This window comes from Dipteris shenzhenensis, chromosome 18, assembly GCF_047967505.1.
Source record: "Dipteris shenzhenensis isolate YYH24624 ecotype China chromosome 18, Dip_SZ_1.0, whole genome shotgun sequence".
Lineage (NCBI taxonomy): Eukaryota > Viridiplantae > Streptophyta > Polypodiopsida > Gleicheniales > Dipteridaceae > Dipteris > Dipteris shenzhenensis.
Window position 1 is genome coordinate 13421746 of NC_141613.1, and position 72089 is coordinate 13493834.

Consider the following 72089-nt stretch of genomic DNA (forward strand, 5'->3'; position numbering starts at 1 on the left):
TGGGAGGAAGGAGAAGCTCTGTGGGAAGCTTTGTGGGTGACTTTACTTGCATCCGAGTATATAGAGACCTTGGAGGAACCTTTGGAAAAGTCACTTTGGTTTTGCGAAGTGGTTTTAAGAGCCTGTTAAGTGTTTTTCAAAGAAAAAGTCGTTTTTTGAGCTTTTCCCTGTTCCGTTCGAAGACAGAGACTCCGTATTGACTTGTAGAGGCAACTATTGCTTGCTTTTGGTATCCACTTCACTTCAAGAGCTTGGAAACACCTTCATTCTTGAATCTGGGATCATTTCATTGGATTTATGACTCACTGTGTCAGTTTCTGCGTTTTTTGCCCGGGTGTTAGAACTCAAGTTTGGAGTAACCATTTGCAGATCTGTCAGTTTCGGTGGACTCAGGAGGTCTTAAAACTTCTATGTTGCTCATCATGCTCATCATTTGCACTCCGATGGAGTTTACAAACAGCTCTGATTCCAAAAACGTTTTTCAGTCCGTGTGTTGGACCCAGTGATTGAGACCACAGTTTCCAAAACCGTCTGTCCCATTGCATTTCGGATGCCCAAAAACCCCTATCTGTCAGTTCTTGCACGATTCGATGAAGGATTTTCAGAGTTATAGATCTCTGTGTGTTTGATTTCGTCTCTCTGTTATGCATTTTTCATTCTAAGGTTTTGAAACCTTAGATTTATGCCACATGGCAGTGGATAAGTGTTGACTCCCATTTCTCACTCATCGGTTGGGATTTTGGAGTTTTGGCAGAAGAGAGATATTTGCAGATGTTCTTGCTGAGTCCGATTATGCAATGGCACCCATGTTTTGAGGCATCTCAGGTTCTATTTTCAGTAGCGGTCATTACCGTGGGACTATGATTTCTTGAGCATACCTTATGTAAATCACTCTGGTTGCAGTTTGAGCAGTGTGCGCTCATTCGTGGTGTGCATTGGGTTGCAGTGGATGATTTATATGCCATTTGGATGCATTGCGGTCCTTATTGGATGCACTGATAGGCCCAAATTGCCTTGTGGGATGCTATTTTTTATGGACGCTTTGCACCTATATGCTATTTTATGTTGAGGGACAGCTTTGACACATTGCAGGTGATGCACTGATAGTGTTATGCTCTCTTGGATGAGATATTATTGATGCATATGCTAGTGGATGGTGTTTATGCTTGAGTCATTTGGCACTTATTGGCATTTTCTTTTGGGCCAGATTAGCTCATATGGATGCATAGTATATGCACATGAGTCAGATGCATCTTTTGATGCTTTGAGCTTTGAGTTTTGGTGATATTTCACTCTATTGTGGCATACACATTTGGGTGCACCTGGTATTTGGTGTGATTCTCTCTTGCAGACACTAGCATTTGGGATTTTGTTTCATTTGCATCATGGCATCCTCTTCCATGTCTGAAAACGAGTTTTTCAGCATTAAAAAGTTTGATGGGACAAACTTTTCTTTGTGGAAAGAACAAATAAGGGATGTGCTTATTCAAAAGAAGCAGATTAAACCCTTGGCAGGGATTGAAGCTAAGCCTGCAAATATGTTCGATGATGATTGGAATGAGTTGGATGCATTAGCAAAGTCTACTATTAGACTTCATCTTGCAGAGTTAGTTGATTTCATAGTAGTAAATGAGCAGACTACGGAAGATTTATGGAAGAAACTGTGTGCCACTTATGAGAAGGAAACTGCCTCTAATAAAGTTTACCTCATGAAGAGGTTGTTTGAGCTACAGATGAAGGAAGGGGTCTCCATTGCTTCTCACTTGAATGAATTCAATATTATTTTCAGCCAGCTTCAAGCTCAAAAGATGAATTTTGATGTGGAGACTAAGGCAATATTTCTCTTATGTTCATTGCCATCCTCATGGAATACCTTCTGTACAGCTGTCAGTAACTCTGCACCTGGTGGAGTACTGAAATTTGATGATGTAGGTAGCTTGTTGGCCGAGGAGATTAGACGGAAGTTTATGGATGGCAACAAGCAGGATGCAGCCTTAAATGTGCAAAGGGGCAGATCACAGTTCAGGGGGAAGTCCCAAGAAAGAGGAAAGTCTCGTAGCAAATCCAGGGCACGGAACATTGAGTGTTACCACTATGGCAAGAAGGGCCATATGAAAAAGGATTGCTACAAGCTAAAAAGAGAGCAAAAGGATAAGAAAAAGAATGCGAATTGGGGTGCAAATCAAAAGGAAGAGAGTCCAAGGGAGGACAAAGGAAAAGTGAAGATCGAGGAGATCAATGCAGTCCACATGATAGTGACAATGACCTTCTCTTCATGTCTAGTTTATCTGCAGAGTTGCTTACCACTTCAGATGATGCATATTCCTAGGATTGGATTTTGGATTCTGGTGCTTCATTCCATGTTACTCCCCATAGGGAATGGTTCTCCACTTATAACAGTGGAAAGACAGGTTGTGTGCATCTTGGAAATGACTATGCATGTGACATAGTGGGAGTAGGTGACATAAAGTTTTCTTTTGCAAATGGGTCTGCATTTATTTTGAAACACGTGAGACATGTGCCTAAGTTGACCAAGAGTCTTATTTCAATGGGTCAGCTAGATGATGCTGGTTTTCACACAACTTTTGGCTTTCAGAGTTGGAAAATTCAGAAGGGCTCTATGCTTTTGGCCAGGGTTGCCAAGTGTGGGACTTTGTATCCCTTACATGTATCAAGGGTATTTGATCATGTTGTTGCAATAACTGAGCAGCCAAGCACTTCTTTGTGGCATTGCAGGTTGGGGCACATGAGCCAGAATGGAATGAAACTCTTATGCCGTTTGGGTTATGTACCATATTTGAGTTTCTCTGATTTTGAATTTTGTGAGCATTGTCTCTATGGGAAGCAGACTAAATCAGCCCATAAAAGAAGGGGAAAGAAAGAGTTTGAAATGCTTGATTTGGTGCATTCATACGTATGTGGTCCCATGCCTACACGGTCATTAGGCGGGGCTGAATACTATGTGACATTCATTGATGATGCAACTAGGAAAGTGTGGGCTTATGCTATAGCTCAGAAGAGTGATGTGTTCTAGGTATTTCAGAAATGGCTGGCCTTGGTTGAGAATCAGCCAGGTAGAACGCTTAAATGCCTATGGACTGACAATGGTGGAGAGTATCTCTCTCATGACTTTCAGCATTTCTGTGATACACGTGGGATTAAGAGGGAGCTCACATCCCCTCGTACTCCAGAGCAAAATCCAATTGCAAAAAAGATGAACCGTACCATTCAAGAAAGGTTGCAATGCATGCTTTCCAATGCAAGTCTTTCTGGTGGTTTTTGGGTTGAGGCAATGAAGACTGCAGTGCATGTGATCAATAGATCACCTAGTAAGAGTTTGGATGGTGGTATTCCTGAAGAGGCATGGAGTGGCAAGAAGCCCTCTTACTCTCATTTGCGTATATTTGGGTGTGAGGCATATGCACATGTGCCAAAAGAGCTTCGAAAGAAGCTAGATCCTAAGTCTAGGAAATGCATCTTTCTGGGTTATGGTGAAAGTGGAGAGATGGGCTATCGTCTCTGGGATCCAGAAGCAAAGAAGATCATACGTAGCCATGATGTAGTCTTCAATGAGAAGAAGATGCATAAGGCACCCATGAGGGATGTGGAAATGAGGAGAATCACTTTCCAGGATGTGAATCTACCTACATATGTTGATAGACAGCAAGCTGTCCATGCACCAAATGTGCAAGAAATGGTACCACCAAATACTCCCACAGGTATACAATCAAGGGTAGATGATGGATCATCTATTGGTGGAAATGATGAGCCAAATGTGGCTGATATGCAGGTGGGACAGCAAGCTGAAATGCCCTTGAGAAGATCATCTAGAGTGTCTAGACCACTTGATAGGATTGTTCTAGGGGTAGACTATGTGATGCTTACTGATTGCGGGGAGCCTTCTTGCTACAGAGAGGCTATGATGCGCTAGGATCAACGCAAGTGGGAGTATGCTATGCAATCAGATATGAGTTCACTTATGAAGAATAAGACTTGGGACTTGGTTTCTTCGCCACATGGAAAGAAAGCATTGCCATGTAAATGGGTCTACAAAATGAAGGTCACAGGTGATGATGTGCCTAGGTACAAGGCCCGTTTGGTTGCTAAAGGGTTCAAGCAAGAGAAGGGTGTGGACTTTGATGAGATATTCTGTCCGGTTGTGAAGATGACCACACTTAGATGCATGCTTGGACTAGTGGCATCAGAGGATATGGAGCTTATGCAGATGGATGTCAAGACAGCTTTCTTGCATGGGGATTTGCATGAGGAAATTTACATGGTGCAGCCGGAAGGAAAAGGGCAAAGAGCATTTAGTTTACAAGCTGAAGAAGAGTCTCTATGGTCTTAAGCAAGTGCCTAGAGAATGGTATCAGAAGTTTGATGCTTTCATTCGGTCCTAGGGTTTTAGAAGGAGTGAAATTGATCACTGCCTGTACACTAAAAGGGCTAAGGATAATAGCCTGATAATCCTGGCACTATATGTGGATGATATGCTATTGGCTAGCAAGAATACTTATGAGCTAGATGCATTAAAGGCCAAGTTGCATGAGGCCTTTGATATGAAGGATTTGGGACTTGCAAGTCATATTCTTGGTATGCGCATCACGCGTGATCAGAGTAGGAAACTCCTTTGGCTTTCACAAAAAGAGTATGTTACAAAAGTATTACAGCGTTTCAATATGGAGGGGGGGAAGGCAGTGAGTACTCCATTGCCTCCATATGTGAAACTGAGTCATACAGATAGTCCCAAATCAGATGAGGAAAGGGCCATGATGGCCAAGGTTCCTTATGCATCAGCAGTTGGGAGTCTTATGTATGCTATGATGGCTACTAGACTAGACATTGCATTTGCAGTAGTGGGAGTTGTTAGCTGGTATATGGTGAATCTAGGAAAGAGGCATTGGGAGGCAGTTAAGTGCATCATGAGATACATGAAGGGTACCAAGGAGATGTGCATCTGCTTTGGTAAAGGAGACATGCGTGTACTTGGGTACACAGATTGAGACTATGGAGGGCATGTGGATAGTAGGAGATCCACTTCTGGTTGTGTGTTCACCTTTGCAGGTGGTGCAGTGTCGTGGATGTCTCACGCACAGAAGTGCATTGCTTTGTCTACCACAGAGGCTGAGTATGTTGCAACCACAGAGGGTTGCAAGGAGGCTATATGGCTTGATCGGCTAGTGGGAGATTTGGGGATTCATACAGGTGTACTGACATTACATAGTGATTCCATGAGTGCTATTCAGCTAGCATGAAATCCGGTCTTTCATGCAAAGACCAAACACATTGAGGTCAGGTACCATTTCATCAGGGAGGTACTTGAGGACAAGTGCATAGAGCTTGTCAAGGTTCATACAGATGATAGCCCTGCAGATATGCTGACGACTAGTCAGCAGTTTGAGTATTGTCATGTATTGATGGGCATTGGATAGTATGCTCATTGGTTGTTCTCCCTTAAAGGCACATTGTCCTTTAAGTGGGAGGTTGTGGGGGTTAAAGGTCACTGTGCCTTTACCCCGGTTATGTATAATACTCAAACACATATATAAATGAATGAAAAAAGAAGATTAGGGTGGTTCTACACCCACCAAAACTTGTGGCTCTCTGTCTCTGTCTCTCTCTCTCCTTCTTCCGTTCTTGCTTCCATTGAGAGCACTCTCAGGACTTGCATGTAGGAGTTGCATGTAGAACTTGCATGTAGGAGTTGCATGTAGAACTCACATGTAGAACTTGCATGTAGAACACGCATGTTGGATTTCTAAGAGGGATTATTTCTAGCCTTATGCAAGTACAAGCAGAGCTTTGCCGCTACTCTACACACATATTCTGTTCTACCTAAGTCCCATGTTGGCACAGAGACAACAGATGAACACACAAATAGTGACCTAAGAAAAGGTGAGCTTCAAGATAGTGGAACCCTCCATTGATGACCAAAACCTCTTTAAGGTACCAATTAGATAAGGTAGCCTAGAAGTTCAAGAGTGATGATGCCAATTTTGTACATCCCATCACCTACTCATATAAGAAAGCTATGGCAAATTTGGATGGAGAAGCCAACGTAATCGTAGTTTCACTAAGCAGTGTTGGGCCAAGTGTGGATGACCTGAAATGGATTGCATAAACCTTGTAGTTAAATTAGCTGATGGAGATCTGGCTTAATTGATAGGAGTGCTAAGGGATATCAAGATCAAGACATTTGACTTGACCTACTGAGTGTGGTTTGTGGTAATGGACTTCCATGACTTGCTGGATAGTTATGATATCATATTAGGAAGACCTTTTATGTATTAGGAGGACCATGCATGGCACCAACCAAAAGAAGAGGACATGTTCTTCTATGGGTTTGAAGAGCCATAGTCCGTTGGTGGTGAACCAATCACACGACCCTGAGATGTGGTTGGACTAGCCTAGATTCTTGTCCATTGAGGTCAAAATGCCCATTGAAACTCTATTATAGGGAAACCTAACTGATCTTTAGAGAGACCTCTCTGATTGGATGAACACAAATGGTGACCAATTATTAGATAAGCTAAGCTAGAAGCTCAAGAGTGACGACACCAATTCTGTACTTCCCATCTCCTACTAATATAAGAATGTTATGGCAAATTTTGATGGAGAAGCCAATGTAATCATAGTCTCACTAAACAGTGTTGGGCCAAGTGGGGATGACTTAAAATGGATTGCACAAACCTTGTGGTCAAATTAGCTAATGGAGATATGGCTCAATTGAGATGAGTATTAAGGGATATCAAGATCAAGACATTGGGCGTGACCTATCGAGTGTGGTTTGTGGTAATGGACTTCCATGACTAGCTGGATAGCTATGATATCATATTAGGAATACCTTTTATGTATACTACAGGATTAGTAGTCCATGATTGGAGCTCGAATCAAATATATTTACGTAAGGATGAGCAAGCCATGAATGATGAGGGTTGACCTTAAAACATGGAAAGCATACCCTATGCCTAGAAACCTATTTGCAACTGAGTCAAATACCACATAGTAGACCACCTCAGTAAATCTATTCCAGGCCCTGGTGGGGTCACTATGCAAGAACCCCATATAGCACGTACAATCAAGGGTATTGAAAAAATCCCCTACCTATAGATTTTTATAATCTATATACACCACTTCTATTAATTTTGAGACGATAAAAGTATCCCTTATGTCTGAAAGTATCCAGTTTTTGAATTAAAAAATCCCTTATGTATGTACATTTTTCATAACTCAATAAGCATACAAAATCCCTTCTGACTACACATGTTATTTGACATATTTCTTAGTGACTCATGAGGCTCCATGCATGCAATGAAAAAGACACAAGAGAGGGACTAGGATGACCATTGGTGTTCTGCATTTGCCAGAAATCGAGCTCTCACATAATTGGATGCATATCCTTGTTGCCATAGATGTGTTTGAAAAGAGGGGAACAAAAAATGGCTACTTACAATCCCAAGATGCCCAAGGCTATAGTCCCCTTAAATATGATCAATGTATTGAAGGAATCCAAGGAAAGAAAGGGAGAAATGAGCATAAAATCCTCATAAAATCCAAGGCATTCGATCAATTAAGCGATGTTGAGAGAGCAAGAGCAAACTAGCGAGCAAGAAAAAGTGAGCAAAGGAGAAATGATTGGGCTACCAACACATAGTCTCATAGTATGTATGTACTCATCATTCATAAAGATTTATAATGCTTCCTCAGCATTGAACATGATTATAACATAATATTGCAAGTGTACATTGGTGATAGTGTTCTATATTCTCATGAGATGACCTTGAATACAATGGTTAGGCTATCAACAGCTACTATATAGTTGAAGTGCTAAAACACAACCCCAATATATGTATGTACTCATCATTAATAAAGATTCATAGTATCATCACAATTTTAAATATTATTATAACATAAGTTGCAAGTCTACATTAGTGATAGTGTTATTTATAAATTATTCTCATGAGATGAGCTTGTATAGAAATGGTTTGGCTAGTAACAACTAATATATAGTTGAAGTGCACATTCAATTAAACACTTCAACATTGAACATGATCATACCATAATATTGAAAGTCTACCTTGGTGAAAGTGTTCTATATATTTTCATCAAATGAACTTGCATAGAAAATATTTGATTGTTTTTTTCCAGTATAGATAGAGTTCTAACATGCTTCCTATTGCCGACAGCCTTGCTCTAAATCTGGTGCAAGAAACTAGCAAAAATTCCATTAAATTCATATTTTTATGCATGCAATTTTACAAAATGGTGCAAAAGTTCATGATAATCGTCTAAACCCAGGGGGGCACTATGTAAAAACCCCATATAGCATGTGCAATCAAATGGGTATTAAAAAGACCCCTACTTACAGATGTTTATAACCTATATACACCCCTTCTGTAAATTTTGAGATGATTAAAGTATCCCTTATGTATGAAAATTTTCACTCTTTGAATTAAAATACCCCTTATGTATGTATATTTTCTATAATTCCATAAAAATATTAAACCCCTTCTGTTGATCGCATGTGCTATCTTCCATATTTATTAGTGACCCCTCGAGCATCTCAATCATGCCTTGCTATTAGATTTGATATGTAACGTGACCCCATTTGGATTTATAAATCAAAAGATATAGGACATAAAATTTATCATGTTTTGGGCCAAAACTAGGAGCACGTTGATGCACACCCTGTTTTGGCCCAAAACATGAGAATTTTGACATCTTGTTTCTTTTGATTTACAAATCCAAATGGGGTAATGTTACATATCAAATCGAATGGCAAGGCATGATTTAGATGATTATCATGAAAATTTTCAACATTTAGTAAAATTTCATGCATAAAATGTGAATTTAATAAAAAATTTTCCAATTTGTTGCATTGGATCTAGAGGAAAGTTTACCTAATGGGGACTATGTCAATATGATGTCTATTTTGGATTCTTATATTGATTTCTATAATCAAAAATTGATTTGTTTTGGAATTTATCACATTTTAAAGAAAGAGATGTACCGAGGATGTACCTACTCTTTAGATTTTACTGGATTGGTGAGATGTAAGAGTGAGTTGGAGGCATGTTTTTGCAACAAGAACACAAAACATGGTTTTGTTGCAAGAGTGAATAAACCAAGCATTTGCACATGCATGTAATGTGTTATATTCCATTTAAGGAGTCATAGGAAACTTTTAACTTGTGTAGAAAGTTTCATTGGTGATCTCACTTATGTTGGTGGAGAGAGAGAATGTGATTATGGAGGATTACCAAAAAGTGAGCAAGGAAAAGTAAGCAAAGATAGGGTGTGTCTTTACTAATGATGCCTTGGCAATGATATAGGTCCAACTCTCTCATTTGAGGTTGGTATTTAAAAGATGTAATCTTTATAGAATCTCCCTCAATCCCTTGCAGTGGTAGTTCTACCTGAAACATGGGGTGATACTTGGGCACGTAGTGTCCAAAAATGGGATTTCCACTAATTATAATAAGGTCAAGCTCGTTCTAGAATTACCCCCACCCACGCATGCAAAAGGTGTATAGTGATTCATAAGGCATACAAGCTATTACCACCAATTTATTTACAATTATGCAGAGATTGCCCACCCCCTATACAAGTTGTTGGTTATAGTCCAATGGATAGAAGAGTGCCAATTAACCTATGAGACCCTTAAGATGGTCTTGACATCTGCCCCCATTTTGCAAGCCCCCAATTGGGACTTAGTATTCCATGTTCACATTGATGCCTCAAAATTCACAATAGGGTGCGTACTAGCACAAATAGGTGAGTTTAATTGGGTGTATCCAATATACTTCGCTAGTCGCCAGGCTAAATGATGCCGAGATGAACTATACCACCACTGAACATGAGCCATGGTATATGCTGTTAAAAAATTTAGGCGTTACTTGTCAATGAACAAGTTTGTCTTCTTCGTTGACCATGAGGCCCTCCTTTACTTGGACAATAAACCATGCATGACCAGTCGCATCACTTGATGGATGCTCATCCTCCTGGAATTTGACTTCACAGTGGCAGTTAGGAAGGGTCGTACACACTTGGTTGACCACATGTCTTGGATCCCTAATTGCAAACTCATGACAGAAGTGCAAGATGATCTTTCATATGCCCCCTTATTCTTATTAGAGCTAGGTCATGAATGGGCATAGGATATCAGACACTTCTTAGCAAATGGGGTTCCCCAAGACAAAACACTCAATAAAAATAGGGCTAGAAAACTAATGAAGGATGCATCCCCATATCAACTGATAGTAGCTGGACAACTCTATCGGATGGGTAAAGATCACATTATGCATCGATGTGTCTGGGAAGATGAGTTTTTAGAGGTTCTTGAGGAAGCTCATTCTAGCATTGTTGGTGGCCACTTTGCAGGAGAGCTTACGGCCTGCAAAGTACTACAAGTCAGATTATGGTGGCCAATGCTCTTTGCGGATGCCATGTAGTTCGTCAAACATTGTGATCCTTGCCAACGCATCTCAATACCCCATAGCCAGGACTACATGCCATCGGTCAGAGTCCTCACTGACCAGCCCTTTGAAAAGTGGGGCATAGATTTCATTGGTCCAATTAGTCCCACCGCTAAGGCAACTCAAGTTCGCTATATTATCATGGCCATGGATTACTTCACCAAATGGGTAGATGCCAAAGCCACCCAAAAAGCAGATGCGAGAGCACTGCAAAGTTCCCGTATAAAAATGTAATATCTTGATTTAGCCTTTCGCTTGAGGTTTGAATGATAGAGGCATGCACTTTATGTGAATGATACAATTAGAATATTAATAAGTGAGTTCCTTATAGTGCAGTGAAAATCAACTCCTTACTACCCTCGAGCAAACGGTCAAGCCGAGAGCTCAAACAAGTTTTTATGCCAAATCATGACATACACGGTTGAGGCTGACCGCATCAATTGGGAGCATAACCTCACCATAGCATTGTGGGCCTACCGAATGGCCTACAAAGTAGTGACAAACTGCACACCCTTTAGCCTAGTGTTTGGGGTGGATGTAGTAATGACCATGGAATTGATCATGCCCAATCTCAGAGTGGTAGTGTTAGGGATCGCATCTTTGATGAAGCCATTCCAGAGTAGTCAATCGAGCTTAAAAAGCTTGATGAGACAAGGCTAAGGGCCACCTTCGGCATAAAAGTGGAGAAGCTATGCCAAAAAAATTGGTTTGATTGCAACTTGCACAATAATAAAGGAATGTTACCTCACTCTTTTATATAGCATTAGAAACACCAAGCACAAATTCATGTATTGTGGCATGGGTCCATATCCAGTGGTGGAATTTAGACCTCATGGTTCTTGCAAAATTGCAACCCTTAATGAGAATGAGATGAATGGCTACATTAATGATGGTAGTAAGTTTAAATGCTACTATGGTCCCTTAACATTGTAGACCTTACAGGCCATCCATTGGGAAAAGGATATGAAACTAGAGGTCGCTCACATGAAGCGGTAGGCCATACAAGAAGCTAGAGCGAGCATCAAGCTAAGACGAAGAATTTAGGACTTGTATCCATTTATAGAGCATCTGTGGAAGAGTTACACCCCATGGAAGACCTAACAATTTCTCCCATGAGGGTGCAAGCCAATTTTCAATTGTGTAGGCAAACTATCTATTCAGCCAATGCATTCATTGATGTGAGTGCCAGCCACAACCAAATCTCCTACGACATATGCACTAGGCTCTTGACCTTCAAGGTAACCCTGAAACCCACACCTGCTATGGCTCGTGCCATACATGATGAGATTTTCCCTGCTATGAGTTATATTAAAATTCATTTGTCACTTAACAACTAATGCATATGGCAAGTCGATTTTATGTTATGCCAGCAAGTGCCATGGATGAACCGGTGATTCTAGGGAGGACATGGTGTTGGACAGCCAACTTCCATATTGACTGGCAATAACGAATGGCTACCCTATCTAACAACAATCACACATTGATGGTGGTCTCAATTGATGAGATGAGACATCGATTATGACATCCTCTAAAGTAAGAAAGGCTAGCAAGCAGTCGATGGACCCCGCGGTTCCACAAGTTTTCCACACCGCAGCTACATCCAAGAAGGATGATAGTCCCAAGCTGCATCAAGTGCAGATTGAGGTAAGAGCTCACACTGGACCCCGAAGGACTCAACACTGGTTCCTCTTCCCAGGTTTTGCCAAGAAAGAGCTAAAGTACAATTCAGTCTACCTAGTCTCCCATTGCATCCACGAAAGCTAAAACTACATGCTCGAGGAGAAACAATGTGTGCAGATGCCAGCAAATGAAGGGTCAGTGAAAGCGCCACTCCAGGTGGATATCAAAGCAATTATTGTAAGCTCGAGGATTCTATGAAGGCAATAACTTCATATGGGTGCCTTGGGCATGCACCTTTATAGGCAGTACCACGCAATGTCCTACATCATTCACAGTAGTTACACAAGAGCAAGCCTCTCAAAGAGAGGTAGCAACATAAGAACCTACCCAGACCCAACACTTCTAGTCCATCGTCCATGCACTGGGTCTCAGTGAAAATATTAATTCTACATATTAGATGAGAATAGAGTAGGGTCAAGTGAGTCTTCGTCATTCATCGGTCAATCCTCCACCCCATAACAGTTCAATCCATCTCAATTGGGTGACTAGGCTTGATGTGTCCACTCACAATCCATTTACCAAGTATGTCACATGCCAACACACGGTTAGGGTCATACTTTTCACTTTTTCTCTGCCACATTATGCGCACCATTCATATGCACTTGTACACATTGAGATGAAGTCCAATAGGTTGAGGTAGACAATGAAAATCATCACCAGGGTCTTAAAATTTGATGTCACTGCCATAAACTTAATGCAGCAAATGACTGATAACATGACGACTACCTCAGTCGTATGGGTTCTTGCCCACTATGCTATAAATAACGCGATTCATTGTCATAATTAATGCTACTTGTTGCTTTAAGGATAAAGCCCCTGCCTCTAATGTTGTGACACACTATCTCAATAAAGCCAATCGTGGCTATAATATTGCCTCCCTGCCACTATATTAGCACTGAATCGCTGCTATAATTGCCTACTAATGCCAGTCGCACTACTTTATTGAAGGCAATCGCTAAACTATTGCTAAATCTAACTCGTTGCTTTACCAGATCCCCTATATAAGTAGCTTGCCTCAGTTTTAGGACCTCACTTTCTGTTGTACCAAAAACTCTATCAAAATTTTGTTCGAATTCTCACAAAGTCCACAAACACTCCAGCTTACCATTCTTCTACATGTCCACTATCTCCTCACATTCAACACCTGTAGACGACCTCTTCTCCATCAAAGAACTCAGTGGGGCAAAGTATCTTCTACCTTCCATCCATATGTTACCCCTCCCTCCTCCCATACAGTCTCACTACCATTACTCAACCAAATGGAATAGGAATCAGAGTCCTCCACACAACAATCAACCATGCTTACACTTTGTAAAGTGTGTGATTCAAGACACAACAGAGGTCCAAAATAGAGCATGGCGTAGAGGTGACGAGGTTCTCACCTCTCGAACAAGAATGGCTTGAGGAGATGCAAGGCATAGTATTGCATGCTCAGCTCCACTATAACACCAAAGACTACAAGCTCTACAATCATAATGCAATAGCATACATGGCACTCTAAGACCTCAAGATATGCAGCCAGATCTCACATCAATCGGACTACAAACCGTGGTAGACAAGTTTCCCTACCATCTCAATCTCCAACAGGCCGTCGAGTTTGTGGCTAACTATAATAAAGAAACTAGCACAACGTGTTGGGTACATGCAGATGGACAGCCATGCTTCTACCAGTTCACAGTAGAGACAATCCAGTAGGCATTGATCTCCCAGCCATTCCATACATTGAGAGCCATGGAGAAACGATTACTAGGAAGAAGCCCAAAGGCAAAGAGAGGAGGCAAAAAAATAGCAACAAGATCTCTTGCAACTAGAGAGACTCCGAGTAGAGGAGGAGTAGAAAAAAGGCAAAATTACAGGAATGCCAGGAAAAGAAACACAAGATCAAGTGACAAATTGGTTTGGATTAGCAAATAATAGGTTTAACTTAGGATACTCATGATCCCAACCCCCCACCACCAACTCAGTAGCCAACAGGGTAGCTCCAGGGCAAATCCCTCTCCAAGCCCCATTCCTCCCAAACTTGTACCAAGAAGCCCTAGAATTTTGTACATCAACACTGAGATTTGATATGATAAGATAAAAACATATATCTCAAGGAGATGGCTTTCATGCAATCAATCTCCGCTCTCACCTCGGCTACTACCCTAGAAGACCTCCCCTGCGATCTTGAAATGCTCCAGCAAAGTATAGAATGGATGCAAGGGAGAGTTTGCAACGATGTGCTGAATACATTTTCCATTGCTTGTATAGGGCAGCAAGCGAACAGTATCCTCCTACCATCATCATGGTTCTCTATAATAATATTATGCAAGCCCTGCAACATATGATTAAGACTGGAATAAGCCAGTTTGATGATTCCCATGTAGCCTACCCCACTGACTGAAGTCCATCCCAAATGAATTAGACTTAGCTTTTAATATTTTTCTAGCCGTGCCACCTCCACCTCCCCCCTCACACCCTGACACATCATGGGGCACAAGCCCAACCCTCACTAGCACTCACCTAAGCATGAACACCACCACACAGCCCTCCCATTCACAGCATAGAACAGGGGACACACAAGAGCAGCCTGTTGATGGAGAATGACATGAAGACATGGGTACCAAAAAATGGTATAATATTCTCAACCCCATGCTCTTCTCCAATCTACAAGAGCCATAGGAAGAAGAACTAGAGGAAGAAGTTGCACAGCAACCCTCAAAAGAAGAGGGCCAGCCATAGGACTCCACACCCAACCATGATACCTGGTATGAGGCATAACCTCATTCAAATTGATCGAGGATGTGGCAAATGTAAACAAGTGGAAAGGAAAGATGCAAAGCTTTCACCTCTCAGAAAAAGACATTATGGGGGTGAGAGCCCTCATAGAACTTATTCAGTGCAGCTTTCGAAAATGGCAACAAGAACATGCTTGACATACTCAAGGAGGCTACACCCAAGTAGATTACAAATTTATACCCAAGGCAAATAGTGATGTGGGTTTCCAGCCCAATGGAGAATCCCATTTTTGAAGCATGCAATATTTTGGATGATCTATTGTTGTGCAGGGCTCGAACAACAGATTGACCCCACATTTATGCCACTATGCCAATGTTGTTGGAGTTGGCTTGATTTTTAGAACATGTGAGAATCAAACCCCAACATCGCCTACAACTTCCCACAATTTGACTTTCTAGAGGTTGGCTCTTCCCTAGCTTTGGCCGCCCAGATGGAAGAGTTCAACACAACATTTGCATCTATCCCAGATCTAGCTGTTGTAGCCACCATGAAATTTCTTCGATTGTTGATCATTTTGCTAAGGGATCTACCAACTGAAGACTTACCCACAAAAGAGCACCACCAGTGACTATAGGTAGAGAACGTGTTCAATCTCAATGAGGGCCCCTTATTCCCTCAAGTAATGCGGCTATATGTATGTGTCAAAAATCTGCATGGTCATCACATATAGACCTTCGAAGCTATATTTGAAACACAAATTTAGAAGCTGCAACATCCATTTTGCCGCATCTCTCACAAGACGTTCGAAGCTACCACATAATGAACAATGACCTCAAGTCTAATATTATGTACTGGACACAATCCTCCATCGATGGATTGTGAGTAGGAAGGGGGGCATGTTAGCTGCCCCTTAATTAACAGTTCTTGTATTGCAAGAAGTGAGTGGGAATGTAGGAGAGTGCATGAGGAAGAGCGGGTGATAAATCCATTGGAGTCGAATAGGCCCAAGCGGTTGAAAACTGAGAGAAGAGAGGCACAAAAGAGTGCAAGGGTTAGCCCTCCCTTCAAAAGGTGGATATGTATAAAAGGTCAAAAGTTTGACTTTGGTCCTCATTGTGTACTTTCAAGGAATGGAATAGAAGATTTCTTTTCTCTTATTCTCTTGCATTTAGCTTCCTTGCTCCTCCTTGTGAGTTGTCTTGTGATTGCCACTACTCCCTTACTTCCATCTTCTCTCCCTCATGCTCTTGTTCCCCTTCTCTCCCTCTTTCCCCTCTCTTCCCCTTCCCCCATGGAATCACTTGCACACAATCTGGTAGATGCTTGGGTGACACAAGCGGAAGGTTTGTGCATATAGAGCTCCCACAAGGAATTGTTCAAGAGTAGAGGCTTCAATGGCATTCCCCCAAGATCGCATGACACATGAGTCACTACCGAAGACTACATAGATATATGCACTATCAAGTTTGCTTGACATCTTGGCTATTGTTCATGCATATTCTTTACATAAGTGAGATTATGCACTATGATATTTTAGAATTTACTTTTCATAAAAAAGCTAGGTGTTGTAATGTAGCACATTATAATGTATCATGTTAAAGGGATAGATGTTTCAAAAGTTAAAGAGATAGTAGTTTTAATGTAGTGCATTCTCCAATACCAAATTGATTGTATTGTACACATAATCGTAAGATCCAACCTTGTGAGTCAAGTGGCAATTTGGGTAACATTTTCAAGGTACAAGGGTTGCTCTAATGATTATATTCACAAGATCAATGTCATGGTAGTTGTGTGCTTCATGTTAGAGTGAGATGACTATTAGGATGTGAAATAAATCAATTTAGAGATTACATTCAACGTTTGTTCTTTCACAAATTTACATGTGATCTTTAAGAGCATGCAAAACGAGATAGATTCTTAATGCTTAAAGCATCATTTGAATGTAAAAGGACTCATGGGATATAGTTTTATCTTATTCCCAAATATATTTTCTTGAAATCAAGTTCACAAAATTATACACGAGAATAGAAAAGTGAACATGCTCACAAAATTACATAAGAAACTCTCAAAAGGACTAGTCCTCAACTAGTTCAACTAGTCCTCAAAAAGACTAGTTGAACTAGGGCCCATGCCTATGGTTCCTTAATTGGTTAGCCCTATGCCTTTGCTATCTAGATGGTGAGTTGAGGAGAATCAAAAAAGTTGAATGTGTCACCCATGGCTATATCTCCAAACATAGTCCTATAGTGTGTCTTTTTTGCCTCTACATCTAGACATAGTCCTATAGTAGTGTGTCTTTTTGGCCTCCAAACATAATCCTATAGTGTATCTTTTTTGCCTCTAACATCTAGACATGTGCACATAGTGTTTTGATCTCCTTGGACATAGATGCAACTCTAAATTAAAATTTATTAGATAACACCTTCTCAAACTAAAGGAATGGCCCACTCTGCTAGCTTGGTTGTGTGCTTGTGGTGTTAGCACTGAAGTTGAGTAGACTAGTTTATCTATTCTTTGTTTTAGATCTCTTATGCTTAGCTCATTTTTTATTTCCTATTGCAAAGATATGGTGTTTATCTATCCAATCAACATCACTGCAATTTACCAAGGCCATATGCCTATTTGATAAAGGGAGAATCAAAATAATGGAAATTTGTTGGTTTTTTGGCATATTCCCTTCCACCTCTATAAACCATTGAAGTAAGATAGAGGCCAAAGTCTTATGTCTTATATCTACAAGCTTTAGCTGAGGGTACCTATTCTAGCATCATTTGATTGAAGAAAGAATGTGTTTCTTATGATTTCTAATGGACATAGATTGAATACTTGTTTAAGGCTAATTAGGTCCCTCGTTACTTTATCATCATCTATGGGACTAACGATGAAAGTGCCTAAACTCTCCTCCCCTAGTAGAACTCTTTGTTCCCCTAGGACTGCCTATGCCTCTTCATGATTCCACTCTATTTCCAAATTGGGATTCTATGATACAAAAACCACACTTCCATCTCACTTCCATCATGTGGATCCTCCATTAATGGTGGGATTATATTCTTTTATGGATTCTATTTCCAAATTGGGATTCTACGATACAAAAACCACACTTCCATCATGTGGATCCTGCATTAATGGTGGGATTATATTCTTTTATGGATTCCATTGAGATATTGACCTCTTTGTTGTCATTTTTAATTGCTAAAATAAGACATTATATGAATTAAGAAGGTGCTAAATTTTATGAAAAGGGTCATTAATAACGTGGTAAGAAATTTAAGAAGTGCAAGACTTGTGCTCAAATATAAATTAAAGCAAGGAACTTATAAATTGTGTATGTAAAGATGAAAAATTAAAACAATATTGAAGTGGAATAAATTAAGTTGTCATACTTACATTAGACTGCAATACTTTTAAATTAAATAATAATCATTTTTAAAATACAAAAGGAGAAATATAAAGCATGGGACTTATAATGTAAATGTGGGACATCTAAATCAACGCATGGGACCTTTATGTGAAAGCATGGGACTTATAAATTAAATCATGGGCTTGCAAATTAAAGCATTGAACTTTTCTATTAAAGCATGAGACTTGTAGTTAAGTCATGGAATATATAAATTATAGTATGAGACATATGAGATGTATAAATTAAAGCAAGGGATGTATAATTTAAAGAGTGGGACTTTTATAGTAAAGTGTGGGGCTTTTAAAATAACACACACTTTTATAAACTATAGTATGAGATGCATAAATTAAAGCAAGGGATGTATAATTTAAAGAGTGGGACTTTTATAGTAAAGTGTGGGACTTTTGAAATAACACACCTTAATTAAAAATTTTAACTTAAAGTAGTGGAAATGAGGGAGCACAAATTACTCAGGTCCAAAATATACAAGTGGATCAATATATTCATCATGGTGGTTTACACACAAGGAATTCAATATTGTCGAATACATTTGCAGTGTACAAATAAATCAATCTTGTATAGATCTAAGTCCTTGATTGGGATTGAATTGTAGTTCACATTTTGTTGAAATATAAAAAATGGTACAAAATTGTGATGTCAAAGGATGATTGCTTGCATCCTTGGACTTTCCAACAATAGCTAGTTGCGATAGCCTATCTAGATGGGTTTGTGTAGGACTAGTATAAGTAGGTAGTACATGTCCATTAATCTCTAAATGTGATGGGACATTTTGTACACATACTGAGCACCTAAAAATAGTGGTGGAATGCGGAAGGACTCATGTGCCAACTTGAAAAAATATTTGATGGAATGCTTGCACCATGGTGAGATTGTTGTTCTTCAATGATGGACAAGGTGAGGACAAGGTGTGTCCGTTCTCATCGATTTTTGTCCTTCTCATCACAAATGCCAAAGTACTATTATAAGGTAAAATTTATCAAAGAAAATGTGATATGTAAGGGTTATTTGGGTGTATGTACCATTAGGAGTATAGTATATTGTGTGCTAAGGCCCCAAGGTTGAGGTGGCAAGGCGGGTGCAAGTGCCACCCTTCCATGTAAGAGGACCTATAGATGTTTTATGTGCAAGGCATCTCCATGTAGAGGTTGAGGTGGTTGAGGTGGCAAGGCATCTCAATGTGCCATCCCTACATCTAAGTGGTCCCATGCAAGCATTAAGAGAGATATGGCTCAAGGTCAATGGGAGATATAGTCTAAAATATGTGTGAGAGAGAGGTAGAGGTGCAAAGAATCTTGGACCAACCCTTCCATGTGGGTTAGACCCATGTATAGTAGTTGTGTATAGCCAAGAGATAGTGTTTCAATAAGGGGAAAAATAGAATGAGGTGGCAAGAATTTTTGTGACATCCCTCTACATGTCCTCATAGATGCTTGTGTATAATATAAATTTAGGAAGGAGCCATGGGGTATATTAGCCTTAGGATAGGGGGGTCTGATTTATGAGGGCAATTAAGGCAAGGTATTGTCACATGCAATTGGGAGTGTGCATCCTCCTTGCTCACATGGAAGATGCCTCAACTCACACCATGTATGTGGGGGGATGCATTTATTAGGAGAGCCCTCTTCTCTTGGTCATAAAAGGAGGGGCTATTCATTGATCTGACACCCTCACTCTTGTATACACCTCTTCATTCTTGTATAGACACCATGCTCATGTGTTTAGCAATATTTGCATTTCTTCTCCTTCCATGATGTCATCCCCCCTTGTCTTCCTCCTTCATTACCAATGCTTCCTCTTGCATGATGTCTATACTATTCCCCCTCTGCTTCTTCCTTCACTTCCATCATGCTTTGTCCCTTGATGTTCATAGTATCCCCATCCTCCCTCTCCTCCATATTTTCCTTCACCCTTGTCATCACTCTCCTACCTCCTACTTGCTCCCTCTTTTGGTTGTGATGTGTGAAGATGTGTTGTGCATGATGGCTAGTGGTGCTTTTGAAATCCCACAATAGTTTTAGTGTGGCTATTTGGATGAAGTCTACATGGCGTGACATCTTGCATATCCTTTACGTAGACAAATGCATGTTTATCTTCTTCATGAATTTTCTTTCTTTTCGCTCCTATTGGAATTCAAGAGAAAATTAAATATATTGATCCTGCTTAACATTTTATTAATGGAGGGGCTTAGTGTCCCAAGTGTCCTTTAATTATTCTTTGGAGGTGATTAGCCCCTTCTCTTTTCCCTTGACCCTCTCTTCCTCCTCTTCACACTCTCGTTTCTAACCCTCTTCACCTCACCCCTAATGCACAAAGTTTCCCCCTCTCATTCTACCTCTTGATCTTAGTTGTTCACTCCCTCCCCCTCATAGACATCTCTCTCTCTCTCTCTCTCTCTCTCTCTCTCTCTCTCTCTCTCTCCTCCCTGTGCTATGTTGTCATTCACTCTCCTTCATATCTCTCTCCTTGACCCTTCACTCAATTGCTCAGTCCCCCCCTCACATGGCCTATCTCCACAATCATCCATAGCCCCTTCATTGACATCCCTCACTACTATTTCACTCTTGTGCTATCACCCCCTCATGTCTATTGCTCGATCCCTCAACAACCACTTACACTTCCCCCTTGCCACCTATTGTGCTCCACATCCCCCATGCACATCTATGAAAGGACAATCTCCTACTCTTTTCCCCACACCCTCTTGACTCATGATATCCCATCTACTTTGTCAACATTACCACACCACATTGTGAGTCAATTCACTCTCTCTTTCCACTTTGGCTTCTCAACATTCACTACCTCATTTTAAGCCAATTTGCTTACTCTCCCTCTCTACACTTAGCCTATCATGGCCTCTCTAATCTCCCACTGCCCACACCTCTTCTTGCCTACCCTTTTTTTCATTCTCCCCAAAATCCCCATGATCCAACCTATGCAAACCCCATTGCCATGACACTGAGATGATGCCAAATAAAAGGAAGGGAAAAGTAATAATAAACTTGATTGCAAGGTTTGAGAACCAAGCCGCATGACAAATCCTTCTCATTACACGTGCTGCATGACACATGGCATGTGGCATTTTTTCAAATACTTCTTGATTTTGAGATACCGAACGGTCAATGAGTCCATCTTTTCAAAGGTATCTAGTTTTCTCTCTAAAAAGAATCTGGAGGTGCAATCAAAGGGAAAGATCTATAGCTTTTTGAGATCTTCAACTTTGCAACAACAAAAAAAGATCTTGCGTTGAGCAACTTGTAAAGGAACACCTTGATGACACCTTATGGGGATCATCTTGATCTTAAAAAATTTGTAACTTTCCATGGAGTGTCAAAAGGAAAAGTGTGTGGTTTTGCAAGCTTTATCTACTATTCGTGATCTCAGTTTTTTTTTAAAATTGTAAGATGAATCCAATTGGATCATTCAATGCATTCCTTTAATGGTGCAACGTTGCTAAAGATACAAAATTTTCACAAATGAGGCTTTGAGGGACAAAAGGATAGATGTCTACTTAAGAGGAGCACTTTGAAGGAGAAAAGAACTAACCATAGTCATTGCACAACATATGCACTCCTCAAGGTCAGAGCTTGGCAATCCCTTAAAGAAGAGGGTGAACAAAGAGTATTCAAGAAGCGAGTATAACGGATGACAGTACCACTCAAGTTCTTTACTCTTGATTCAAGATAAATGATGGAATAGGTCATAAATCATAGCGAGAGCCCTTACCTGGCTAGAATCAGGTTTCATAAACGTTGCTATATTAGTGCCAAATTGTGAAATACATACTCAAAGTCTCACATAAATAAGTTGTTAATGTCTTGTGGCCGATTTCTATTATGCTTTTTCATTTATCAATCCTCCACAGCCAATGAGGGTTCAAGTGGGAGTCCTTTCAACAAAGCTAGGTGAATTATACCATACACACTATCCCACTTCTCATCGTTGTAAAGTCAGAGCATAGCGTAGTGTGTGTGTGTGTGCATGTGCACGCATGCGTGCGTGCGTGTGTGTGTGTGTGTGTGTGTAAAAATATCAACAAAATTGAGAATTTATAACATTATTGAGTTTGACAAAGGAACATAAGAATAGAACAAAGTGTCGAATCCATCAAGTAGTCTAGGCTCCAAGGTTAGGGTCCACTTACTTGACACCATCCAAATAAATCATATGTTAGAACAATATAGCTTAATTTGGGAAGACAGGTAATGCTTGTGCTCCCTAGCTTGTTATCGTTTTACCTAGAAGAAAAGACATCCCTACAGATTCTAAAGAATTCTAAAAAATTGACAAAATTCATGAGGGGAGTAATCCGCACCCAAAAGTGAAGACACATTAAAGAATGAATATATTAATTAAAGAAAGGGGGGTAGTCCACATCCGTGAATTGATTAAAGTAATTACTTAATTAAAGAGGGCAATCCACATCCCTAAAAAATAAAATTAATTAATTAAGGGGGGTAATCCACATCCCTTAAGGATTATTAAAGAAGGGGGGGGCACCACATCTGTTACAGATAATGAAGGGGCTTAACTACTCTCAAAAATGAATTAGAAATAAATTCATGAAGGGGGTTAATCCACATTCCTTAATTGTATTACAATATGGGCGGTAATCCACACCCATGAAAGGTACTTAAGAAAAAATGCAAATTTTAATAAAGAGAGAGACATACACACCCTCTTTTAAAGCTTTAAAAATGAGTCAATAATTAAGAGTAAATGATTAAAAACAAGTGATAAAAATGGCAGTTGTACACACCCCCTTTTTCTAAAGGAATTAACATAGTTAAACGAGAAGGGAATTCAATATCATCTTTAAAAGAAACCAAATATTAACATAGATTTGGTACATTAAGAGAGGAAAATAGGTAAGAGAGCAAGATATAAATAACAAAGGAAAATAATAAGAAGGAATGAGTTGAGACAGCTAAAAGAGTAGGAATAAGCAAATGAAGTAAAAGTATAAAATTCCTAAGAAAAAGAAACTATATAAGCATAAATCCATGTCTATAAGTAGCAAAAATAAAATAGACAATTTTAAATGTAAAATAGAAAAAAGGAATTCAATATATGCATAATTTAAAAACTAGAAAAACTAAGGGGGATTGACTCAATTAAGGGGAAAATTAAGTAAGTCACAATTTTTTTTAAAAAAAGGGGACAAATTAAAAGAGGCTATAGGGACAAGGGATAAGGATATAAATTTTAGGGGGATACCTAGGTTGTGAGGCCCTTCTTCAAGTCATGAAAGGCTGTAGCTAACTCCTTGGTCCACTGAAACTTGGAATCTTTCTTGGTCATCTCATAAAATGGGCCAACAATTTTTGCAAAATCTTTAATAAACCTTCTGAATAAATTGATAAAACCAAGAAAGGACCTAAGTTGCCTGAGGTTCTTAGGTTTATGCATTTTTGCAATGGCCTTTATCTTACTTGGCTCAATGCGAATGCCATCTTTAGAAATCACATATCCAAGAAATATGCAAACGTGCACACAAAAGATGCTTTTGGCAGATATGCTTGCTTGTCAATATCTATCAAAGGCTTTGCCTAGGTACATGACATGTTGGGTGGCTTTGGAATACATGTAGAAATCATCCAAGTAGATGGCAACAATGAACTCGGTGAGATACTATCGTAAAGTATCAACCATGAACCTCTGAAAGGTGGAAGGTACATTTTGTAATGTAGAAGGCATGATTTTTGTGGCATAAGCGCCCATTCTATTATGAATGCTTGATCTTCTAGTGCAATTGATATCTAGCTGTAAGAACTATAGCCATCGATGAATGCGTACATCTCATGTCCTGCAATTTGGTCCAGAATCCCATCTGTAAAGGGAAATGGTTTCGGCATTGTTTGGGCATTAAGGGATTGGTAATCCACACAAACCCGAAGCTTGCCATTTTTCTTTGGTACCACAACTATTGGAAATAACCAATCACTCTAATAAATGACATAAATAGGCCTTGCTTGAACTAACTTGTTCCCTCTCAACTTAGAGAGAGTCTCCAATAGGGAGGGAGAGTCTCCAAAGCGACTACATCTACAACCTCAGGTAAGTAGCTCTACAGCCTATAACTATGCTTCTCGTCAACCCCTATAGTTCTAGCACCAACCCGAATGCCACGATCTCAACAATAGCAGAGCCCCGGATTGCAAAAGCCACCTCTCAACACTATAAATGGCTCGCCATAGTTGACTAAAACTCCAAGCTCGCTAGCTCCTCCACGCTCATGGGCAACACAAAGCCACCCAACAGCCCTTTTTGCAGCACCAACGAGCCAGCATGGCCATGACCTCCAACGAAGCTAAGCACCACATCAAAAACCGTCAACAAGGCTCCTTTGATAAGGCTTCAATGAGCTAAAGCGACTCCTCTTGCACACTAGCCTACTCACAAACCAACCAACAAATGGCATCTACTCACGAAAAGCCTACTCTCCAGTAGTGTCTATGCTACTCTTGGCATCTCCAAAGGCAGCTAACACATCGAGGCACACGCGAAGCAACGACCATGGGCAGTAGCACCCTACAAATCATCGACGAACGGGCTCTTCAATGAGCTATCACACACTATAACGACCCACCATGGCACACTCTGTGCATCTATAGCGCCTAGCTCCCAGTGACCATGGGAACTGCTCATTAATGGGTGACACCACAATGAGCTGGCTGGCGATAATGATAGAACCTAGTAGATTCCATTAGGCATCTTTAGATTTTTTCTGAGCATCTCCCAGATTCTATCACCTCCAGATGCTATCCTTAGGGTCAAGGTCACCACTCCTTAACACTTGGCTAAAAAATTGACACATGGCACAATCGGACATTTAACACATGGCACATCCACAAGCCTAGTGACATATCATCCTTATCGTGACACATGGCAACTCCAGAGCATCTTATCTAACACATCAGTGCCTCCACATCATCAGCCACATCAATAGGTCCATGTTAGCACATCTGCCATGTCATCAACCTAGTCACACATGACAGATCACCATTGATTGCAACCTTAGCACTGCCATGTGGTAGTCCCCTGTCAATCACACTTACCTCTTCACACGCACTGCATGTGCCCCAGGTGCCACATCATCACTGTCTCACAAGTACAGCCCTTGCTAAGTACACACTTTGCCTGTGAATATAGTGGCCACCTCACTGCCACATCATCATTTTCCACCCTTTTTGCCCCTCCACATTGATCAAGCAATATCTCTTGATCTAGGAAGAATTTGAGGGCAGTCCAAAAAGAAAAAACGCTTGATTTTTTATGCTCTACATGCTCGTCACATCATACACACATTTTGGAACAAGTATCATACACTTTTGAGCCTCGATGAGACAAATCAACTTCTTGCACACATATCAGCCTCTACATCGATGCATCCCTAAAACAAGCAAATAAAAGAAATTATTTGTTGCTTTTTCATTGCTCGATGGTTGGTATAGATCTAGATTATAGTAGCGTAGTTCATCCTTAGAGGAGAGAACTCCAAAGTAGCCAATCGAAGCCATGCCCAAAAATTCCTAAATAGTTCCTACTCGGAGTCAATCCCTTTGCTCACATGCGGTTTCACATCATTACATTGCATGAAACCTGACCACCATTAGTAATTGGCCAATTGATCAGAGGGTAGATTTTACACACACATGCCACCATTGTAAAGCCTATTGGCTATTTTCCAGCATTGTGCACATCATTTAAGCCTTGTAAAGCCTCTCAGCTATTCCTGGCATCATTTGCCTCAAGCCTTGTAACATATTGTTTTATACATTGTAGTTCTTTCTTTGTCGACATTTCAGATTGCAGTTGATTCAGGTAGTAACTTTCACAGGCAATTTGAGTACTCTCTTGCACCATGTCTACCACTAGCAACCTCAATTTGGAGGCATCTACTAAGCTAGACAATTCCAACTATGGCACATGGAAATACCTAATGGAGACCATTCTCGTACTTCAAGACAAATGGAAGTATGTCAATGGTCTACACCTAGACCATCGGACGATCTAGCTAGCAGTAGCTCCACTCGCACCGTTGCCGTAGCACAAGTAGCAGGATCTACAACTACACCACTAGTGTCTGCCATTGCTCGAGCACAGGAAGCATGGGACAAGAAAGAAAAATAAAAAAATAAATTGTATTAGTAATTCTAATATGATCTGCTCAGCCCTACTAGACTTGTTGCAGAGAATACAAAACTATTACAAGCCATAGAAGCCAAGATCACACTAGAAGATCTCATAATTAGTATCTCTTATCTTCTCAACAATCCAATCTTCCATAGACTCCACGTCCATATCCTCAACATAATTACAATGAAGGAAGAAATTCAAGCAATCATGATGGACAGGCCACAGAGGCCGAGATCACACTAGAAGATCTCATCATTAGTATCTCTTATCTTCTCAACAATACAATCTTCCACGGACTCCACTTCCGTATCGTCAACATAATTACAATGAAGGAAGAAATTCAAACAGTCACAGAATATATCACTTTCAACATTTCTTTACATTACCAACCCTTGAAGTCGAAATGCAGTTGGACATCAACAACTTGACAATGTTGTACCTATTGCTGCATTGTCACAACTGAATTACCTTCTTCACCATGCTTATCTTCTACACTTACAAATACAAACCATCACTACACCCATGCTAGTATCTCCTTATGGAAATTATGGTACAACTGTTCTTTAAATTTAAAGCATGTACTAGGTTGAGTAGTTGATTAAGTGTTATGTGGATCTTTGAGTGTAGCAACTCTCTAAAAAAATCTTCTTGACCTCCGTTATCCTTTGGCTTTACTTTAGACTCTTGTACTTCCTCTATGCTCAGCAACTTCTGCTCCCTTCTAGGTGCATCCTTTTCTTCTTTCTTACCTTCAGCTTTCTCCTTACTGCTTCTGACTGTGTTTTGATTACTGTCTGAACCAGTCCTGCTAGGTGTCAAATTTTCCTTCTCTATTGTGTCACTCTTTTTGCATCACCAATATAGCCTAATTGCCAAAAGATTTGCTTCGTTTAGACGGTTCCTATTTTTAATTGATAAAGAACATCTCATAGTAGTGATTTATGAAAGATCTTTAATTTGATTAACGAGTTATAAAATTTCAAAGTTCATAGGATTAGGATACATTAGCTTAAGAGGGAGGGCTAATAGGGAAGGAGAACAATAGAAAAAGGCCCGATCGAGGTCTCCAGATAAGCATTGCCAAACCTTGTATTTTGGAGGTTTGTCCCTTGGAAAGGCCTATTTTGGACGTCTTTCCTTAGAGAATGCAATAACAATTTGATGGAAACTAAGAGAGAGAGATGTTACACCAATTGTAGAGAAATGTTAGATCAATGGTTCTTGAGAGTAAGGAAAAGAGCACTCATGAGGTTTAGAGCATCCGCATGGTCCCCTCTATGTCTCCTACTGCATTTGGAGAGCATAAGAGGCTGGTTTCACAAATAGGCGTGGATGTCCTAACAAAAATGACTTGGTCTAATAGGATTCTTGAATTTGCATTGTCTGACCAAAAAACGTTTCGCAAATGGGCCCGGACATCGTGGCAAAAACTTATATGGCATCCCGATTTGCATTGGGTGGAGGCAAAATCATGGGCGACTATCCAAGACCAGACAAAAGGTGGGTAGGGTGCACAATTGTTGAACTCACGTGGATCCCACCTAAAAGCTATGATGACAACAACCACTTGGCCAACTCTAACGTGCTCAACTTAAAGCACATTATATGTGTCATTAACTTATCAGGAGCTCGTTTATGAATCCACACGTGCCCAATCTCTTGGCCAAAGAGCCTTAGCCATCGTACATGTAAGGCCAGTGGCTTGATATCTGATGCTCTTGTGAATTGTGTAGCCCATGAAAGGCGGTTACACAAGGTAATTTGGCCTATGTGGTTTAGGCTAAGGGGCTGTGATGGGCAAGCCATGGCCGCCCATGATGATGTGATGGGTGCCCCTCTTTTCGTGTGGCCAAACATGCCTTGCCATGTGGACACCATGTAGGGACGAGGTGCTGGGTGGGCGGTGTCAATATGTAACTGGCCTAAGAGGGCCTTCCCATGCAACTGCTAGCGTTGGGGAGGTAGTAGTAGTTTGTTAATTTTGGGTAGCGCAAACGTGTGTTGCTAGGTTACTGCCTACAACCTAGTTGAGCAGGTTTCTTCCAAGCTTGGGATTGAAAGGGGACTGGCTCTCCCCAACTTTCTGCAGGATCACTTGTCAGACTTTTGACTTGTCCCTTCTGGCCAGGTTGGCACTGGCGGATGCCACCTTAAAGCATTGCAAATCTCCATGGGGCACTGCACGATTTGTGCTACCGAGGGCTACCTCCCCGGGTCGCTCACGCTGCTGAAACGTGGAGCAGTGCAATGCTCAGAGGAACCTAGCATTCGAGCGTTCGCATGAAAGCTTTTATGGAGTCGAAAATTGGCATTTATGAAGCCTGTCGGAGATTCCACAGACGATGTCAGCGAATGGCATGGGACGATGGAAGGACGTGAGCCAACGAGAGTGTGTGTGTGGGCATTGGAATGCTGAACCAGGATAGTTCCAAGCCAGTGGGGGTGGGCTAGCAGCACAATGCTACGTTGCAGCAAGGAGGTGAAGGTGGGGGGCAAATGTCTGGAATGCGGAACCACCAAAGAGTCATGTTGGGTAAGGAGCACAGAGCATGGAGATGAACCTGGCTAGCTCCGGAGAGTCGTGTGGGGCAAAGGGAAGCCCTCTTTGGGGGGGGCATGAGGGACCATTCACACGAGAATAAAGGCGGGGGGAGGGGGGGGACAAAGGCCAAATGAGGTTTCAGTTGCGTCTTTCTTGCCTACTTGAATTTGCCTCCTTCTTCTTGAGAGAGAGACACACACACATACACAACACACGCACAGCTCCTATCTTTTAACCCTACGCCTTGTCGTTGTTGCTGCCATTGCTCCTTCTGCTTCTCCTCAGAACCTCTTCCTAAGGTAAGTCCTCTTCCCTTCCCCTTTTCCTTCCCTGCTTTTCTTCCTTCTTCCTTCCCTCTCCTTCCCCCTCCTCGTTTTCTAGGTTTCGTTTCTTTCTCCTAGCCTCCTTACTGCTATGCAGGTGCGTTTTTGCCTCTGTTTTTTGAAACGCTTCTCCTTTCGCTTCGTTTGTTTCCTTGTTCCTTTGCGCTTCCTCTGAATGTTGCTCTGTCGGCCTATGCCCTTAATTCTGCAGCGCATACGTTCAGAGGCTGAAAAACTAAAGGCTGAAATGGGCCAGTTTCCGAGGGTTTTCGCTCCTATTGCTTTATCCTATTAACGTGTTTGCTTTATTCTGTGTTATTAGCTGTAGTCCTTGTCTCTCGGATTTGTGCACAGTCTCACGGTTCCCTGAGCAACTGCGCTGAACTAATCGAGCGAAAGAGTTAAGGCGTCTTATATAGTGTTTCGTACCTAACGTTTAATACGACTGTTTTTTAGCAATGTTCAAGCTAGCAAAGCCATTTAGAACTGGGGACATGTACAAGACCTTTACTGCTGGTTTTAGCAGTTTGTCTTATCTGTTGATTTTTTCTATCTTGTGCAAAATTCACAGGGAAGAGACGACTAGGCAGGAACACTTGAGTTGCCACGCTTGTCTTGAGTTTTTAAGCCTCCCAAAATTTTCAAACTTGACCCTTTCCGCACAGTTTTCACATGACCAAGAGTCCCATACTGCATACTCGCGCGGTGCATGTGAGAATTGGATAACTTCCTGCTCCGTATCTTCTTATACAAGCAGCGTTGATTCTGATGCGTTGATGGTCCTGAAGTAAATTCGCTGTCTAATAACATAGTATGAACGACATACTTTGTTGCTATTAAAATGGTCAACGTTTGAAAAGTTATTGAAGAAGTCTGCCGCTGAAATTTATGTATCGTCATTGTTGAATTTAAAGTATAAGGGTTGTGAACATATAGGGAGATGTCTTCACTGTTTTACATGAAGGAACAATTGACCGCAGCAAGGGATGCATAAGCAATATGCTTAGCTCTGTTTAGCATGAATTTTTATGAGCCAGCGACAGCAGCACTCTAGAAGAGCAGGCTGTTGGAATTTGATCAGGTTTGCAAGTGGAAGGAGGTGATGAGCCTTGGGCACAGGAACAGAAGAAGTAAAAGGGTTACATGATGTGTTTGTGCATGTTGGAACCTATCAACAATATGATTAGAGAAGTGGGAGATAACTTGAGCTCCTAGTTTTGGTCAAAATATCGGACACCAGGGAAATGTTTTTCTTTAGTTTAGTAATTAGGCAATACAGTGGCCTTTAGTGGGACGTTCAGCCGTGGGAAGCATAGCATGCCAGTTATTTTGTTGAGAATGATCTCTGATTGAATTTCTTTCCATATCTTGGCTGTTTAAAGGTTTGGATGCCAACCTACTGCAGACCTGTAGAACGAAGGTTGGAAGATGTTAGTTCACAATTAGATATTTGTATAAAAAAATGCTACGAGGTAGGTTGTAGTGGCTATAGCATGACAGTCACAAGCTAATCAATATGTGCAGTTGTCACCTTATTGGGCATGGCTACTTCTCTTTTAAATGGCACCTCCATGATACAAATAGCCAGGATCTATTTTCTGAGCATTGGCCTTAAGTAGGGAGACTGTGATAGAAGGGTATGAATTAATGGAGATTAAACTGAGAAATCTGCACATGCATCCAAACAGGTCATTTTCCATCTTTGAAGCTTACACATGTCCAACCCTGAAGATCCTCATTCATGATAGGATGTCTGGCAGGGCCCTAGCACTCGTCGTTTGTTTAGTCTTATCAGAAGAGGATGGAGATGTGGATTGATTAAGATTAGGCTTTAGGTTGCTCCAGCAATTCAATCCAACTTTTGATTGCACATGCTGCGTGTTGGCCCATCTGTAGCTCCTTGTAGCGTTGGGTAGTCAAGCAAGATCAGTTGGTTTCTTGTGATCACTGAGCTTAGCTTGACAAATTGAAATTCAGGGTGTTTGCTTGGGGGATGATGTTATCAGCAAGCAAGGACAACAATTCATGACAAGTACATGTTGTATACATCAACAGCCTATGCCGATGCAACAAGAAGAATGGGCAGCTAGCCAGGCAGTGCCCTAGCACTTGTCATAGCACTTGTCATTTGTTTAGAGATTCTACAAGAGGAAGGAGGCGTGGATTGATTGAGATTGAGCGTAGGCTGCTCCAGCAATTCAACCCACTTTTGATTGCACATTCTGCATGTTGGCCATCTAGCTAATTTAGCATTGAATAGTCAAGCAAGATAGTTGGTTTCTTGTGCTCACTATGCTCAGCTTGATGAATTAATATTAATTGCATTTCCTAAGGGGTAACATTATAAGCAAGCAAAGTGTTTCTCTTTACACAGTTCTGATGCCTAAAACACAGGCGCTCAGCTTGGTTATTATGACTCAAAGTTCAAGGCAATATAGTACATATGCAGCTTATTACAGGCTGATTTAGGATCTCTAGGCAACATCATGATGTTACCTTGCAGAGTTTCGTTTAGCAGGAGCATGAGCTATATTCTACCAGTAGAAGGTGTCCACTCTGGTGGTCAGATACTTAAAGGCGTGCCCTCAGAGCTCTGAGCAGTTCTTTTATTTTTTCTCGCGATCTCGTTAGTGGGAGTCGTACTTGTGTGGTGGGGCAGTTAAGGATTATGAGATTAACCTCAGAGGGAGGGGAGGACTTGGCTCCGATCAGGCCAGCAAAAAAGTTAAAATGAAATTTATCATAGATACTTTGTACTCCCATCTTGTGTACTTTCAGCTATTCGGCATTGACAAAAGATCCTTTGGAGAGAGCCCTCAGCATTAGGAACCAGTTTGGTATTGCGTTACCTCCATTTTCTTTACTTCAAGATGTTATCTATTGCACCATAGACTATGTTGCGTGTGCAAGAACAGAAGATACTTCTTAAGGGTGCCAACCCCCTCGTTCAGAAAGATTATGTAAGAGAGGGTTGTCTCATCATGTCTGGGTATGCTGGCTAACTTGAGGTCATGTACTCATGTCTGGTATAAACACGGTAGTCACCATAAAATGTGTTTCTTTCTTTTGCCCCAATCCTGTGTTTTACATTGAGTATATATTCATGCAGAGGCTGAAAAGAACTGCTGTATCTATTTTTGAAGCATAGGAACTTATTAGTGGCCTTTTATAGAGTGTTAGGCTTCTGATTCTGTTGCTGGTAGGGATTTCCTGATTATGTGAAATAGGTATCAATGCACGGAATACACTGCTTAGATCTAGCACCTGGTCACATGTCTCAACAAGCCATTTTTCCGTGTAACCATTTTTCTCCCAAGCTTCTTGATGTAGAGTCCAAGTAAGGTAGGCATCTTGAGTGGAGCTGTTACCATTATGATGGCCTTTTTTGGCATGCCAAGAGTGACATTTTTTTAGTACTTTTAAGGCTGTGTGTTGTTCGTCGTTCCTCTAAGATCGCTTTACTTATAAAATATGGTTAAACACTGCACAGGTTTTCTTGATTTTAGCTTGGATGGCTGGAAGAGGTCGTTTGCCTCATCAGGTTCTGGGAGGAAGAGTTAATTTGGGAGGGCCAGCAGCTCTGATTGTTGGCCCTGGTGGGAGGCCCCTTGTGGGGGCTTCAATGGAGCAATTGCTGGAGCAAAAAGTAGTGGCACAACATGAGGAACTGCAGAGGCTTTTATCTGAAAATCAGAGGCTAGCAACGACTCATCTGGCTCTCAGGCAAGAACTTGCAGCCACACAACAGGAGTTACAGCGAGTAAATCTAGCATTTGCTGCTTTGCATAATGAGAGAGAGCAGCAAACAAGAGCTTTGGTTGAAAAAGCAGCTAAACTGGAAGCAGACTTGCGTGCAACAGAGCCTCTTAAAGCTGAGCTTGAAAATGCGAAAGCTGGTGCCCATAAACTTCTTGCACTTAGGCAGGAACTTAGTAACCAGATCACACAGCTCACACAAGAACTGCAGAGGTCCCGAGCTGATGTACAACAAGTTCCTACCATGAAAGCAGAGATGGATGCTATTCGGCAGGAGATGCAGCGTGCCAGGTGCTGTGAAAAACCTTGGAATTTTTTCCTTGCATTCAAGGAAAGACACAATCATTCAGATTTAGGAATTCGTCTATTTTATTTACTTCTATGGAAGATTAATTCAAACAATGTGGTATCTTGGTCAGGACTGCTTTTGATTTTGAGAAAAAGGCCAACACTGAGTTGTTGGAACAAAGAGGTGCTATGGAGAAGAATCTTGTCTCAATGGCACGAGAGGTGGAGAAGCTCCGTGCAGAGCTTACTAACGCTGAAAAGAAAGGACGTGGTAATGTCTGGACCTACTTTTGCTTTAGGCCCCTTCTTAAGCAGTAGTTCATTAGGTGCCTCGATCCATACATTGCAAGAAAGTCTAATGATCGATTTGTCAATGACAGTTGGGTCCTATGGTGGGGCGTATGGTGCTTCGGATCCTGGTTACCCTTCTGTGGCAGTTGCATCATATGGAGATGCCTATGCCCTCTCCCAGGTTTTTAAGCTCAACGTATAACGAACACCTTTGAATTTGCATTGTTTTGAACCTCAAAGCTTGTATGTATAGCCCCAGCAGCACAAGATACCAGGTTCAGAAAATCTGGTGACATATCTAAATATTCTCTGTCCCCATTGTGTTATTTACTATGAAGTCATAAAACTCATATCTTCTCTGGCCTTCAGATCCCTGTAGCAGCAGAGAGTGTGGGTCCTTTTGGTACAGCTGCGGCGAGTGCTTGGGGAGCCTATGAGTTACAACGTGCGAGAGAAGCTCATTTGCGCAGATGAGCTAGCACTAGAGCTTCAAGTTTCTAGACTGTGAAAGTGAAACTGAGGTGTGAGTTCCTAGACAGTGAAAGTGGAATTTCTAGAGAATCCGCTCTATGCTCACAATCTCTCCTAAGTAATGCTTCTTGCCTCAGTTAATATGATTGCTTTGATGGGAGGTACTGAAGAGTATGATGGAGACACTTAAGAGACGTGTCAAATATCAAGGGCAAATGTTCTGCACATGAAATTCTGGATTATTGAGTTTTGTATAGCTTTCAATTATGATTTTCTTAATCCTTTTATTTTGTTGGGATTTTATGGTGCATTTGGAGATGATAGGCAGAGGCCTTCATTGATACGGTTTTGGTATGCCTTTGAGCTTCAGTTTTTGTGCGGCCACAAAATTGTTCCTTGATTTCTCTAATGGCTGTTTCTCTATATAGCACTTTTTTCGCATGAAGTGCCAATATAAGCTTACATATTATCTTTTCCTCGTATGTTAAGCTATGTATATTGGAGATTGATGGGCAACGTTCTCTCCTCGGTCCAGTAAGTGGACGCTTGTATTTTGGGGGAGGTCATAAGGCTTATGCTGTGTTGCAAGTCAGTAATTTCCTTGTCCTTTACATGGCATGCTTAAACTTTGCTTGAATGGCATTGCCAGGAAACGATCCTGGCTTTCTTTAAGCCTGAGCTTCCAGCATTTTGGCTTGTCTTGCATTAGAGTAAGACTGTTGTCTTTTACAAATTGCATGTTTAGATTGTGCAGGATTCAGTAGTAATCTAGCAGAAATTCTGTTTCGATTTTGAATTTGCTGCCCGTGATAGAGAGTGCAGTAGGTTCTTAAGCAAGAGCCTTCCAGATAAAAGATGTGCTTGTCTTATGAGTTAGCATCTTTTCTTTGAATGCATACTTTTGAATTTATCAGAACATACGTGTAGTAGTGATGGGTTTCTGTGAGGAGCATGCCTCGTGCATTAATGTCATTCAACAGTTTGCCTCTGCAAAATTTTGCCACTACGTTACTACATTCTCTTGAGAATAAGGGCAGGAGAGTGAGTGGAGGTGATGGAGTGGATTTAAAGTATCGGGTAAAGCTCAAATTTCCAGGTAATTCCAGTGATCTATTAAATTTTGAGACTGGGAGAAGCCCTGAAGAGTAGAAGGGGAGAGAAGGAGCTTTCTCAAGGTAGTGGTAGGTGCAAAGAAGTGACATCTTTTGAAATTGATCAGGCAGATGGTAATGTGTGGTATGAGGGCATTGTCTCAAGGATTGTTCTTCTATGAGCTCTCATGCATTGGACAAGAAATCTTTTTCCTGAAATTATCTGTGGTGTTGTGGGTGCAACTTTGCACCAAAGGTGTTATGGAATCTCTAGATATCGATGCATTGGGGCGCATTGATGGAACTTTACAGTGCTTACCTGTTTTAATTTATATAATGTCTTGCTTGGTTGTTATCTTTAAAACGATTTCAAACTTTTGCCTCTTCGTATAACTGGTTATTTGCATTGAATTGTAGAGTGCTGGTTAACTTGAGTAGAAAGACGGCCATTGTTGAATGTTGTATGAGATTTATTGTGTTTGAGACCCTTCTCTTAGGTGTGTTAAAGTTGAATTAGTTGTCAGTAATCACCATAACTTCTTTACTTTGTGTACTCAACATACATATGTGCAAGCCAATAAATAGGCAATGCTCTACAAGAGATATAGAAGTACCGAAATATATTTCCATCCAAAAGGACACAATACGAAAGGAGTCTAGAGTCCCTCCAAACCGTGGTCCTTTGTCCTTACCGAAAGGACGTCCTCTTACTACCTCAGTGGCACTGATAGTTCCCTAAGCATGTGTGCTTCTCGTTGAGCTTCTGTAGTCACCGTGCCTTGGTCCCTGCAGCCTGAATGTCAGCCTAGGTGTGTAGCCCCTTCCAAGCTATGTTTGCAGCTCTTCAGCCTCCTTAGGCCTAATTGATGCCGATCTGCTGCTCCAATCTGCTTGTGAATTGCTGCTCTAGTGGATGCCTTATGAGCCCAAATGGCTCTCCTTTTATAGGAGCTGGAAGCCCCCAAACTGGCCGACCCAGTTAACCCTCAAATTAGCCGACCCAACCCTGTCCAATCTCGACTGGGGTCCAGCCCCCCCATGGTATGTATAAACCAACATGGTTGGCCAGCCAACCAGCCAGCACATCCTGAACCAGCCGACTTGGTAGGGCTTCGTGTAGATCACTGGGGCCTGCATTTTGCAGCTCTTTTTCCACTCCTTCCTGGCAGATCTTTTGTGCAATACCAGCAGCCTCTCTTTCTGGAGGGCATATTCCAACCCTAGATCTGGTCCATGTGCATCCCCAAACAGTTGTTCTGCCTCTGTCCAGGATACCACCATTGCTGCAGGTTTGTACTAGATGTCTCCCACAGCCAAATGGATTCCTCCTTTGTGGCATTACCATGTCACCTCTTTTGATTGCTTGTATGCTAGCCACATGGCAGCCAAAGTGCTGCCCATGTGGCAGCCACATCATTTCTAGGTTCACCCCCCCATGCTCTCTCCATATGGGGCTTACAAATGGGGAGGTGATCATGCAAATTCCAACATTAGTGTGTATTGCATTGTTGGTTCAGTTTCCAATTATTATTGTGGAGACACCAATCACTAATGTGTATACAAGACTACATCTATTTTAAAAAAAGAACACATGTAAAGTACATAGGTTTTAGGCCTACATGGGCCTCTCTTGGGTTAAAGTTGGATTAGCATTCCAACTATTCTTTTGAAGACATTGAAAAATCATGAATGTAGATTGAAAATGTACAAGACTACATGTGCAATGCACAAATGTGCACTCAAATTTGCTTACGAGTTAAAGAAACAAGTCAACCTTCAAGGTGCATGTGAAAATTGTAATTCCAAGATTCTTCTATGCTACTTCGTTTCATGTCCTTTGTGTGTGTAGCAATTCGTGATCTAATTGTAAGCCGTGGGTGGAGTAGGCTAGAATAGAGTTGTGAGCAAATTCAAGATGGGAAGAAGTTGGTCAATTAAGCTAGTGTTATAATTGCTCAATGTGCAGTAGGAAGTGCACTTAAGCTTTAGTAAGGCAGTATTGTATACATATTTTCAACACCTTAATCTTGAAGGACGTGATTTCCACAATTTACTATTTGCCTATGCCTTATCTTGACTTATTTGGTGCCCATAATGTTGCTTCAATCTTTCACATCACATTTAACAAAAGAGAGTAAAACATTGAGATTTATGTTAACTACCTAAGAGCACTTGTCACCCATACACGGAGGCGACTCCTTTTCCATCTCTATGGATCTTCAGCTTACTTGTATCTGCCAATAAAATTAGCACATGGTAATGTCATGAGGGTTGCATGAATGAAGGCTAGTTGGCTATTCTTTTGTACATCAAATAATCATGTACTCTTCAATAGTGGCCTTTTTTTGGCAAACGATTGCCTTATCATCTAGATGGTCTAAGCATTTTTTGTGCTTGGATGCATGCGGTTCTAGCTTGAATGAAGAGAATGTGTAGCCTTCTCCTTTAGTGGTGGCCTTTGTCACGGTTGAGTTTGGACCTTGCTCTTTATCTTGGGAGTGCCAATAGAAACTCAATACAAAGACCTAGGTATAAATGCATGCTCAAATATGTGGGTTTTTTATGTGAGTATATGTTTTTACTATGTTCTACACCCACTATCGAGCCCTAATGACGTCAGTGGGGATGTCATAGTAGCTAGTCCTTGCTATGCATGATGGAGTTTATGGTTTAATCTTTTGAGTGATTGTAACTCCACTATGTGTTGTATGTTTAGAGAAAGAGTTTGGGCATGTTGGATTTATCTAGATATATAAGTACCAACTTTTGGATATTGGAAAGTCATTGTATTATGCGTTTCATCAATGCCATACAAATTTGAATTTATGCAGGACCTTGTACCTATATGGATGTGTTGGCCCAATTGCATATCAAATTGGATGAATTCTAAGGTTGTGATGGGTCAATAGTGTTGTAATGAAACGTTCAAGGTTGCACCTAAGATTAATTAATGAAGACTAATGAAGATTGATTCTAGGGGTAGCAAAGTTATGATAAAGCTAGAGCTAAACTTAAGGGCAATTGTCCCCTTAACCTTCCTAAAGAAAACATCTCTAATATCCATGTTGCATGGCATTACTAGTACGCTCACAATTGTACTTGCCATCACCTCGGCCTATTAGCTAGTAATTGATGAGGTCTTGCAAGAAATGGAAATGAGGCTCTAATAGCAAGTTCTACACGAGATTAATAGATACTAGAGTTACACCAAGGATGCACTCTTGGAGCTATATGGAATCTTTAGTTCAACTTACTTTTTGGCGATTCTGTGTTTTGAGAATCTTGTTCCATGTTTTTGTAGCAAATTAGCACATGCTTTGTGATCAATAGCTAAGCTTGAAATTGAGCCATGAACATCAAAATTGCTCTCTAGGTGAGGGCCACCATTGCCTTCTAAGTACTCTTGTAATTTTTTAACAATTTGAAGAGAAATATGGCCATGAAGATCAATTAGCAAAGACTCAAGCACCTTGCAATTGTTGCCTTCTAAGTACTCACACTAATGTTAAACATCTTGAAGAGTAATATTGGCAAGTTGAGCCGCATTGGTCCTTGAATGGCCTTATCTCATTGGCCCTAAAATGTTTAAATTGTGCATTTTTAAAATGTATTTTGATATATTCAATTATCTTAGAAGAAAAGCATTTTTAATGTCCTTTTCTCATTTGAGATACTGTTAGGGGCTCTACAGCTTGGGATGCTCTCTCTTACTTTTTCTTCTATTTGTGAATATAGTTCGTGGTACTAGGCACTTTATCAGGTGTCTCAATTGTGGTTGGATTTGTTGGTCTATAATCATAGCTCAACTCGAACGTACTCATTCTTGTAGAGAAATGTTTATATTGTTGTAGGCAAATTTTAATAATGGTATCCACTTGCCCCACGTATGTTGCCTCAATGAAACATATGCTCTAAGCATATCCTCTAAATGACTCTGTCTGACCATTCGTTTGAGGATCATCCCTACTACTCATTCCTAACTCAAGCCTTAGTCCCTCAAAACACCATAGTCCAAAACTGATTGGTAAATTTAACATTCCTATTGAACACTATGGGTTCGAGTAGTCCATGCATATGAAATATATGTTTAACAAACAAATCCGCTAATGTAAATGACAACAATAACGAGGAAGAGGTAGGAGGGTGTGAAGCAACAACCATGTAATCCTCCACAAACAGGGCACTCTTAGAAAGAGTAATACTTGTTGGTGCACTCTGAGGTTGAACGACCTAATGACATGTAAGAGGAGCACCAAGTTGCAACATTCTTGGCCTACTTGAGTTCATCCAAATCTCTCTTGATTTAGGCCTCCTTGTAGCCTTTTGCCCTTACGTGTAAGTCTGTCATCTCTTTTTTGAGTTGAGCCACTTCCTCACCTTTTGCTCTCTATTAGCACAGCTCTTCCATTTCTTTTTTGAGCTAAGTGAGATCATCATTGGGGGTGCACGCAACTAAGGTTTCCCACCACGAGGAAGACTCTCATTCAGACATGATATTGCATTCTCAACTTGGGTGGCCATTTCTTGGAGTTGCTTGAGGGTGGCTGTTTAGAAAAGGGTCTCTCGGATCTTTCTTTGAGTAGTAGGTGGATTTCCTTCTTGACCCACTCTTGGTAAATACGATACCTAGATCAATGTGGTATCTAAGCCACAAGAACTTTGACTATAGTGAACAACTTGTCTACCAACTTAATCAGAGCCATACTATGAGAATTGAGCTCTTAAACGATGAGATCATAAAAATTGGCCACTTGAAAATGCCCTCAAGAAAACTTCCTTAAGGTCATTCCAAGTGGAGAATGCCTAGCCATGAATTTTGGCTATACCATTTGTTGGCACCTTCTTCCAAACTAGAAGGTAAGAACACAAGATACACATCTCCCTTGGATTTGCATGTGTACAATAACCCACAAATATGGTCATTGGCGCACATCTCCCTTGGATTTACATGTGTACAATAACCTACAAATATGGTCATTGGCATCCTCTATGAAGGCCCCTTTGAATACGGGAACCTTTACAAGGACATTTGCAAGAAGTTGCACTAGTGGTTCTATTGGTGGACAAGGAGATGGAGGGACAAACATTTGAGGTTGTCAAAAGTGGAGGTCTTGAAGTGGTCTATGAGTTGGGGATAGCTAGCAAGATTGTGAGGAGAGGGAGGGGAACAAGATGGGGAAGCCATCAAGGGGGAAGGTACTTCCCTTGATCATCCTTAAAGACTAGGTACACCTAAATATGTATATCCTCGAGGATACATCTTGAGCTTCGTTATGGATGGGAGAAGAATGTATCCTCCTTCAACTTGACCTGAATTTCATGAGCAATGCTCACTCAAACTAGAGACTCCTACCATGATTTCCAAAATTGGTGGAATTGTGATCCACTTTGTTGTCACTTTGGAGATGATGATAATCCATGAGGTAGAGAGAGAGAGAGAGTTGGCTCTCATTGACAATATGTCCAGACCGAGCATCCTCAAAATCTCATAATCAATCACAATTGATCACATAACCAATGTTGTACAATGAAACACACACACACACACACACGCACGCACGCACGCACTATCCCTTTTTCCCTTTTGAGCATACTATTACTTTTTCTCCCCTTTATAATCCTTTGGAAACCCTTTTAAACTTACCCCCCCCCTCCTGTCTCTCTCTCTCTCTCTCTCTCTCTCTCTCTCTCATTGTTTCTCACTCTCTCGCTACCCTTCTCTCCCTCCTCTTTCTCCTAAATTCCCCTTAAACCTCTCAATTTATCCCACTCTAGTGCCTTTTTTAATTCTCATAGTTTTCTCATAATTTTTTCTAATTTCCTAATTTCACACACACATACTATCCTCTTTTTTCCTTTTCCCCCCATTTGGCCTTAGTTACCCGTATTTTTAAAAAAGCTTTCCCACTTTTTCCTACCCCCCTCCTTGACTTCCCTTTTTCCCTAAGTTTTCTATTTTATTTCTAAAATTTCCTATTTTTTCTCTATTTTTTAAAAAAAATTTCATAATATTTTCCCCCTAAATATCTCCTTATCTTGTCCCTAATTTCCCCCCCTTTTCTCTCTCTCTCCAACACTCCCTATTTTTCCTTATTTTTGTCTATTATTACTCTAACTTTGTCATATTTTTTCTTTTTCTTGTTTATTGTACCCAATTTTCTAAACAACCCCCCCTCGCCAATATTCTGTTATTTCTCCCTTTCTCTCACCTTCCCCTTATTAAAATTTTCCTTTCTCCCCTAAATTTTTCCTATTTCTAAACTATTCTTTCCTTCACTCTTAACCTAACCTAACCTCTCTCCCAAACATAACTACTCCTAACCACCCAACCCCCGCCTTTCCAACTCCCTGACTTCCCTAGTTCACCTGACCTATTTAAAGCCCGTATTGAAAACTCCTACTGCGTGCCACCTCTGCGAACTCTGCCTTCGCCATTCGTCTGCGCCTTCTGCTCCCGAGTCTCGCCATCTCCCAGCTCCCTATCTACTCCGCAGCTGTCACATCTAGCTTAGTTTATGCCCTAGCAGCTTGCACCTCTCCATTCTTGTGACAGCCCGCCATCCACTTCATGTACCAGCCATTGTCCTACGCATGAGTTCCACCGGGCTCCACCCCTTGTCTCGCCTACCGCTCCCTGAAGTTTGAGCTTGTACACTCCCTCAACATTTCTAGAGTTTGATGTTTGTGCCTACCTCTTCACGATTTGATAGGTCTAGTTGACCTCTTTACCGTTTTATTCCTCCTTTGACCCAATTCTCCTTTGGCTTTCTTACTATCACACCTATCGTCCTCATTATTACCCCCCCCTTTCCTTCTCTCTCTTTAACTTTTAATTTAAACCCTTTCACTGGGGATATCTTTTCCTTTGTCTCTTTTTTTCATCATTTTCTAGTGTACTTTTCTAAAGCTCTTCCTCTCACAATTCTTCAAATTTCCCCTTCCGCCTTCATTTGTTACTTATCCTTTCTTTCTACAAAATACTAACTTGACCCTCTATTATCTCGACAATACAAAATTCACTTATGGTTACTCTTATGTACTCAACACTCTTTAAATTAAAACACGCTTGATAAGTTTGTGGTTAAGTGTTAATTTTATTGTGATCGCGATAACAAGGGAGGGGTGTTTATGACACCTGTCTTTCCAACTAAGCTTTAAGCGGGTTCTCACCATGTTTTTCTTGTTGGATGGTGGCAGGTTTGCAGACTCCCCTCTTCAATAAAAGTGATGCTTGCTAGGACTTATCCAAGCTCTACTTTTATGCAGTTGTGCAAAATCATTTTTACAAAACTGCCCACTGCTTGGCAACTTTTAGAGGTTCACTTACTTGTTCAAATTCTTTTCCTTTAATACAATAAGTTTTTCTTTCTATTCCATTCTCCAGCTTCACTCTCAGGTCATTTAACTATGAAAAGGGGTGTTGTCAAGTCTTCCTCTCTCTCTCTCTCTCTCTCTCTCTCTCTCTCTCAGCAACTTCACACCATAAATGAAAGATTCCAACATGCACGAGAACATGAACACTTTATGGGACAAGGGGAAAGATACCACTAGACAATAAGTCAAGTTCCTTTGATGCTAAAAATGTTAGGTAATCAAGTCCCAAGACTCTCTCCAAATTTAAGAAGTGCTCTCACATGAAATATGGAATGCTTGCAGAGACCCGAGATAGGATACCAAAACCAAAGTCTTATAGATGAAAAATCACACGGCTAGATCGCTCAACCCGACTGAGGTTGTTGTAACTTACAAAAGAAGCTTATGGAAACCTATGATCAGATACAAAGACCTTCACCATATGATAAGGACGATTGCCCAGCATAACGAGACTACTACCACACAATTAACTATATCATAAAGGAAGAAATGCCTCATAGGCACCAGGAAAGAGTTTATAGAGGATGGTCACACAAGCTGAGAGAGAGAGAGTGTGAGCTATCATTGAACCACCAACACATCTTTTCTCCCAAGCTGTTGCCATACATATATATGTGTCACACCTACCTTGTAGTGTTAAAGTATAGATGGCCTTATAGAGTCAATTGCCAAGTTGTTGTGCCAGCTTTGCCACACAATCATCGAGATAATCTAGCATCCATGGACAAGCCTAGAGGCTTGCTATCAGCTCCACGATCTACAGAAAGACCAAAATCTTCTCCGACTCTCATGGAAAGACACACACTGACTTGGAAGAGAAAGGCAATCCTTCATGAACGTCACTGGACCCAAGTCTACATAGTCTTCTTGCATGATTGCATGCCATGTGGCAGATCACTGTTGCCCTACGAAGATTACCACTAAAAATTCCAACAAAAAAGAGTACACCAAACTCTAAGACACTCACACTTGTTGGATGCGTAGAGGAGTCAAAAGCCCACAACTTCACTCCCTCACTATCACAACCAAGATCCTGGTGTTCTCAAGCCTTTTGCAATCTCCCTTACAACTCTAGACTTGAGCTCCAAGAATTGAGCTTCTTATCGCTCACTCACACATTGTTGAGTGGAATGGGATCCCGAACAGAACCCTCCTCATTCATATCAATCTTGCTTCCCTACACTCTCCTCGATCGTTGTGATCTTGGCCTTACATTTGCGAATTGGATGGGCACCTGAACAACCAAGGGCATGGGCACATGAGCCTAAACCAAGGCTCAACCAAGATTTCAAACATGAGCCTCATTATGCCCTTAAACGACTATAAGACAAAACATAAACCCAAGTTATCCATGGAGAAGACCTCATAATCCATGTACAATGCCTCATCATCAATGAAGATAGATATGTCTTAGAGAGAATGACATTTAGCATCACTTGCAAACAAATAGCTTTAGTGAAAAAATACCCTTGATGCTTGAGGAATCCCACCAAAGATTGGTAGGTGTCAATTTCAAGGATACACTCATCACTTGAAAGGTCTTGCAGGCTAGACTATGGTGGATCATTTTGTTCCAAGGTGCCCTTTGCTACTCTAGCAAGTGTTATATTTCCAACAAGTGGGTCACTCCATGCCACTAAACCCATATCAACCATGGGAAACCTTCTTGCATTATGAACTCAAATTCATGGGGACCTTTTCGATGAGTAACCCAACCAGGACAAAGTAACTACATTTTAGCAGTGTTAGACTATGCCAATAGAGTTTGTAAGTGACTAAGGAATCACTTATTCCCAATAGAGTTTGTAAGTGACCAAGGAACACACTCCATGAACAAATTATTAACAACCCTCACTTATGAATTCATCATGATAGCGCACCATGTGGAAACAAACATACTATCCCCAGTGTAATTGATAACCCTAAGACAAAATAAAACCCCCTTACAGACATACCACAATAAATCTCAACTAGTCCTATTGGGATTCCAATTGCATGTAGCACTATGGGGATATAAAATGTCTTAAAAGGTGACGACTTCACTCACTCCTTTTTTGGATGGCTTTTAGACTCAAAGAATTCATTCTTTGGGAATTCTTAGTGCTAATGAGTAACATTCACATAATCAACTAAGAAAACCTAAGGATTATGCAAAAAAGACTCAATCAATTTGCTAGATTAGACAAACTTTGAGTCCATTCTACATGAACACAACAAGTGATACAAAGGTGCCAAAAGGTATGGCATGAATGTCTCATCATATCTTACAAAGGAGAATTCTTGTGTTTGTATATAACTTCATGTGGAGAGGAAGATAAGTGGAATGAGTTCCCTCATTTGCACTTTGCTTTATTTTTTATTGATGGTGGGTTACTCATGAGGTAGAATACTACTTTTTGGCATCATTTGGAGAAACCTACTTCTCTGCTACTCTCAAAGCTCTTGAATTCTTTGCTACTCTATTTGTAGCTAGCTTTTTTCTTTTCCCTTAGTTTCTCCTGCCTTCCACCTTGATTCATTTTTGTACTTTGTGTCTTCTTAGTCAAGGTGGCCTTAGATGAAGCTCCTAGTGTAGTTGATACAAATTCCCCATTAATCTTGCATTGCCTTTGGCTTTGGGATCATCTTTCATTCAATTTTTAAAGATTAGTGGGCTCCTATGATTGGGTGAGCTGTTGTCATAGTTCCTCAATTTGTGCCTATAGATTGTCCCATTGGCAATGAATCCCCTCAAAAGTTCTTGAGCCTTCATTCATCAACTAGGCTTGGACCTTTTTAAGGTTTTCTTTGGATACTAAAACCTTGTCATTGGCAATCTTGACTTGTGCCTCTAGCAAGCTGACATAGGTTTTCAACTCGAGGTTCTTTGCTCTATTGGTCATTGTTTACTTGTGTTGCTTTGGCCTTGTTTTTGTGATGCTTAACTCTGTTGGCCTCTCTCTTCATTTTGTCTTCCTCATGAATTGCTATAGCATGCTCCTCTATAGCTCTTTGCAGCTTCCATCTACCTTTTTTCTTTGTCATCCTGAAAGGAGGGTCATGTTGCTCATAGTCGCTTGTTCTCTTCTACCATTTTCCCCACTTTGTATTCACCTACTTCTAGGGTAGTAAAGTATTTTATGATGTGGCACATCAAGTTTAGGGAATGCCAAATAGAAAGTGCAAAGTTATAATATTATTAGCATCAGTTATAATAATGTTATTATGATGCTACCCTTTTGTTATGATCGTTACATTAGTTCATGGCAATGGGGGCATCAAAACATCACCACTCCTCTATGAGGTAGATTTGGGAGGATCGTGCTCTAGTGGCTTCACTAATCCTCTTGATTGCCCCTTGGGTTATTCGAGTTTTGGCTAGTCCTTTCCCCTTGTCCTATGGTTTGGGTGGTTGGTCTATTTTTGAGGGGGTTGGGCCTCTTCGGCAGGTTGCTACAATGCCATTGGTTTAGTTGGAGGGAGCATTTCTTGCTTCATATTTGGTCGGGGTGATTTGTCAACTAGTCCCTCAAGTATGCCTCTCTTCGAGCTTGACCTTTGTTTGATCAACTTTTAACTTCACCACTGGGTCATTGATCTACATGATCATCAACTAGAGTCTTCAGTTGGCATTTTGGGAGAGGACTCTAAAGAACCTATTTCATGCTCCATCTTTGTCCCTATAAGTCATGTATCCTTGGTCTTCAAAATCATGCATTGTTGTTGAATAGGTCATCTAATCGATTGTTAAGGGGTTGGTAGGACCATCATCTTTGTTTTTAAGAGCTTGAGGATTGTAGACTTTGTATTCACTTACATTACTTCTTCACCTTTGCACAAAAATTTCTATTCGTCATCTGAGTTGATGGTCTCAATGAAGTGCCACATTCCATGAGAGCTCATTGAGGTCCGTGCAATGTAGCCAATTGATTTTTATGATTGGAAATTGATGAACTAGAGGTGTGTTACTCTCCAATCCCTCCAATTTCTTAGCCTTCTTCTTTTTTGGTGTCGCCCCTTACGAGATTGATGTCATTTTTTATAGCAATGGGAGGTGGTTTTAGAGGCTGTGGAGGCAAGAGAGAGTGTGGATTGCATAGAGATCAAATGAAATACGTGAGCTCAAAATTATTGTAAGGCTTATGTATTGGGGAATTTAGGGCTCACCACTAAATCTACATGTCAACTATTATATCATTGCCCTCTTCACACCACTGCTTCTCGTAATTAGATTCTCCCTCATTGTGGGATCATGGCCATTTAATGTTGTAATTTATTGGGATTCTTACATTTTGATGCTCCAGCCATCATGATCTCACCTAATTGGATCATTAACCATAATTTTTAAAAAAATTGGGCAAAAATAACCCTAATGTAATGTTTAATGGCCCTTTGGGATTGCCACCCCTGAGGTGACTCTTTGTGATTACCTTGGTAAATTTTTCTTGATTAAATCAAGCTTATGGCCAAAACACTTTGATCTTCATGTCATTGCTTCATTTTATCAAATTTTCTCCTTTAGATATTCTAGAGTGACAAAGACATTTCTTGATTTGATGTCCTTACCCACACCCAATGGAGGTTTTTCTTCATCACCTTCTTTGAATGTTTGTTTCTTAATGTGGCATCCATGCCATGGCTTCCTCCTCCCTTGGATTACACTTTGCATCTAGGTTGACCTCAAGTGCAATTCCTTGATTTTGAGAAATTATTCAACCATTTCTCTAAGGCCTTCTTAGCCATTCATATGTTAGCCAGCCTTAGGCTTGGCACAAGGAATTTTGTGCTGATATGGGTGTCTCAAGACCAAATGCTAGTGTGCCCATAGCAATATTTGGAGCTTGTGATGTTGAATCATTTTTGTGCTCATTTACTATCTTGTAAATAATCATTTTAAGTGCTTTGTTTGTTGTTTCATCCTAGCCATTCAAATAAATATAATATGTTGCTAATTTCTTGTGATGCATAAGAAATTCCTTCATCATAGTATCAATGATTGAATTGATGAAGTAATCCCTTGGTTGGACATGGTTTCAATGGGACATCCGAATTTGCATATGATATTCTTATATAAGAATTTGTGGTGTTTTGGATTGTATTTTTATTTAGGGATTTCACTTCAGCCCACTTGGTGGCATAGTTGGTCACCACCATGATGTTTTGTTTGAAACCCAATCCAAATTTTTGGAATGGCTCCTAATGGGTAGGTTAGTTGTGGTGGCATCTAACCTCAAAAAGTAACATGAGCATGTGGAGGATCTACTTGCCCTTGCCACTTGGAGATCCATACCTAGTCACCTAATGCTTGGGTCTGGTTCCTTGTTGATTGGGGGTCAATACTTTGCCTTGACTCTGCATCATTCATGTCCCTACGGACGTTGATCACCTCACATAATGGCAGTGACAAGCTGGTTCACAAAGTGGCAGTGACAAGCCGACGTTCAAAGTTGGATGGCTTGCGAGACCCTGGGGTATTATTGAAGATGCCTTCTTCATTTTTGGGATGTTGGGTCTAGCAAGGTCACTGAGGGTAGTGATCAACGTGGAGGAGGATCCAAGACATTTTAGTCCAAAAAATAAGCATGAAGAGAATCAAGATGACCAGATACTGGATTTGGAGGCCATAGATTCTAGGCATTAATACTAACAGGAACTTCATTCGGATGGAGGCGCCACTCTTCCTTCCACTATTTGATCACCTAGACCACATCTGGGTCCATAATGCCTAAGTGTGCGAACTTATACCACTTTTGCTGTGACTGGCACACTTGTGCAAAATGCTACCATGCCCTGTATTCTCTGTAGTAGCTATTTCCAGTAAATTTTGCAATAGTCAAAGAAGGGACCCAAAATATTGTGGTGGCAGGGTTGGGGCTGTCTAGCTGGGCAACTTCTGTATGCTATGCATGACAACTCGATGCTCAATTTTGTATGCTGCCCACTAGTTGGTTGCCTTGGTCTTCACCTGCTTGTCAAATTCATGCACTGCCCAATCTAAAATGAAACTCCGACCGATAAATAGTCTAATGATATGACTCAAGCCAATGGTGACGTTTGGTATAACAAGATGAATATGATTCATTGGGCCTGCTCATTTGTTGAAAGGCTTGTGAAAAATATTGAATGGTTAGACCAATATGTGTAGTGTGTTGTAATTTGGTTTTTTTTGAATGTGTTTGTCCAAATATGATCCAAAAAGGACCCATGGATTGTAGTGGGGTGTCAATTATTTGTTTCATGTTATATTGTTCCATGAATATGCATAGTTTGTCCATGTTAGAATTTTTAATTTTGTAGTCGATGTTGAAATCTCCTAAAATGTATGTTGGAATGTTTGTATTGAAACCATTGAGTATATGTGTTAGGGTGTCGATTATTGTTATTGTTTTTGTTGTTGGGTTTTTATATAAATTTATTATGGCTATCTTATGAGTTGTCTCACATTCAAAGACCATTAGAAGGCATTGTAGTCCATTATTGGAATAATATTGCTTGTTTAGTAGCTTTAGGTTGGATTTGTAGTAAGTTGCAATTCTGACTCCCATTGTGTCCATAACATGATCGAAGTTTGGAATGGTGGAGTTTTGATAAGTTTTGGAGTATGTTTTTTGCACACAAAATATTTGGGACGCAAGTATGTTTGTATTGCTGTTAATGTTGTCTTTGTGTCTTTGGAATGTTCTTGTGTTTAATGATTGTAGAAATGGCAAATTAGTATACCGGTGTATTTTAGTATAGTCGAACTTCCATTCTCGTGTGCTTTTCAAACGTGCAATTTCTTGTGCAACAGTTGTGCCCACTTTGATGTGTTTCATTTCCAAAGGGTGTAAAATAAATAGGTTTGAGGGGTCATGCACGCGTGAAAATGCAGTGTAAGTCAGTCCATGTGATTTTATTTCAATAGGATCAAATGCTAGGGTGTCCATAGAAAGGCCTTGGGAATGGTGAGTTGTTCGAGCAGATGCTGGCTGTATAGGGAATTGATTTCTGCAGACAATGTTCAAGAAATTCTTCCCTACTTGGAATTCTCGAGTGACTTGGAAGATAGGTGTCCATGAAGGATCAATTGTTGTAGTATAGAACATGGAGTTCATGTTACATGTTTTCAAACCAATTGCAGGATTGTTGAATTGTACCCATACTATTGCTCCTTTGTTATACATGTTAGAATCCATGAAAATCTGCTCCATTAACTGAGCCGTCTGCAATGTCCATATTCCTAGAACAAATTTCTATGATCATACCAACCTTTAGGCATAGCTCCGAATGGAGTCCTCCAGTACTTTTGGGGTTTGTTGGTATGTTGATTGTCTTGCTACAATTCTTATGCCTAAGTCTGTTGCCTTTAGAAAATGTGGTTTTGATGTGAGCTTTTGAAAGACTTCGTCATTGTGTTTATCTTTTGCTATGTTTGTGTAGTATAGGTGTGGAGTCTCATGCTTTGAATTTGGGATTCGATTGTATAGGTTGTTCAAATATTGTAGGTCCGAATGTGTTTGTGTGCCTATTTTTATTCAATTCAATATTGCAAGGAAGTTGTCATTTTGGTGCATTGACTCTTCTAGTTCAGAGAGTGATGTCAACGGAAGCAAGAATGGAAGAGGGAGAGAGAGAAACAGAGAGCCACACAAGTTTTGGTGGGTGCAGAACACCCTAATCTTCTTTTTCATTCATTTATATATGTGTTTGAGTATTGTACATAACCGAGGTAAAGGCACAGTGACGTTTAACCCCCACAACCTCCCACTTAAAGGACAATGTGCCTTTAAGGGAGAATAACCAGTGAGCATACTATCCAATGCCCATCAATACACGACAATACTCAAACCGCGACTCTGTCAGCATATCTGTAGAATTATCATCTGTATGAACCTTGACAAGCTCTATGCGCTTGTCGTTAAGTACCTCCCTGATGAAATGGTACTTGACCTCAATGTGTTTGGTCTTTGCACGAAAGACCGGATTCCATGCTAGCTGAATAGCACTCATGGAACTATGCAATGTCGGTACACCTGTATAAATCCCCAAATCTCCCACTAGTCGATCAAGCCATATAGCCTCCTTGCAACCCTCTGTGGTTGCAACATACTCAGCCTCTGTGGTAGACAAAGCAACGCACTTCTGTGCATGAGACATCCACGACACTACACCACCTGCAAAGGTGAACACATAACCAGAAGCGGATCTCCTACTATCCACATGCCCTGCATAGTTTGAATCTGTGTACCCAAGTACACGCATGTCTCCTCTACCAAAGCAGATGCACATCTCCTTGGTACCCTTCGTGTACCTCATGATGCACTTAACTGCCTCCCAATTCCTCTTTCCTGGATAAGTCATATACCGGCTAACAACTCCCACTGCAAATGCAATGTCTGGTCTAGTAGCTATCATAGCATACATAAGACTCCCAACCGCTGATGCATAAGGAACCTTGGCGATCATGGCCCTCTCCTCATCTGATTTGGGACTATCTGTATGACTCAGTTTCACATATGGAGGCAATGGAGTACTCACTACCTTCCCCCCCTCCATATTGGAACGCTACAATACTTTTGTAACATACTCCTTCTGTGAAAGCCAAAGGAGTTTCCTACTCCGATCACGCGTGATGCGCATACCAAGAATATGCCTTGCAAGTCCCAAATCCTTCATGTCAAAGGCCTCATGTAACTTGGCCTTTAATGCATCTAGCTCATAAGTATTCTTGCTAGCCAATAGTATATCATCCACATAGTGCCAGGATTATCAGGCTATTATCCTTGGCCCTTTTAGTGTAGAGGCAGTGATCAATTTCACTCCTTCTAAAACCGTGGGACCGAATGAAAGCATCAAACTTTTGATACCATTCTCTAGGCGCTTGCTTAAGACCATAGAGAGTCTTCTTCAGCTTACAAACTAAATGCACTTTGCCCTTTTCTTCAAAGCCTTCCAACTACACCATGTAAATTTCCTCATGCAGATCCCCATGCAAGAAAGCTGTCTTGACATCCATTTGCATAAGCTCCATATCTTCTGCTGCCACTAGTCCAAGCATGCATCTAAGTGTGGTCATCTTCACAACCGGAGATAATATCCAATCAAAGTCCACACCCTTCTCTTGCTTGAACCCTTTAGTGACCAAACGGGCCTTGTACCTAGGCACATCATCACATGTGACCTTCATCTTGTAGACCCATTTACATGGCAATGCTTTCTTTCCATGTGGCAAAGAAACCAAGTCCCAAGTCTTATTCTTCATAAGTGAACTCATCTCTGATTACATAGCATACTCCCACTTGCGTTGATCCTCGCGCATCATAGCCTCTCTGTAGCAAGAAGGCTCCTCGCAATCAGTAAGCATCACATAGTCTACCCCTGGAACAAACCTATCAGGCAGTCTAGACACTCTAGATGATCTTCTCAAGGGCATTTCAGCTTGCTGTCCCACTTGCATATCAGCCACATTTGGCTCATCATTTCCACCAATAGATGATCCATCATCTACCCTTGATTGTATACCTGTGGGAGTACTTGGTGGTACCATTTCTTGCACATTTGGTGCATGGACAGCTTGCTGTCTATCAACATATGCAGGTGGATTCACATCCTGGAAAGTGATTCTCCTCATTTCCACATCCCTCATGGGTGCCTTATGCATCTTCTTCTCATTGAAGGCTACGTCATGGCTGTGTATGATCTTCTTTGCTTCTGGATCCTAGAGATGATAGCCCCTCTCTCCACTTTCACCATAACCCAGAAAGATGCATTTCCTAGACTTAGGATCTAGCTTCTTTCGAAGCTCTTTTGGCATGTGCATATGCCTCACACCCAAATATATGTAAATGAGAGTAAGAGGGCTTCTTGCCACTCCATGCCTCTTCAGGAATACCACCATCCAAACTCTTACTAGGTGATCTGTTGATCACATGCACTGCAGTCTTCATTCCCTTAGCCCAAAAACCACCAGAAAGACTTGCATTGGAAAGCATGCATTGCAACCTTTCTTGAATGGTACGATTCATCTTTTTTGCAACTGGATTTTGCTCTGAGGGGATGTGAGCTCCCTCTTAATCCCATGTGTATCATAGAAATGCTGAAAGTCATGAGAGAGATACTCTCCACCATTGTCAGCTCGTAGGCATTTAAGCGTTCTACTTGACTGATTCTCAACCAAGGCCAGCCATTTCTGAAATACCTGGAACACATCACTCTTCTGAGTTATGGCATAAGCCCACACTTTCCTAGTTGCATCATCAATGAATGTGACATACTATTCAGCCCTGCCTAATGACCGTGTAGGCATGGGACCACATACGTATGAATGCACCAAGTCAAGCTTTTCAAGCTCTTTCTTTCCCCTTCTTTTATGGGCTGATTTAGTCTGCTTCCCATAGAGATAGTGCTCACAAAATTCAAAATCAGAGAAACTCAAATGTAGTACATAACCCAAACGGCATAAGAGTTTCATCCCATTTTGGCTCATATGGCCCAACTGGCACTGCCATAAAGAAGTTCTTAGCTGCTCGGTTAATGCAACAACATGATCAAATACCCCTGATACATGTATCGGATACAAAGTCCCACACTTGGCACCCCTGGCCAAAAGCATAGAGCCCTTCTGAATTTTCCAACTCTGAAAGCCAAAAGTGGTGTGAAAACCAGCATCATCTAGCTGACCCACTAAAATAAGACTCTTGATCAACTTAGGCACATGTCTCACATGTTTCAAAACAAATGCAGAGCCATTTGCAAAAGAAAACTTTATGTCACCTGCTCCCACTATGTCACATGCATAGGCATTTCCAAGATGCACACAACCTGTCTTTCCACTGTTATAAGTGGAGAACCATTCCCTATGGGGAGTAACATGGAATGAAGCACCAGAATCCAAAATCCAATCCTAGAAATATGCATCATCTGAAGTGGTAAGCAACTCTGCAGATAAACTAGACATGAAGAGAATGTCATTGTCACTATCATGTGTGACTGCATTGATCTCCTCGATCTTCCCTTTTCCTTTGTCCTCCCTTGGACTCTCTTCCTTCTGATTTGCACCCCAATTTGCATTCTTTTTCTTATCCTTTTGCTCTCTTTTCAGCTTGTAGCAATCCTTTTTCATATGGCCCTTCTTGCCACAGTGGTAATGCTCAATGTTCCGTGCCCTGGATTTGCTACGAGACTTTCCTCTTTCTTGAGACTTCCCCCTGAACTGTGATCTACCCCTTTGCACATTTAAGGCTACATCCTGCTTGTTGCCATCCATAGACTTCCGTCTAATCTCCTCGGCCAACAAGCTGCCCACAACATCATCAAATTTTAGTACTCCACTAGGTGCAAAGTTACTGACAGCTGTACGGAAGGTATCCCATGAGGATGGAAATGAACATAAGAGAAATATTGCCTTAGTCTCTGCATCAAAATTCATCTTCTGAGCCTGAAGTTGGCTGAAAATAATATTGAATTCATTCAAGTGAGAAGCAATGGAGACCCCTTCCTTCATCTGCAGCTCAAACAACCTCTTCATGAGGTATACTTTATTAGAGGCAGTTTCCTTCTCATAAGTGGCACATAGTTTCTTCCACAAATCTTCCGTAGTTTGCTCATTTACTACTGTGAAATAAACTGACTCTGCAAGATGAAGTCTAATAGTAGACTTTGCTAATGCATCCAACTCATTCCAATCATCCTCAGACATATTTGCAAGCTTAGCTTCAATCCTTGCCAAGGGTTTAATCTGCTTCTTTTGAATAAGCACATCCCTTATCTGTTCTTTCCACAAAGAAAAGCCCATCAAACTTTTTAATGTTGAAAAACTCCTTTTCAGACATGGAAGAGGATGGCATGATGCAAATAAAGCAAAATCCCAAATGCTAGTGCGTGCAAGAGAGAATCACACCAAATACTAGGTGCACCAAAATGTGTATGCCTCAATAGAGTGAAATATCACCAAAACTCAAAGCTCAAAGCATCAAAAGATACAGTTGACTCATGTACATGTACTATGCATCCATATGAGCAAATCTGGCCCAAAAGAAAATGCCAACTGCAATGGCAATCCAAAATGCCAATAAGTGCCAAATGGCTCAACCATAAACACCGTCCATGGGTATATGCATCAATAATATCTCGTCCAAGAGAGCATAACACTATTAATGCATCACCTGCAATGTGTCAAAGCTGTCCCTCAGCATAAAATAGCATCCATGTGCAAAGCGTCCATAAAAAATAGCATCCTACGAGCATCCCACAAGGCAATTTGGGCCTATCTGCGCATCCAATAAGGATCGCAATGCATCCAAATGGCCTATAAATCATCCACTGCAAACCACGAATGAGCGCACATGGCTCAAACTGCAACCAGAGTGATCTGCATAAGGTATGCTCAAGAAATCATGGTCCTACGGCAATGACCGCTACTGAAAATAGAACCTGAGATACCTCAAAACATGGGTGCCATTGCATAATCGGACTCAACAAGAAAATCTGCAAATATCTCTCTTCTGTGGGAACTTCAAAATCCCAACTGATGAGTGAGAAATGGGAGTCAACACTTATCCACTGCCTTGTGGTATAAATCTAAGGTTTTAAAACCTTAGAATGAAAAAATGCATAATAGAGAGATGAAATCCAATACACAGAGATCTATAACTCTGAAAATACTCCACCGAATCATGCAAGAATTGACAGGTTGGGGTTTTTGGGCATCCGAAACGCAATGGGACAGACGGTTTTGGAAACCGTGGTCTTAATCACTGGGTCCAACACACGTTTTTGGAAACAGAACTGTTTGTAAACTCCACCAGAGTGCGAATGATGAGCAACATAGAAGTTTTAGGACCTCCTGAGTCCACCGAAATTGACAGATCTGCAAATGGTTGCTCCAAACTTGAGTTCCAACACCCGGCCAAAAAAACGTGAGAACTGACACAGTGAGTCAAAAATCCAATAAAATGATCCCAGATTCAAGAATGAAGGTGTTTCCAAGCTCTTGAAGTGAAGTGGACACCAAAAGCAAGTAATAGTTGTCTCTACAAGTCAATACGAAGTCTCTGTCATCGAACGGAACAGGGAAAAGCTTAAAAAACGACTTTTTCTTTGAAAATACTTAACAAGATCTCAAAACCACTTCGCAAAACCAAAGTGACTTTTCCAAAGGTTCCTTCAAGATCTTTGCGCACTCGGATGCAAGTAAAATCACCCACAGAGCTTCTCCTTTCTCCCACAGAGCTACTGAGCTTCCAGGCATTCATGCACGCTCAGCTAGATGATACCAGTTGAGAGTGCTCTCAACGGAAGCAAGAATGGAAGAGGGAGAGAGAGAAACAGAGAGCCACACAAGTTTTGGTGGGTGCAAAATACCCTAATCTTCTTTTTCATTTATTTATATATGTGTTTGAGTATTGAACACAACCAAGGTAAAGGCACAGTGTCCTTTAACCCCCACAGTTCATAGTACATTATATGTTCTTTCCAAGTGGAGGGTAGCATAGATAACACTATAGATCTATTCAAAAATATTCATGTATCCTTTGTTGGACTGGCTTGGCATAAGTCTCCACAAAGAAGAACATCAACACCACCAAATGGTTATAAGTGGTTGTGTTTAATCTCACGCATATGCATATCCATTGCAATGAATGTATTTTGGCCAATTAGAGAAATCTCATCGAAGACTATTAAGTCTATATTTTCATATAGTGTCGAGAGAGTTTGCAATGTCTTAGTTGAAAGTGGCTTGTATGTGGAAGTCATGAGTGGCAAGCATAGTGCAAAATGCATTGTGGTCCCACCTATGTTGAGTGCCGCTTTTCTTGTGTATGCGAGGACTAGAATTCTTGGCAGTGTAACATCTGTTGTGATGTTGTGATTGTAATGCCTAAGCAATGCTTGGATTAGTACTAGCAAAGTGAAAGTTTTCCCTGTGCCAGCATTACTAGTTAGAAAAAGGTGCACTAGCATTGTTGGCCTTAAACGTTTCTTGAGAAGAATATCATCTACTATTGATCGTTGGTTTGCATTCAATTTCCACATAGTGGAGTGGTATTCATCATTTGGTTGCACTTTATAAGTGAAATGCACATTTTCAACGAATTGTTTCTTATTTTCTATTGTATTTTGTTTGATTTTCAAGTCATATTCATGGTTTGTTTGACGATGTCTATAGCTTTGAGAGATGTTGAAGTTGACGTTGTAGAATTAGAAGATGTTGCACTTGTTGGTAGAAATTTATTATATATTGTTCGTTTTTCTTCAATGACTTCTTTGTTGTCTTCGTACATGTCATCCATGTTGGAAATTTTGGACTTAGTGCATGCTATTGCTTTAAAAAAGGCAAGTATAGAAGACATAAGTCCCTATAGTGTTTTTCTAGATCTTGGTTTTTTTTACAGTTGTTGAAACGAATTATTTTTTCACGTTTTCATTTCTTAGAAGCATTCTTATTCCGTCCATAGTCACTAAAAAATGCTGCGAGGCATATGTCATTCATGCTAGTTTTATGTTGTGAATACTTTGTTATTATATCTGCAAAAAATGTCATTGCTCTTGGGGTCTAATTTCTCTAAGTCTCGTCTTCGCTTCAATAGGAATGTATGCTCTTCAATGGGGCTAGTGTTAACGTATGAGAATTCACGTGTCATGGACATAAGAGGAAGTGACAAGCATATAAGTAGATAGCTTGTTGAGTGTATGTGTTGTGTATTTAGTATTGCAATACCAACCTTGCAAAGATGCTCATTGGCTGGTAGTTACATTTCCATGCACTCAAAAAATGCCTTATTCACTCCATCAATTATCTCTTTATCTCCTTTAGTCATGTATGAAGTACATTGTCTATATTAGCACCCCAGAATTTGGATATTCTAGGGTTGAAGTTGTTTGTGAAGACATCCTTAGGTTCACGTCTTAAAAAAATTGTAGGTTGACTAACGTTTGGTCATAGGATTAGTAAGTAATCTTCTTCATTCAAATGAAGTTGCTTTAGATAATCATCAAATGTTTGTTGTTGCGTTGCAGGGTTTTCTAAAATGCTTGTGATATTTCTCATTCAGTGTTTTGTATTATTATTCATTGCTTCTTTATTGAGGGGTGTTAACAACTTTGTTGTATGCATGGGTGCACGCGGAAAACCAAAACGACATTTTGTACCTCTCTTGTGGCAAGTTTTTCAATGCTTTTGCTTTTGGATCTTAGGATTAGGCAAGTCAAGCTTTGATATGTCACATCATATGTACTTGTCAATAAATTCTTCTATATTTGCGTTTGTTGAGTTGCCATATGTAGGTGCATTTTTTATCCAAATCCATGGTCGTGTTGGCTACTGCAATTTTGAAATTCTGTGACAGAAGAAATCCATCACCTTTCCTATGATAGATGGATCTTGTTTGAATAAGCGTTTAATTGATTGGAACCTGTGGACATCATATTGAGCTGAAGTTATTGGAGCTCTTCTAATCAAGTTTCATATTTGCATTGAAGGACTATATTTGGAGATGTGTAATCATTGCAATAATGGTTCCCATAGTCTTTCTGCTGCTGATAAAAGAGTAACAAAAAAAGTGGGTGGACCTAGTTGTCTGACCATGGCAAAAAGGTTTTTTTGCAATTTCATCTTGTAATCTGATGATGTGAAATCAGGATAACCTATATGAGAATGGAGAAGTCGTTCAACATCTATTTTCTAGTGTGTCTTTTGCTTTGAATGTACGACCTCATAATTGTGCTTCATGCATGATGCGGACCCACATAGAAGACAAAACATGACGCATCAATACTTTCATAGTTTTAAAGAATAAGTTCTCTATGGAAAACGCAAACCTTTGATCACTATTTGTCAATTCTCATTGTGCAATGTCTTGGTAAGAAATGCATTTTGGTATATTGTATGACCGTTGGTTGTCGTAGAAGAGTTTAGGGAAAGCCAACTCTTCACAATGTTTGTCCTTGAAGATGCTTAAAGGTGAAAATCCTTGAGAAGGTGCAATATTTATTGTTTTGTTTTCACAGTCAATGACTTGTTTGTGGGGGTTAAAGGTCACTGTGCCTTTACCCCAGTTATGTACAATACTCAAACACATATATAAATGAATGAAAAAGAAGATTAGGGTGTTCTGCACCCACCAAAACTTGTGTGGCTCTCTGTTTCTCTCTCTCTCCCTCTTCTGTTCTTGCTTTCGTTGAGAGCACTCTCAACTGGTATTAGAGCCCGGGTGATCTAGTTGAGCGTGTGTGAATGCTTGAAGCTCAGCAGCTCTGTGGGAGGAAGGAGAAGCTCTGTGGGAAGCTTTGTGGGTGACTTTACTTGCATTTGAGTGTGTAGAGACCTTGGAGGAACCTTTGAAAAAGTCACTTTGGTTTTGCGAAGTGGTTTTGAGAGCCTGTTAAGTGTTTTCAAAGAAAAAGTCATTTTTTGAGCTTTTCCATGTTCCGTTCGATGACAGAGACTCCGTATTGACTTCCAGATCACTCTGGTTGTAGTTTGAGCAGTGTGCGCTCATTCGTGGTGTGCATTGGGTTGTAGTGGATGATTTATAGGCCATTTGGATGCATTGCGATCCTTATTGGATACGTTGATAGGCCCAAATTGCCTTGTGGGATGCTATTTTTATGGACGCTTTGCACATGGATGCTATTTTATGCTGAGGGACAGCTTTGATGCATTGCAGGTGATGCACTGATAGTGCTATGCTCTCTTGGATGAGATATTATTAATGCATATGCCAGTGGATGGTGTTTATGCTTGAGTCATTTGGCACTTATTGGCATTTTGGATTGCCATTGTAGTTGGCATTTTCTTTTAGGCTAGATTTTCTCATATGGATGCATAGTATATGCACATGAGTCATATGCATCTTTTGATGCTTTGAGACATGAGTTTTGGTGATATTTCACTCTATTGTGGCATACACATTTGGGTGCACCTGTTATTCGGTGTAATTCTCTCTTGTAGGCACTAGCATTCGGGATTTTTGCTTCATTTGCATCATGGAATCCTCTTCCATGTCTGAAAAGGAGTTTTTTAGCATTAAAAAGTTTGATGGGACAAACTTTTCTTTGTGGAAAGAACAAATAATGGATGTGCTTATTCAAAAGAAGCAGATTAAACCCTTGGCAGGGATTGAAGCTAAGCCTACAAATATGTCTGAGGATGATTGGAATGAGTTGGATGCATTAGCAAAATCTACTATTAGACTTCATCTTGCAGAGTCAGTTTATTTCACAGTAGTAAATGAGCAGACTATGGAAGATTTGTGGAAGAAACTGTGTGCCATTTATGAAAATGAAACTACCTCTAATAAAGTTTATCTCATAAAGAGGTTGTTTGAGCTGCAGATGAAGGAAGGGGTCTCCATTGCTTCTCACTTGAATGAATTCAATATTATTTTCAGCCAGCTTCAGGCTCAGAAGATGAATTTTGATGCAGAGACTAAGGCAATATTTCTCTTATGTTCATTGCCATCCTCATGGGATTCTTCCATATAGCTGTCAGTAACTCTGTTCATTGCCATCCTCATGGGATACCTTCCGTACAACTATCAGTACAGCCGTCCCACATGTGGGTAGTTTGTTGGCCGAGGAGATTAGATGGAAGTCTATGGATAGCAACAAGCAGGATGCACCCTTAAATGTGCAAGGGGCAGATCACAGTTCAGGGGGAAGTCCCAAGAAAGAGGGAAGTCTCGTAGCAAATCCAGGGCATGGAACATTGAGTGTTACCACTGTGGCAAGAAGGGCCATATGAAAAAGGATTGCTACAAGCTAAAAAGAGAGCAAAAGGATCAGAAAAAGAATGCAAATTGGGGTGCAAATCAAAAGGAAGAGAGTGTAAGGGAGGAAAAAGGAAAAGTGAAGATCGAGGAGATCAATGCACTCACACATAATAGTGACAATGATGTTCTCTTCATGTCTAGTTTATTTGCAGAGTTGCTTACCACTTCAGATGATGCAGATTCCTAGGATTGGATTTTGGATTCTGGTGCTTCATTCCATGTTACTCCCCATAGGGAATGGTTCTCCACTTATGACAGTGGAAAGACAGGTTGTGTGCATCTTGGAAATGACTATGCATGTGACATAGTGGGAGTAGGTGACATAAAGTTTTCTTTTACAAATGGGTCTACATTTATTTTGAAACATGTGAGACATGTGCCTAAGTTGACCAAGAGTCTTATTTCAGTGGGTCAGCTAGATGATGCTGGTTTTCACACCACTTTTGGCTTTTAGAGTTGGAAAATTCAGAAGGGCTCTATGCTTTTGGCCAAGGGTGCCAAGTGTGGGACTTTGTATCCCTTACATGTATCAGGGGTATTTGATCATGTTGTTGCAATAACCGAGCAATCAAGCACTTCTTTGTGGCATTGTAGGTTGGGCACATGAGCCAGAATGGAATGAAACTCTTATGCCATTTGGGTTATGTATCGCATTTGAGTTTCTCTGATTTTGAATTTTGTGAGCATTGTCTCTATGGGAAGCAGACTAAATCAGCCCATAAAAGAAGGGGAAAGAAAGAGTTTGAAAAGCTTGATTTGGTGCATTTAGACGTATATGGTCCCATGCCTATACGGTCATTAGGCGGGGCTGAATACTATGCGACATTCATTGATGATGCAACTAGGAAAGTGTGGACTTATGCTATAGCTCGGAAGAGTGATGTGTTCCAGGTATTTCAGAAATGGCTGGCCTTGGTTGAGAATCAGTCAGGTAGAACGCTTAAATGCCTACGGACTAACAATGGTGGAGAGTATCTCTCTCATGACTTTCAGCATTTCTGTGATACATGTGGGATTAAGAGGGAGCTCACATCCCCTCGTACTCCAGAGCAAAATCCAATTGCAAAAAAGATGAACCGTACCATTCAAGAAAGTTTGCAATGCATGCTTTCCAATGCAAGTCTTTCTGGTGGTTTTTGGGCTGAGGCAATGAAGACTGCAGTGCATGTGATCAATAGATCGCCTAGTAAGAGTTTAGATGGTGGTATTCCTGAAGAGGCATGGAGTGGCAAGAAGCCCTCTTACTCTCATTTGCGTATATTTGGGTATGAGGCATATGCACATGTGCCAAAAGAGCTTCGAAAGAAGCTAGATCCTAAGTCTAGGAAATGCATCTTTTTGGGTTATGGTGAAAGTGGAGAGATGGGCTATCGTCTCTGGGATCCAGAAGCAAAGAAGATCATACGCAGCCATGATGTAGTCTTCAATGAAAAGAAGATGCATAAGGCACCCATGAGGGATGTGGAAATGAGGAGAATCACTTTCCAAGATGTGAATCCACCTGCATATGTTGATAGACAGCAAGCTATCCATGCACCAAATGTGCAAGAAATGGTACCACCAAGTACTCCCACAGGTATACAATCAAGGGTAGATGATGGATCATCTATTGGTGGAAATGATGAGCCAAATGTGGCTGATATGCAGGTGGGACAACAAGCTAAAATGTCCTTGAGAAGATCATCTAGAGTGTCTAGACCGCCTGATAGGTTTGTTCCAAGGGTAGACTATGTGATGCTTACTGATTGTGAGGAGCCTTCTTGCTACAGAGAGGCTATGATGCGCAAGGATCAATGCAAGTGGAAGTATGCTATGCAATTAGAGATGAGTTCACTTATGAAGAGTGAGACTTGGGACTTGGTTTCTTTGCCACATGGAAAGAAAGCATTGCCATGTAAATGGGTCTACAAAATGAAGGTCACAGGTGATGATGTGCCTAGGTACAAAGCCCGTTTGGTCGCTAAAGGATTCAAGCAAGAGAAGGGTGTGGACTTTGATGAGATATTCTCTCCGGTTATGAAGATGACCACACTTAGATGCATGCTTGGACTAGTGGCATCAGAGGATATGAAGCTTATGCAGATGGATGTCAAGACAGCTTTCTTGCATGGGGATTTGCATGAGGAAATTTACATGGTGCAGCTGGAAGGCTTTGAAGAAAAGGGCAAAGAGATTTAGTTTGCAAGCTGAAGAAGAGTCTCTATGGTCTTAAGCAAGCACCTAGAGAATGGTATCAGAAGTTTGATGCTTTCATTCAGTCCCAGGGTTTTAGAAGGAGTGAAATTGATCACTACCTCTACACTAAAAGGGCTAAGAATAAAAGCCTGATAATCTTGGCACTATATGTGGATGATATGCTATTGGCTAGCAAGAATACTTATGATCTAGAGGCATTAAAGGCCAAGTTGCATGAGGCCTTTGATATGAAGGATTTGGGACTTGCAGGTCATATTCTTGGTATGCGCATCACGCGTGATCGGAGTAGGAAACTCCTTTGGCTTTCACAAAAATAGTATGTTACAAAAGTATTGCAGTGTTTCAATATGGAGGGGGGGAAGGTAGTGAGTACTCCATTGCCTCCATATGTGAAACTGAGTCATACAGATAGTCCCAAATCAGATGAGGAAAGGGCCATGATGGCCAAGGTTCCTTATGCATCAGCAGTTGGGAGTCTTATGTATGCTATGATAGCTACTAGACCAGACATTGCATTTGCAGTGGGAGTTGTTAGTCAATATATGGCTAATCTAGGAAAGAGGCATTGGGAGGTAGTTAAGTGCATCATGAGGTACATGAAGGGTACCAAGGAGATGTGCATCTGCTTTGGTAAAGGAGACATGCGTGTACTTGGGTACACAGATTCAGACTATGCAGGGCATGTGGATAGTAGGAGATCCACTTCTGGTTATGTGTTCACCTTTGTAGGTGGTGCAGTGTCGTGGATATCTCACGCATAGAAGTGCATTGCTTTATCTACCATAGAGGCTGAGTATGTTGCACAGTTGTGCCTATCAGTGAAATCAGCTCTAAGCACAACAACATATTCAGGGTCTTTGGCTTTGTAGGTCCCATATTTGGCCAACAAATTTCCCTCGAATGTGGCTAATGCAATTGGTGAGTTGCCATATGTATAGCAAAGGTAGTGAATTTGAATTTTTTTGTTGTTTATTTGCAACAACTAAAGCTTGATTGTTCTCGTCATTGCTTGGGTCAAATATTTTATTTGGGTCACTGTCATGCAATGAGTTGACTTCATCTTTAGAAGCCTTGTTAGCCGTTGCTGACAATTTGCTACAAGTAGTTGTGATACGCATGTAAGTAGTTGAATATTGTTTTAAAGTTCCCAATTGTGTAATTAATAACACAAAAATTGTTCGTTGCTTAATTATCTCCACCCTAAACTTTAATATAAGTTGTACATACTTAATTGAAGAGTTTTAAATAATTTTCAATTCCACTTTAATACTAGAACATTAAAAAAACTATTGTTTTCCACTAGTCCTTTTCACAACTCTTTAAACTATATTAATGAATGGAAAATTGAAATAAATATTAAGACACCGTTTTATTTGTGGGGAAAATAAAATTTAAAATATTCAAAGCATTTGCATGGAGCATTGAATTGTAAAGTAATTTCTAATTTCAAGTCATTCAAGGGGAAAACTAATTAATACGATGAATGTACAAAACATAGTTTGAAAGGCTAATATAAAGAAAATGCATTGAATGGCCATATTTATGTATTGTTTATAATATTAGCCATTAAAAAGAGTAGTTATGCATGTAAAACAAGTTAACTACTGTCAAAGTTACTGTGAAAAGTTAAAAGAAAGCCCGCAGAAAATAGAGCAGCCCACAGTCCATAGTCTCGAGTGATCTTGTTGATGCAATAAAAAGAGTACGACTATGTAGAACTAGCTTGAAGGAGGGGGAAAACATAATCAAATTGTCACGGCCATCAGAGCATGTGGGGACTTTAAAGTAACTACGAAGAAATAGTGACGACAAGCTAAGTGCATGTTGTAGAAATTCATGGTTCATCCATTACAAAATAGAAGTTCTATCGCAAACGTTGAATTTGCAACAGTAAGCAGACAGCCTGCGGTTCAAATAGAAAATGCTTGCAAACAAATAGTCAATAGAATGAGTGCACAAAACTCGTAGAAGGAAAGCGATACACATGCAGACCTAGAGCACTTACCTTCAACGTATGCCACCTTCGCAGTAGCTTGGAAAGCCTTGTGCAATGAATTTTTTGTAGATTTATTGATGGCAGAGTGTTTCAACAGGTGGGCATCTCATTCTGATTTTCCAAGGCTAGATGCTAAGATGGGAGTCGAGACAGGCGTCACGCAAGCAGCACCGAATTGAACGTCCATCTTTCCCGAAGTAGCTCCATCTACATGCAAACATACAACAGCGGATGAAGAAGGAACATGCAAACAAAATAAATTAGAGGGGAAAGTACGGCCATCAGTATGTACATACCAGAGAGATTTCCAGTTTCACCTTCTTCTTCAACCAAAATCTTTTTCCCATACTGCTTTTCTAGTTCTACAACCAAACAACACGATTATGAACTGCTGTCTGTGATAGAACAAAAGGAAGCGTAAATTGAAGTTGACGATGAAGACAAATGAATGATAGATGTTAGCCTTCCCAAACGTGTTGCTCTCCATGTCCATCGCCTCAGGTAAGTGGTCGTTCTCAGCCATACGGTAGGAAACAAACACAACAAATACTAATTTGTTGAGGGACGAAGAAGCATATTTATAGCAAAGCATGCAGTACAGCCTATCCCAGTATGTGCTACAAACTATCCCTTTACAAAATTTGTGAGTGAATGAGAGGATCAAATTAGGTGCACAAATTTCAACGGAGCAATAAAAGATGAGAATAATCATTAGGCAGAAAGGCTACCAGAGCTCCAGAGAATGACGCGGATGCAAAGAATTGTCAGGCAGTCTAGGCACCATAGCTCGACAGAACGGCACGAAAGAGGGAATCTGAAGAAAATTAAGCATAATTAAAGGTGGTTGGATGGCCAAATGACGATTTGCCATGTGGTGATTAACAAGAATCTCAACAGATGATGGACCACTCACACTTTGACAACTGCAATTCGTAAAAAAATTAAAAAAACATGTAATTTACCTTTTGAATTGCACCAACTTTCCCTTAACCCTTTCGGAGGCAGGACAAAAAATTGGTGCTCGGAAGGGGTCTCAGTAGGCATGTCCAGGGTTTGATCGGTAACCCAAAAGTCCTCTCTACTAGGGATGGCCCGCAAAATATCTAGCAGCATATATAGAGCCACCACGGGTAAAGTTTCTAAGGGGGAGACAAGGGCTTTGTAGAAGGATGAAGGGGCTCCATATATCTATGGATGAAACATTGATTGAGGATTGGGACCCCTCCCAGTCGGACACCTGCTCTCTTGTTCCAGAATCATCCAACATCAAAAGGGTGTGGGTATTCAAAGCTTCGGAGACATGCTACATACAGTGTGCCCAAGTAGCCCCTACAGAAGGAGTTCATTGTGACCCACTGTCTTTATCTAGGAGGTGCAAGCATTCCTTCCTAGAGTTTGTGCTAAAAGGGGGTGCCCAAGGCCGATCCTCCTTGATCCACTTGGTCTTCCTCATTATTGGAGTCCCTCCGTGGCCGTTTATGAGGATGCTCATCATGCAGCTTGTGGAGCATCCTATCAATCCTTTTGAGTGTGCGGAGATGGTCTTCATAATTTTGATTCGATTGTCGAAGCTGTCGAAGCTTTGCAAGCTTAGCTTGGAGCCTTGTGATCTCGGCAGTTGTGTCCGCTAATGCTTGGGTGGCTTTAAAGTCTTTGATCTACTGCCTGTGGCCCTGATTCCTTTCTTTGAGGTTGTTAATTCTCTATTCAGCCTCAGCACAAGCAACTTCTTATCCTCTTGTTGTTGTAACTACATTGCAGCGTGCTTTGCCTTCAACTTTTTACTGCTCTCCATGAGAGCGTAAAATACCACTAGCATCTCGTTATGGTCCATTTGATGGCACGTCTAAGCTGCCTATTGAGGTTGGTTATGGGTGGCATCCTCTCTTTGTGCAACATGCACAAACTAGGGGTACCCAGTATTGAGCCACCTGATAAAGGGTGCGTAGGGCACCGAATACTTACATTGAGAGTTGGTGCCAAATGTCTCCGTACTAGTCAGTTGAGAGCAGGGAGTCATCCACAAAAAATAATTCACTGACTCCCTGGTGCTGCTCAGGATAGCCCAAGGGAGGGATGGTGGGCTGTGCTGCTAGAAAATCTTTGGCCCATATGTAGCCACTCTCTGAGTTGAAGAAGGTGAGTGGTAATGGGCACTTGACCAAGGCACACAAGAGTGGATATTGGTGGGGATGATGGGGTAGAAACTAGTTACAAGAGGAAAGGGTAAGGAGTAAAGAATTTCGTGTAATAATTTGATCAGTAAAATGGTAGTGGTAGCAAGATCGACACATGTTACTGTTTATAAGAGCATGTATACTGAATCTCAGAACGAAAGTGATTGAAGGGATTGGTAAGGTGGTGGTAGAGAAAAGAAGAGAATTTGATGGAGATGGTGTTATGGGAGTGAAAGAATTAAGAGAGGCTACTGGCTTGGAAGCAATAGCAAGAAGAAGCAAAGAAGGAGATGGTAGCAATGACAATGGAAAAATTGGAAGCAATAATAGTGGGGGTGGAGAGAGAGACGGAGGTGAAAGAAGAGGTGAAGACTGAGGCGAAGACAGATGCTTGAGCACTAGCAATGACTAGAATCGGGGGCAAGCCTGAGCAAATAGGTGTTGGGGCAATGACACTCGCGGGACATTAGGCTAGGGTACCCATCCTGAAATGAGCCGATAGCAAAGCATACATAATGGAGGGCCAAGTTTATTGTGGGCTTGCTCCTTGGCCACTTTCGCAACCATATATTGTTTTGTTGCATGTCTTGAGCCAAATGTCTTTTGCTTTTAACATGTGGGGTTCGGTTTCAAGCAATGTAAAAATGCACTAAAATTCTTTTGGGAGGCTTGCCCTATATGACGTAGTAGCCAACTAAACAAAATTGCACATAACACTACCTATGCTTTACTTAAGGCCGATGAACTCTGAAAGAAAATGAAAAAAATGTATGAACTTAGGGATCAAACGACTTATTAGTAGTGTACCCCTAAGACATGGAGTAAGTACCTAGCTCAAAGCATGTCTCACTGTTGGTGGCATGATCCAAAAGTAGGGCTCTAGAGGCAAGCCTTGATATTCAGTTGTTATAATTGTAGTCCTAATGTAGTGTGATGATGAGGTTTTTGGGACACAAATTTTGGCATATTTATCATCAGGGCATTATGCGTCTTTATGCTACATGCACTTATTCTAGCTTGTCAACAAGGGATGATACCATGTTGGTATCACATCCATATGTTTGCCAATTCCTTCATGGCCACTTGCAGAACATTATCATAGATGGCAGCCATGCTATTGTTATGAATGGTTGTTTGATAGAGGAGCTTTCAAGCCTCCATGGAAATGGGTCCATTATACTTTCAGATTTGAGCATTGTGGCTATGGAACCATAATTTTTTATGCAATTTTCAAGGGGAATTGCATTACCCAACCCTATGTGCATGCCACTATTTCAGCCCACTCCCAATGAGGATTTATGGAAACTTATTTGGCAACTGACTACAAATCTTGCAATGATTTATGGAAACTTATTTGGCAGCTGACTACAAATCCTGCAATGATATCAAGTTTGGGATTGTGCCTTGCATGGAAAGTAGTCAAAAAGGACCCTTGATATTGCTTTTAGAAATTCCATTGGCAAAAAGAATAATGCTTCTAGTGCTTTTTAAATATAAGAAGGATTAAAAGCACAATATATTTGTCCACCTATGCTTTGGGCACCATAAATTAGTCTCTCATAGCAGTGTCCATGGACACTACTTTTTGGTCCACTCAATCATGCTTGCACCCAACACACTTTTGTAATCAACATAAGTCATAGTAGACTAAGTGGGGAAAATAGACATATGGGCAGTTATAATCATTTTCAACTATTAGAATTAGTTAACATAGTCATGGTAATATGATGATAGTTAGACTATAGTGTAATAGCCTTCTCTCTTCATTAATTGAATATTATGAAGAGAAGAGAACTTTTAACATTGTATTCATAATTTTTGGTCTTTTTCTCTTGTTTTAGACTTTTTTCCCAAACCAATCACCTGACCTAGTAGACTCAAAAAAGGGTGTTTTTACAACACTATATATATCTATCTTTGCAAATTATGATATGTGGAAGCAAAGGTACATGTATAGTGAACGAGCAAGTGAATGTGAGGGGCCACATGTGACACACCCCTTAATATGTGGCCACATTGGGCTTGATCCTTACATGTCCAGCTAATGCTTGATCCTTCTATTACTAGCTAATCTTAAGTTATTTTTTAAATTTATATTTAATTCTTTAATTATTAATTTCTATTAATTTTTATTATTTTATTAATTATTAATTAAATTTTATTACTAATCCTATTCTATTACTGAATATTTTTTTAATTAATTATTAACTTATTGGTTTTTATTACTTTTTGTTAATTCTTTAATTATTAATTACTTTTATTACTAACTAGTTTTTTGATTAATTAATAATTAATTTCTTAATTTAAAATTAATTATTTAAGAAAACAATACAACGTCTGTGCTCAACAGATAACAGGACCTTGTATGCAAGAGAGAAAAGCAGATAGTATGGAGAATCAAAAATTTGATTACTGTAAAACAGATACAATAGATGGCGCTGCCTCCCAGCCGTGCGCTCCTGTGTGAGAAGCTTCGATGGCATGTTGGAAACAGTAGAGGACGGAGGCTGGATGCTAAGGAATCAAGGTTGCTGTAGCCAGTGATGATGATGGGCTTCACGAGCTTACTCTTATATAGCCACCAGTCATAGTCGGTTAGACCCAATTGGGAGACTGACCTAGTTGGCCCAAAAACGGCCGACTAGAGGTCAGTCCCGAAATAGGCCACCGACCACACGTTAGAATCGTGGCGTAGAATAGAGAAACTAACCTACAGTTATCGTTCCATTGGGGATCATCTGGGGCTCCAAACGGGCCCCATAGCCCGAGAGTGGGCTGCCCCGAGAAATGCTCCGTCTACCCTCAGTGCGATCAGTCATGGGATGCCTTCCCACACTTGCATGTAGCCTAGCTGGTAGTGTGCCAACTCTATCTGAAGCCGTCTAGCCATCAGGCCACACATGGCCCCCATCTGGTGTCCAAACCAGGACCTACCGGATAATCGAGCTACTCAAATGCCTTCTCCTTATATGGGGGGCTTACAAGTAGAGTTAGTTGGTTCCCGTGTAGTTACACGAGTGGAGCGTTGATATCTAATAATTATTAATAGATAGAATTTAAGAGTTGTTCATATCAACATAGAGGTGGTGTAAAGATACACCATTTTGAAAAAATGATGTATAAGATCATTGAGAGGGAACTGCCACATAGGGACATATCTGTTCTTATGCTTCACAATCTCTTTTTGAGTCATCAGACTCTGTTATTGCATATTTAGTCAAATCAAGTCTACCGAAACAATGTTTGATATGTGCGAGGCTACTTAGGGATCATGATACTTTTTTCCACATCATACCCATCCTTCTTTTTAAGATTTTGAGTCCTTGATTTCCAACAGTGGATGATGCTACTCACCTCCACTTCAGCCAAGCCCTCTTTATTTGGAACCCATTCTCGTTTCTTTTCCAAACAACCCTCATAAAGTTGTTTCATGGTATACCTCTTTGGGAGATTTTTTAATGGTTTGGGTTCATGTGCTAGGGATTCCCATTTCATCCCTTGCTATCTGAGCAACCTTTGCAACCCAAATTGGTCCCCCTTGGTCATCCAACTCTGATTCTGGATTTGGATCTGCTGTACAAACGACAACAAAAAGTCCCTCTTAGATTTCATCGGATGGTATAAACTCTAGAAATGGCTTATCACCCTTCCTACCACAAAATTTATGAGGCAAAAGGTATTGTTCAGCTTCTTCCATATCTTCAGCTATAGTGGACTCTCTAGCAAATGTAGAATCTTCTCATGACTCAATTTGTTGTGGCCAAAATAGATCTAAGTATTCTATGCTCAGTAAATTTTCTTGCTCTTTTAGATATTTGAGAAGAGATTCATTTGCCATGATTATCTCTATATTTTTCTTAGACTGCTCTAGGTATCTTTGCATCATACTCCTAACGTGAGAAATGAATGCTTGCAAGCCTTTAATTTCATCCATGTCAAGTTCTTTGTTTTTTGTGAGAACTAAGGTAATCTCCTCCAAGGGGATTATTTATTCTAGTAACGCATATGGCACACTCCATAAATGATCTATGTCCACTAAGTAGTACTTTCACTGCATCACTGGAGTGTTGTTATGCATGCTAAACTAGAAGTAGTGTGGATTCATGTGTCCACATAGTGCATCATCTCCTCGTTTTAAATCAGGCTCTATGGCTCTCCACTCTCCCATCCTCTCCAGGATAGCAACTTCTAACTCTTCCTTTCAAGAACCTCCAATTTTTTTCCCAATTCGAAGTTTCATGTCATCCATTGTCAAAACATCCCTGGACTTCAACTCTCCAGAGATAACACTAAATATTTGATCTATGTCTTCGTGTGTATGGCCAACAAGAAGAACACTGACTTCCACTTGTTCAAATATTTTCAAACCAACTAGCATAGAGCACAAAGGAAAAAAGCATCTATTCTTATTTTCTCTCTAGCAATTATTAGCCTATATATGCAAGATGCGAGGTAAACATCCACGTGCATCCTTGACCTTTCGTATTGCTTTCATAATGGATGTTGCTACTTGGTTACTATCACGTTCATGCAAGCAATCAATCCATAGATCACAAAAGATTCATAATCCGTGTACTAATACTCCACACAAGTGGGTTTTAAGTCCACGTTTACCCTCCAATGGAGGCAGGGTGCATCTTAATGTAGGCAAAGTTGTTGTATTCTAATCCATTCCATCAATGGTGATCCACATAGCTTCCTCCCTGATATCTGAAATATCTTCATCCCTCCAAGAAGCATACACCATTCGAGCATCTTGCACATGATGTAAATGGATTTCTTTCCATCATATATTTTCCTTGATGTTTCTCGCATTTACTATGCTCAATGTCATTTTTCAATTCATCGCATGTTTTGCATTTTGACATTCTTTTATTTGATGGAGTCTTCACATTGCAAAATTACCCACACCAAATTTTATAAAAAGTAGCTCTAGAAATTTCTCTCTCTTCTCTGTCTTGTAATGTTCTATTAACGGACTCTAGCACAACCTTCTTTGTCATTCCTAGAGGAAGATGACGTTGGCACATGATACTTCCATCTAGCATTGTTTGTGGAAGATGAGGCTGTGGCAATGCATTGTCTTCAAGGATTTGCTTTAAAGTTGTGGCTGCATTCAAGGTGCTTCTTTGTCCTTTTAACTTACATACATTTCCATGAACTCTATGAATCACCTTATCTTTGACCTCTGCCCATATGCCCCAGTAGGTACCATGTGATAATCCACTTAACAACTGGTATCCTCAGTTACATATGAGTAGTCCATTAACCATTGGCATCAACCGAGGTTTGCATAGCGTTGTCTTTAAGATATTTTCAAGTTGTCAAAGGAAGCAAGAAAACTCTTGAAGAAGATGATTATGTCTATTTGGCCCTGTCTTGCTCCAAATACCTATATGTATAGCCTCACAATCTTCCTTTGTAACTC

At 40.6% G+C, this 72089-nt stretch overlaps 1 protein-coding gene across 3 annotated transcripts; it reads left to right on the top strand.

The window, feature by feature from the left end:
• The first annotated feature begins 29091 nt into the window (after positions 1-29091).
• Positions 29092-34577, top strand: LOC147890824 (protein FLX-like 2). 3 transcript variants are annotated; one of them, XM_087389924.1, is made up of 6 exons: positions 29092-29268; positions 32783-33339; positions 33468-33607; positions 33717-33823; positions 33997-34148; positions 34260-34577. In XM_087389924.1, exons 2-5 carry the CDS (start codon positions 32804-32806, stop codon positions 34099-34101), a joined length of 888 nt encoding a protein of 295 aa, XP_087246050.1. In that variant the 5' UTR covers positions 29092-29268; positions 32783-32803; the 3' UTR covers positions 34102-34148; positions 34260-34577. The 3 variants fall into 3 exon arrangements, with proteins under 3 accessions (XP_087246050.1, XP_087246049.1, XP_087246051.1); XM_087389923.1 differs by having other exon boundaries at positions 33997-34577; XM_087389925.1 differs by having other exon boundaries at positions 33717-33808; positions 33997-34577.
• Positions 34578-72089: the final 37512 nt, after the last annotated feature.

Bases quoted from the DNA above. Each gene is read 5' to 3' on its own strand.
- LOC147890824 (XM_087389923.1), top strand. From the start codon at position 32,804: ATGGCTGGAAGAGGTCGTTTGCCTCATCAGGTTCTGGGAGGAAGAGTT. The intron at 33,608-33,716 runs GTAATGTCTGGA...TGTCAATGACAG, and splicing joins CGCTGAAAAGAAAGGACGTG to TTGGGTCCTATGGTGGGGCG. The intron at 33,824-33,996 runs GTATAACGAACA...TCTGGCCTTCAG, and splicing joins CCCAGGTTTTTAAGCTCAAC to ATCCCTGTAGCAGCAGAGAG.